General features: G+C 40.9%; 2 protein-coding genes across 4 annotated transcripts; both read right to left on the bottom strand.

Moving 5' to 3' along the window:
* Positions 1-45,013: 45,013 nt before the first annotated feature.
* On the bottom strand, positions 45,014-54,381 carry LOC117472820 (leukocyte surface antigen CD53-like). 2 transcript variants are annotated; one of them, XM_034118240.1, is made up of 8 exons: positions 54,217-54,381; positions 53,575-53,664; positions 51,693-51,881; positions 51,237-51,311; positions 50,459-50,569; positions 48,930-49,037; positions 47,111-47,194; positions 45,014-45,958 (listed from the first exon to the last, which is right to left on the bottom strand). In XM_034118240.1, the coding sequence occupies exons 2-8, from the start codon at positions 53,635-53,637 to the stop codon at positions 45,890-45,892; spliced, it is 699 nt and encodes a 232-aa protein (XP_033974131.1). In that variant the 5' UTR covers positions 53,638-53,664; positions 54,217-54,381; the 3' UTR covers positions 45,014-45,889. The 2 variants fall into 2 exon arrangements, with proteins under 2 accessions (XP_033974131.1, XP_033974132.1); XM_034118241.1 differs by lacking the exon at positions 50,459-50,569.
* Positions 54,382-55,853: 1,472 nt separating this feature from the next.
* LOC117472812 (VIP36-like protein) lies at positions 55,854-66,076 on the bottom strand. 2 transcript variants are annotated; one of them, XM_034118224.1, is made up of 8 exons: positions 65,849-66,076; positions 64,211-64,329; positions 63,245-63,362; positions 62,557-62,639; positions 61,410-61,571; positions 58,995-59,109; positions 58,789-58,908; positions 55,854-57,136 (listed from the first exon to the last, which is right to left on the bottom strand). In XM_034118224.1, exons 1-8 carry the CDS (start codon positions 66,051-66,053, stop codon positions 56,994-56,996), a joined length of 1,065 nt encoding a protein of 354 aa, XP_033974115.1. In that variant the 5' UTR covers positions 66,054-66,076; the 3' UTR covers positions 55,854-56,993. The 2 variants fall into 2 exon arrangements, with proteins under 2 accessions (XP_033974115.1, XP_033974117.1); XM_034118226.1 differs by having other exon boundaries at positions 61,410-61,568.
* Positions 66,077-72,089: the final 6,013 nt, after the last annotated feature.

Here is a 72,089-nt window from a genome sequence, read left to right as displayed (position 1 = left end):
TCCAGAGCCACTATTTCAAGCATACTACGTCATCGAGTGCCGCCGAAGTACTGTTCCAATGTCCAGCATACTTGGAATTCTACCGAGCCCGGCGTACTTCGTTCGGAGAAATTTCGAGGCTGCACATGTGTAGACTCCGCGGTCTTAAAATCCCCACAACACTTTGCGCACGCACCAATTTCCCCAAATCTGTGGCGGAAGATGTAAGGCGGGGCCTCTCATATGACGCACACCTGCACACTTGCTAGCCTGTTCCACTCTTCGTTTTCCGAATGCCAGGAAGTATTCTTGCCTCGCTTCTGAAGCAAGATGCTCGGCAGACATGTGCTACCAAGCAAGCGTACTCGCGATTGAGAAACACCCATGGTCTTTGTTTACATTAGCAAGCATCGCTAACACTCAGAGCTAAGCTGTACTGGAGAGAATGTGCAAAAATGCAGGAAATAAAAAAAGGAACTCACCTTGTGGTAAACCCTTAAGAAAAAAGCATTTGAGCTCCATACTGTTTCAGAAATAATCCTTGAAGTGGTTTGGAACATGGCGTTTAATCACGGCAGCATTTAGCTGACTATCTGCAGGCAGAGAGGAGACCTCACTGCTTGCCTTGCCGTGCTCAAAAGGGGGCGGGGCCAGCAGTATGGAGCTAATTTCCTGCCATAACTCCACAAACAAACTAAACAGGTTTTACAAATGCCTTATGATTCACTAACAAACACAATGTGGTTTGCAAATACAAAACACCATCTACAAACTAATGAATTTAGTTTTGCAAAGAAAAAACGTATCTATCAAACAAACACATAACATTTTTCTAATAAATCATGTTTCAGAGACAAATTCAGCTTAGGTTTTACAAGTACACAACTTTTTTTTACAAGTGCACAAATTTGTTTTACAACTACAACACTTTGTTTTACAACTACAAAACTTTTTTTTACAAGTACAAAACTTTTTCTTCTCACGGCGGAATATTACTGCCAAAAGTCACGTGACTGGAATATTACTGCCAAAAGTCACGTGACTGAGTCACGTGACTTTTGGCAGTAATATTCCGCCGTGGTTGTGCTCATACACACCAAGCCCCCAGGAAGTGCGCCGGACTCTGATGAAAATATTCGTGCTGGCCAAACGGCGGTACTACACTTCCTTTTGGTTGCCAGGCCCGGAAACACTTTTTCCCATTGACTTACATGGGGAAAGAGTGGTCTGTAAATCGTTGGATAATTTTTTTTAAACTAAATAAACTACCCAGTATGAACACTTGTATAGCCCTTATTAAAAACATTCGTTCCTCAAGTTGTAAAATGTGCTAATAACGTTATTCTGAGAGTTATTTCCCTCTGCATTATGAACGCGCATCTAACCCACGGGACCGCGCCGCCCGGCACGTTCATGTTACGTGTTCAGCACTACATGCGTTTATCTTTACCCATGGATGCACAATAAGAACGGACCCATATCGCCTTACTGCCAGCCCACGGAGCTGTAATAATGGATATATTGCACATGTTTGCTGTAATTCATCATTTATAACATATTATACTACATGGGCTGTATGATTAAATCTTGTACCGTAAATGTTGTATTAAATAAAGTTAATATTACCGACGTAGATTAACGTCCCTGTAGCTTCTTATTGCACTAAGAAGCTTATTGCACTGTGTGTATATATATATATATATATATATATATATACAGTGCAATAATTCTTTCATGCTAAATGAAGCTCTGTTGCTTGGATATCACTAGATCCTGTTACAGCGTAATATAAAAGTACATAACGATTGATGTGTAAATTAGCATAATTACTAGCTAACCGCTAGCTGCTAACTGCCGCCTCGTTAATATCAAATCTATCATAACAAACATTACCATGCTGTCATGAACGTGCGGTGCTGTTACGTGTACGCAAATTGACGTGCTTGATGTGAACGAGCATTTTGGGGGGCATGGTTAAAGTTGCGCATGCGCTATGAGCGCACATACGGGTACTTCTCAGGCATGCCGGGTAATCTGTGACGTTTCGCTCTCTCAAAAGTTGGGCCATTTTATCATCATGCGCGAATGAGCAACTCTCATAGGAATGAATGAGGCCCCGCCTCCCACGCTGTATCCAGTTCTTATTATACATCCATGATACACACTCACACATGCTCACTCACACATGCTCCACGGCAGCAGGGGGCACTACTGAGTCCATTGGGAAGGCGGGAGGTTGAGCAGAGCATGGAACAGCTCTTGCCAGCCTGATCATGACAGCGGTGTTTCTAGCGATCCAGCATCTGAATTTAGCGATCACAACGAAAACAGCCAAGACACATATTGAGCCCAGAAAATGAATGTTCTTAGGGCTGTAAATATAATAAGCCTTTGTCTAAAATAGACAACATTGTAACTAAGGAGATTTAAACTATACAGCGATTCTGCACTCGGTCAATCAGCTGCTCTTCATTTTCTTTCCTGCTATATTCAATGAGTGATACAAATATTTTTTACCAGACGTTCTGAATAAAACTGACACTGTTGGACTCGGTACTAGTTGACTGCTACCAGAAATAAAAGGAAGTACTTTACTGTGTACTTTGTGAGTAATCCTCTGTCAGAGTCCCCTCCAAGTACATAATGCATGTTTTTTGCTATCTTTGATGAATGATAAAAGGGTCATTCCAGAATTGGAGGACAATTTAGACACCAACATTTTTGAAAAATGAACCTTTCATTTGATTATTTTTTGTTATGTATTTAGGAAAAACAGATAATAAACCATCAAAAAAAGTGATTTGCCCAGCTAAGGCATCAAATGTATATTTTCCAATGAAGAATTAACCCTGTTACTCTAATTATAGTAACAGGGTTGCAAGTAACAGGGTTGAAAATCAATGCTAATTTTAGCTTTTACCTCAGGAATTAATGCTAGCTGCACAATGTAATGCTATTGTCAAGGAATGGACACACTTTATATTTATATTTATATATATTTAACAAAAGAAAGATACATTTGAAATTAATTTGTTTTTGTCTCATAATTTGAGTAACAGGGTTGCGTTTGTATGAGTGCCACACTCCTTCAAGAGTGACAAGATTGGAAATATATTACAAATAAAAGAGAGGACTTAGTTTTGGTCTACCCATGGTAGTAGCACATGGCTTGCTGATGTCTTTTCCAGTGTGTCATGCGACAAACAGTTTTTTCACTTCCTCTGCCAAGCTAAAAAGGTTTCGGTAACAGGGTTGCGCGCATGTTGAGGGACACACCTTCTGTGCAAAATTACTGTTATTTAAAATGTGTTTATGATTTAACAAATTGATTTTACCATTACAAGACACATATATCAATAGAATAATACCAAAAAAGTAAATAAAAACCCTATTTTAAATGTTATAGTTGACATGCAAGTTGGTCACCAAGAAGCTGGGACAAGAGAAAAGGGCAATTTTAGGGGGTGTTCGAGAGCTATTTGATATTTTAAATAATATTTTGAAACCACTTTTTCTACAACTTTATATGCATCTTGTCTCAAGACAAGTATATTTAACACAACAAGTGCATGTCTTAGCTTTTTGGGCATGGATTATTAGATTTTTCATATGGGGGACATGAAATGTCCTCCAATTCTGGAATGACCCAAAAATAAAATGTTACCATTAGTTCTTAATGAAATTGATACGGTTTGACTTTCAATTAGTAAGCCTACTACTAACAATACATTGAAGTACTTTTACTGTGTATTTTTTTGAGAAATACTCTGTCAAAGTCCCCTCCTGAGAACAAAATCAAGCCACTTCTTCTAAGTTTGATGAGGGAAAAAAATATTTTTTGGGTGATTTAATGGGTGATGTAACATTAATGACAGACATAATATGAGGTCCTTGGCACTCTAGAGGGGTCATTTTGTGATCATGGGGCATCACCCTTACAGCATCAGGACAATATCATATGGAGTCAGATACTGGAAGTGGGCTGGAGGCGTTAACTGGGACTGATGGAAGGATGAGGCTGATGAGACTGAAGAATCTGCGAGGAACGAACTAGCGGCAGAGGAATAATTATATATTAAAAGACAGCAGCATCATAAGAGGGCAACCATGTGACAGAGTGTGTTACTTTGCTGAAGGATATTTGTGACCAGCTATCCATTCCAGGCCAGACTCTAAAGACTTTCCAAGGTGTGAAAATGCTGCTGCCGGAGTACTGACTGGAAGTATTGCTGATATCATGTCTACCATCCTCTTAAAATACTCTGTCCAACAATATCAGTCTCAGGAAGAAATGTTTTTTAACGCTTATTAAAAGAAAAACATGCATTCTTGTACTCAGGAGGGGACATTGACAGAGGATTACTGGAAAAGTACACAATAAGTACTTCATAGTACTTGTGGGGGTAGTTTCAGTAGTACTGAGTCCAACAGGATCAATCTCACGAAGAACTAATGGCAACAAAAAAGAATTCCCTCATCAAACTTAGCAGAAGTGGCTTGATTTTGTTCACAGGAGGGGACTTTGACAGAGTATTTCTCAAAAAATACACAGTAAAAGTACTTCAATGTATTGTTAGTAGTAGGCTTACTAATACAAAGTCAAACCGTATCAATTTCATTAAGAACTAATGGTAACATTTTATTTTTATCATTCATCAAAGATAGCAAAAAACATGCATTATGTAGCCTACTATGGAGGGGACTCTGACAGAGGATTACTCACAAAGTACACAGTAAAGTACTTCATTTTATTTCTGGTTGCAGTCAACTAGTACCAAGTCCAACAGTGTCAGTTTTATTAAGAACTTGTGGTAAAAAATATTTGTATCACTCATTGAATATAGCAGGAATAAAAATGAAAAGCAGCTGATTGACTGAGTGCAGAATCGCTGTACTGTATACAGGGGCGGACTGGGACAACAAATCAGCCCGGGACTCTCGACCGGCCCACTTCGGTACCGCCGGCCCACCTCGGTACCGCAAGTAAGCGGCCCACCTCGGTGGTGCCGCAAGTAAATACCGCGAGGAAATTGTCGACGGGGGGGAAGGGGGGGTGAGCAGTGACTTATCCGACCGGCCCACTTCAGTACCGGCCCATCGGGATTCGTCCCGAACGTCCCCTGGCTGTATATATAGTTTAAATCTCTTTAGTTACAATGTTGTCCATTTTAGACAAAGGCTTATTATATTTACAGCCCTAATAACATTTATTTTCTGGGCTCAATATGTGTCTTGGCTGTTTTCGTTGTGATCGCTAAATTCACCTTGTTTATAATATTATCACTATAACACCTGTCATCAGGCTGGCAAGAGCTGTTCCATGCTCTGCTCAACCTCCCGTCTTCCCAATGGACTCAGTAGCGCCCCCTGCTGCCGTGTAGCATGTGTGAGTGAGCATGTGTGACTGTGTATGAGCCAGCCACGGCGGAATATTACTACCAAAAGTCTCAGTCACGTGACTTTTGGCAGTAATATTCCAGTCACGTGACTTTTGGCAGTAATATTCCGCCGTGAGAAGAAAAAGTTTTGTACTTGTAAAAAAAAGTTTTGTAGTTGTAAAACAAAGTGTTGTAGTTGTAAAACAAATTTGTGCACTTGTAAAAAAAAGTTGTGTACTTGTAAAACCTAAGCTGAATTTGTCTCTGAAACATGATTTATTAGAAAAATGTTATGTGTTTGTTTGATAGATACGTTTTTTCTTTGCAAAACTAAATTCATTAGTTTGTAGATGGTGTTTTGTATTTGCAAACCACATTGTGTTTGTTAGTGAATCATAAGGCATTTGTAAAACCTGTTTAGTTTGTTTGTGGAGTTATGGCAGGAAATTAGCTCCATACAGCAGCTACAGACACAGAATCAACACTTCTCTAACAGGGCTGAAATAGAGGGATATGAGGGATGTCTAAAATGCATGATCTGTTTGGTATTTTGAGCAAAACACGTCATAGACATGTTTTTTATATATTGTTATATATCTGAGACCCATTATATATGCCTAAAAATAGCATGATAGGAGATATTTAAGTCAATGCTTCACTTTTTTCAGTGCATGTACCAATTCAGCACGGACGACAAGGTCAGTCAAGTCGGTTTAACACAAATGATATCTGAAAACATCTTTAGGTTGTGTGCAATCACTTCTAGGGAACCTTACCTTAAATAAATTGAAAGGTTTTAGCATCCCTCCCTTCAATCTATTTAACAGTAGCAAGCCTTACTGACTCTATGATAAGATGAGAACAGTGCCATGCTGTCTGCCATAGACTTTACACAAGCTCACTTACATCGAAAGAAGATCAATTAAGGCTTCATTCATTGGCTGAAAACCTTTTATTTTATTTGTGTCAAGGTGTTAGACCACTTTCACAGGCTACTGCATACACATACCTGTCATGTTTTAAATCAGTAGTGAATCACAAGAGCCATGCCATACATTTCAGCTTTCTTACATTTTCCCCATCAGACAGGAACACTTGAAGCTACCTGGACCAGTGTTCTGATGGAAACTGAGCTACAGAAAACATGGTGTTCAAACAAAGAGCGGAGGTCTGTGAAGAGTATTTTCCTTATTAGATTAAAGGTTAGTGCTGATCTAGCATAGATGAGGTTTAACTTTATAGTATTTGTCATTTGATTTATGATGCATCTCAGGTGTTGTTAGAGAGTAGTCCAAAAGTGATGTAGTAGTGTAACTAATTACTTTCAGCAGTGAGTAATACAGTAAAGTAAGGCATTCATTTGTTTTCTAACTAACTAGTAATGTGTAATGCATAACTTTTTTTGAGTAACTACCCCACCAGTGTTTGTTGATAGGTGATGCAGGACTTGACCAGGAACCAGTGGAGGTGGAAGATTGTAGGGATGATGTGCTGCACCAAAGCAGTACCAGGGCCGGTTCAGAGCCGTTGCCCAATTGGAAACCAGTTTTTTGTGATGCCAATGCAGCGGTGTTGGCTCTTGGCCCCGGCAACTGTTTCGCATTTGGAACCAAGAATTTGTTGTGCTGGAACCGAGTGACAGATACAGAGGAGGGTTACGTGGGAGGCTGAGGCCAGATTTACTTGAGCAACAACAGATCATGGCATATACAGTGAAGAGCGCTGCTTAATTGTAGTGGCAAACTATTATCCACAGCTGTCTGCAGATCAGTGTAAAACTGGAGAAGTCTTCAATTCAACCTGGCTTCCTAAGAATAACAGCAACATGAGAACAGCTCCGACGCAGTCAACCGTTGTTGTTTTTATTTATGGTGGTGGTGACGTCATGACATGGCTCTTGGACTCTGGCCGGTGGAAAAGCAAACTGGCTTGCAGTTGGGAAACGACTAGCACCAGTACAGAACCAGCACATCTAATTTCAGTGGGAAAGGCACACACACATATGTATCAAAGTCAAAAGTCAAAGTCAACTTTATTGTCAATCTTCCAGTCACACACACACACACACACAACACACACACACACACACACACACACACAACACACACACACACACACACACACACACACACACACACACACACACACACACACACACCACACACACACACACACACACACACACAAACACACCACACACACAACACACACCACACACACACACACACACCACACACACACACCCAGGGGTGACTGATGACTCAAAAAGTGGGGAGGATGGTAAGAAAACCAACCCACACAACGTCATATTATTTTACAGTATTTTATTGGCTTGGTCTATTTACAAAGGGGCAGCGTACAATAATTTATAGCACCAGATGTTGAATGCTAATGTCCATCAGTTGTCCCTTGGTGTGTATACAATGCACATATAAATCAAAAGCAATATTCAGTTCAACAGGCGGGGGGGGTTACAGCACCCAGTACATTGTGTCCCCTGTGCTGTGCAGGCTTTGCAGCAGTACATCAGTGATGGATAGGGCTGCCAAATTTCCGCCTTTATTACCATGAATTTGATATAAAAAATACTTTATAAAACATAACGCACTTTGATGCATATTGCAGTATATGATGTTTATATAATTAATTGTTACTGTAAGTTGCTGCCTGATTTCTGTTTTTTTTTTATATATAGATTTTGTCACAAAACTCAATGTCAGTATTCACACAGGAAAAGTGATCACCACACACACCTTATTAAAATCACTAACATAATTGACTGAGCTGATTTAAAGGAGCCACACTGCTCCTATCGATTCACTCACACAGTAGCACTCCAAATACACAACAATGAAAAGGTATAGCTTGTTTAAATCATGTGATTATAAGGTTAGCAGTCAGTGGTGGAATGTAGTGTACATTTACTCAAATACTATACTTAAGTAAAATGTTTAGGTACTTGCACTTTACACAGAAAAACAGAAACTTTTTATTTAAACGTAATATTATTGCTTTCAACTAACTAACCTAACATAGTTATGTGAAATTCGTTGACCTAATATATTTAAAGTGGACCTATCATGCTATATTTGAATAATATATTGTAGGGCCATACCTATATAAGGTATATTTATACGTTTTCTTTTTCAAAATACCAAACAGATCATGCATTTTAGCCATGCCTCATTTCGCTCTATTTTGCTCTCCTCCACCCTGTCTTTGCTGGAGCTGACCACGCCCCCCTGCAAAGGAGGGGGCCGAGTTACGAGCGTCATGTTACCATGCTGTTACCATGCCACGGCAACCTCTCATTCCCCTGATAGGTGGAGAGTTGGCCATATAGGCGGAGCTCCTCCGTCCTGTCGAGCAAAGCACATGGTGTAGTCCCAAACGATAGCTGAGGATTCTGGGTAGTGTAGTGTCTTCTGCCATCCTAAACTCCGAAAAAATATTTGTTTCTCCGAATCGAAGGGGAAAAATACAAAAGCATTGTACACAATTTAAACCAATCAATGTTGTGTAATTAACAAGGATAATCTGGTGTTTTTGAGTTGATGAGTAGTGCAGATATCACTGTAAAATCAATCGACAGTAAAGAGAATACTTACTTCCGGGTGTAAAATCCTCCGTTATCCAATGGGAATGGACGCTCACATTGCCTTTAACTGCCGCCGACATGGACCGATGCGGTGCTTCCCTGAGCGTCAAATACAGCCGCCGATGGGAATACATTGCAATCAGTTGAAAGCTCTTTGCGTCCGTTTATGAAGCTGAAGGAGACTCGGCGCGTCACAACTGCACGCCATAGGACCCTGACCAAGCGTCGCTCCTGGACGTTCAGGGAGTGAGACTGTGTTGTCTCTTCATGTAATATTGCCTGCAGGTCAGCTCTAACTGTGAGTAATGTTTTCTGAAGTAGTGGGTTTTTAGGATCACGCATATGCTGTTTCTCAATAGTTTTAAGTTCTGATTTATTTTTATTTTTAATAGCTTTTCTGTGCTTAGCTGATGCATGGCTGATTATCCACCCTCTGCATGTGGCCTTAAAGGCTTCCCATACAGTTTGAATGGAAGACACAGAGTCTACATTTATTGATATATATTCTTTTATTTTAGTTTCAATAAGTGAGATGAATGTGTCATCTTTTAACAAAGAGTTGTTAAGTCTCCATTGTTTAGGTCTGTTCTCACTAGCAACTAGGAAAAAAGTGATAGACTGAGGGGCGTGGTCTGATAGGACAATACTATGTATGTCCGCATCCATTACATTTTTAATAACAGAGTGGGATAATAAGAGGTAGTCAATTCTTGAGTAGGATTTATGCTCCTTAGAATAACATTTATATTCACGAGAGAGAGGGTACAGTGTCCGCCACACATCAGCCATTGCCAGTGATTCTAACAGCTCATTGAAGGCACTTGATAGTGATCTGTCCATTGGAAGAGGATGGCCTGAGCGGTCTAGTGAAGCATCTTTTACTAGATTAAAATCTCCTCCCATCAAGATAGGGCTGTCAGTGTACTGGGCCAAAATGGTGATCAGAGGGCACATAAAGGAAGCTTGTGCAGAGTTTGGAGCATAAATATTCACTAATGTGCATTTTTCATTCAGCAATTTACCTCGCAAAACCAGATATCGACCTTCCTTATCACTAACCAAATCAGTCAGTTCAAAAGATATTTTCTTAGTTATCAGTATACTGACACCTCTCGTGCCTCTAGAGCCTGGGGAGGAGAACACTTGGCCAACCCATCTTTGCTTTAATTTGTTTGAGTCTTCTAAGTTCAAGTGGGTCTCCTGTAACATGGCTATATCACTATCAAGGCCCTTTAGATGTGACAGGATTTTGTATCTCTTGACAATGTTCTGAATTCCATTTACATTCCATGATGTTACCTTTATAGCATTAATCATATTACATTCTGTAAGAGATAAATAACACAGAGAGTGAGTCTATGAATGGAGAAAGAGGGGGGGAGACCAGTGTGTATGTGTGCCCGTTTGCACGCGTCTATGCGTGTGCGTGCGTATGTGTATTTGTACGTGTGTGCATTGTGAATATGCATTGTGAATGTGTGTGTGTGTGTGTGTGTGTGTGTGTGTGTAAACGATAAACACAACAAACATTACTACGCCAAGTGGCATAGACAATACATAAATACAATCGTGAGATAAGGTAGGCCCCATCTCCTATCCGCGATAGTAGGGTGTAGGCGCAGGTTTGCTGCATCAACCAGACGGAAAAATAAATGAAATTAACTTATATATATACAGTACCGGCATGTCCTGAGAATGAGACCGCAACATTTTTAAGTGTTATTTTGTTTTCTCTTTTCTTATTCTGACGTTAATCAGCATTAACTTAAAGAGCAACAAAAATAGTGAAAAGAAAACTATGGTTGCCTCTACATACTTGAATTAAAGAGTTTGAAATGAAGGGGAGCAAGCTGTTAGGTTGCGGAAAAAGGTAGGACCCAAATGCAGACTACAAAAACTGAAAAAAGGTCTTGAAACAAAAAGCGAGCTTTATTTAAAAGCTGGTAGACAAAACATGGCATAACTTGAAATGGTAGCACAGAAAACAACAACACAAAAACTGACCGTGAGAAACATGGAGGAAGACCGGAGAGACAAACATGAAGCGTGACGTGAAGGGAGGACAAACAAACAATGAACCGACAGGGGAACACAGGAAGAGACAAGACTAAATACAGGGAGGGATAATCAAGGAACAAGAAACAGCTGGGTAAAGGAGGGAGAAACACAAGGGCAACAGGTGAACACAATCAGACAATCAGATAGGAGGGAAAACAGACAGAAAGCAACAGGCAAGACATCGGTTGAACACTTTTCAAAATAAGACAGGAAACCAAAGACAGAAAAAGACAAGACAAAACACAACACAAACAGATCGTGACACAAGCAAGTTAGGATTTTTAAAGCGCAGTCACTTACATATTGAAAGTCATCTTTAGGAAAGAAGAGCAACCAGCTCAAAAAACATCTGGAAGTTTGACTTTCAGGCCCCTCAGTGTCGCCTACGGTGATTCATATTTGAAAGTCTCTCCATCGATAGTGATGACAAATCTTGCAGGATGAAGCAGACCGAATCGCAGACCGGTGTTCTTAACTTTCTCGATGATGTCCTTGTAGGCCGCTTGTTGTTTTTGGATCTCCATTGCCAGATCCTGTCGGACGAAGAAACGTTGACCCTCGAAGAGTAGTGCCTGCTTGTTTCTGGATGCTTGTAAGATGCTCTGTCTGTCACCCCACCGGAGCAGCCGCACGATGATGGTTCGCGGAGGCTTATCTGGGTTCGGTTTAGGTCCGAGGGCTCTGTGTGCCTGGTCGATCTCTGGGAGTGGGTCGCTCTCTTTCAAATCCAAAATACAACGTATCATTTTGTTCAAGAAGCTGACCAGGTCCCCTGCTTCAGCGCCTTCCTTCAGCCCACTGATTCTGATATTATTCCTTCTTCCTCTGCTCTCGAGGTCGATAACCCGTTCGCGTAAAAGTTTCACATCTTTGGATAATTGTTTAACTGTCGCACTGTCGGTGCTGGCTTGATCTTCTAGCGTTAGATATCCTGTTGAGTGCTGCTTTCGTGTCTTTATTCATTGTTTGTATAGTCTTTTGGAGAGTATCAATGTATTCTCAAATCCCTTTTTGATATCTTGAATCTCTGCGCACAGCTGCTGGGCCCAGCGCGGTGTTACCTCTGTGTTTTCCTCAGCTGGTTCCATTGTGCGAGCGTCCTCGTGGTGTTTATTCCTCTGTGACTTCGCTGTCTGCCTAGTTTTATGCTTTTTAGACATTTGCTTAGAACCAACTTCAAGCAGCAGAGATCAAAAAGTCAATATCAGGAAAAAACTGTTTTAGCCGATTATTTTTAGCAAATTCGGTCTGTGCGCCATGTTCACCTGTCGTGTCACGTGATTCTCACACCTGTCTCACCTGATTCTCACACCTGTCTTTGTGATGTAAGAGTTACATTTGTAAGAGTTACATTTCTCTTTAGAATTCACCAACCTCTTTAAATCGTATCTTTCATCCCGCTCCCAATGTGTTAAAATTGAGAACCATAAGTCTAGTGCGCTATGTATGTCAACTGGAGTACCGCAGGGCTCTGTATTGGGCCCAATCCTGTTTAGCATGTACATCAATGATCTGCCTTCTGTGTGTGGACAATGTGATGTATTAATGTATGCTGATGATACAGTTGTTTTTCATGGCAAAACCGCAGAAGAGGCTGCAACCAAGGTCACTGATGTCTTGGTGAATATTACATCCTGGCTTAACAACAATTGTTTGCAACCAAATATTTCCAAGACAGTGTGTATGTTCTTCTCCAAGGGCCACAGCATTGTTACAGAACAAGATGTTTTCTTCTCTGGAAGGAGACTACAGGTTGTCTCAGAGTATAAGTACTTAGGAGCAGTGGCGGCCAGTCCATAGGGGCGCTAGGGGCGCCGCCCCACCTCTTCCCATATTAAAAAATAAAAATAAAAATAAAAATAAAAAATATATTTAAAAAAAAATATATATTTTTATTTTTATTTTTAATGAACAAGGTAAATATTATATAATTGGTATCAGTAAAATGTATAATCTACAATAAAATCTCGTTTAAAATTGTGTTACGATGTCTAAAGTTACTGATAAGTCACATGTTTCCTGCCTGGCCTTGCCTGTGTACCTTCTCTCGTCTGGGGCGCTAAGAGAGGAGCCCTCAACCAGTGCAGCAGCAGCCACTAGCAGCTGACTGTTGCTATCTGTAACGTGTAAACTATGCCGCGAAAACATAATTTCAGCCAATCAGCGTCGTCAAATATGACGGTCACGGGCCGCTAATGTCAGCGCCCCGTGCAGTCTGTGAGTAGTTTGGACAGTGACTCGTATCCGGTTGACGCAGTAGTTGATGAGGATGGCTTCGTGTGCAGGTGGAGTCTCCGGACCTCGGTCCCCGCCTAATTCTGTTCAAGAGCTAATCTCCAATCCTTTCGAAAGGAGAAGTTTGGCAGATAAATTGTTGCTTAAAGACCTTGGACCGGACCAACCCGATTTGAATATATCGCAGCAATCTCGTGAAAAAGACAAAACTTATACACAAGGCTTCGCAAGTAGCTGGTACACAAAAAAGGCTTGGCTAGCTGGATGCAAACAGGTAAATGCTGTCTTTTGTTTCCCATGCTTGGATATCACTTTATATGTAGAGAGGAGGTTTCCCATGGTTGTTAGAAGTTTATTAATAAGTGGGCATTTATCACAGAAGTGATTGTTCTGTCTCCACGTTTGTTGCATTGTCTGTGATGTATTTTCCAACGGTTCCTGGCAAAGTAGTAGATGTTCAGGTTGATAAATAATATTTTCCACACTGAAGATTATGGAGGTATTGATCAGTCTTCTCATATTTTTAAGCCTCGATTTCTCCTTTCCCCCCCCTCTAACATCACCAGAAGTCATCATTTAAGGGGTCATTTCTCGAAAAAGATTTCCGGGGGGAAACCCCCCGGACCCCCCGGACAGGTCACTCCCGGTACGTCAAGAGCCCCACCAAAAAAATAGACCACCGGCCGCCACTGCTTAGGAGTACACATTGACACAAACCTCAGTTTCAAAACCCACATCAAAAAGGTCTGCAATAAAGTGTCAGATACATTACAAACTTCCTATCAACTGCAGCAGCAAAGCTATATCTTCGCTCAATGGTTCTCTCCCACATCAACTACTGTCTGATAAGCTGGTCTAATGCAAACTCTACAGCTCTAAAACCACTGGAATCATTATAAACAATCACTCAAAACACTAGACAAAAAGCCATTCCGGTATCATCATTGCCACATGGTTAAAAAGTATAATCTTTTCAGCTGGGAAAATCTCATAAGCCGCGTTCACACCAAGTACTTTCCTGTACTTAGTTCCGGCACTAAGAGCCCCGGCGCTTTTAACCCCAGGGCACTTAGTACAGATCGCGTTCACACCGGAGTACTTTTCCCTGAGGGAAGATTACGCAAATGAGCCGCTGACGTCACTTCTTCTTCTTCTGCTTTGGCTTTACTGGCAGGCCACAAACCACTTCACGGCGAGTACAGTAGGTGGCGGTATGCACCTTAAAGTTGTTTGCAATCCGCTGCAAAACAAGAGAAGAAGAAGAAGAAAAACTTCCCGCGTATACTGCGACGCCCACCCACTCGCTGTACATTAGGTGTCTGTTGTTTACCTTCCGACCTCAGACATGATGGAGATGGAGTCGACTGAAGTTGTGCTGTTTGTGCTCATGTTATACAGCTTTGTAACTGAATTAATGCAGCCTGAGCAACTTGCGTACAATAACAAAACAAGCCGAGCACGAGTGGTGGTGGAGAACGCTTTTGGCAGACTGAAGGGCAGGTGGCGGTGCTTGATGAAAAGAAACGACTGCAAGATGGACAAGATCAAAATCCAGGTGGCAGCATGTTGCATATAACATAACCTTTGTGAAAGTAATGAGTACAGGGACGAATGGACTGCCTTACCGGCGACCCAGCTTTATGAGGCATCTGAACAGCGTGTAAATTGTAAACATTTTGACAATAAAGCTGATCTTTTGTACAGTGCTTTTGTTTCTCTTTTATTTTCCAGTCAAGACAGGCAACATTACAATAGTGTACAGTGTGGCAATATAATAACAATAAACTGTGCCAGGTGTGTTGTATGCACAGTAAATAGGCTCAGCAGCAAACCCACCTTTATTATTTATCTTCCTGAGACCCACTGCATCCGTCTGCCATAAACACTATGGAAACATACATGTTAGTTTCGACCCATAGTGGACTCCATTTTGTGTTGTGTAAAATGGGGGAGGAATTAAAAGTTTTCAAATCCCCATGTCCTCCTCAGAGGACAATCATAAAAACATTTAGTTTTAGGTCAAATAATATTTAAAATGATATAAATTATCATATTTGTGTATGTGCCCCTGCCATTCCTCCACAAGGTTGCAACATTGATGATAAATAAATGACAAATAAAGCTTTGCCAATTTATAACCGATGAAACATGATGGTATCAGAATAATCACTTACATGTGATGTATAGGATGCTACGGTCACTAAAGATAAAGTGTCAGGAGAAATAAGCAAGATACTGTTTAACAGTAAATAGAAGTTCACATTTTTTATGTAAATAAAATAGAAGTTGTACATGTAAATTAACATTATCAATATAAAATAAAGTGTCAGTTGTATCAAGACTATATAATAACAGTAATAACAATAATATAAAATGAACTGGTGAGCATCTTGTCCTCCGTTTCCTGGGCCTTGGTGAACAGCACCATCTGATCCCCGTGCATCGACTCTTTCACCACGGCACGCCGGTCCTCCAACGCCTGGGCGGTGTCAAAGAAATTCGCATCCCGTGTCCGCTTTCCTAAGAGGGGAAAATAAGCAAGATACAAGATCTGTTTAGTCGCCATGTAGTTTTACAACATACTAGGAATGTTTTTTTGGTATTTTCACAAATAGAATTAAGGTTTCACAAATCTGAAACTGTGTTATAAAGAATCTTTTGACTCTCTGGGATAATCCAATCCAGATTTGATGAGTCTAGGTATAGTGGTTTTAGATCAGGACCTGGTCTAATGTGGTCTACATGTAAAAAAAGCACTGAAATCTCCCTTTTTTGTATTTTCACAAATAGAATTAAGGTTTCACAAATCTGAAACTGTGTTATAAAGAATGTTTAGCCTCTCTGGGATAATCCAGTCCAAATAAATCGGCTATGCAGCGATTTAAGAGGTTCAAACACGGAGGATTGTTCCTTTTTGAAGAGTGCTTCATGTATGCTTGAACTTTGTTTAATGTTGTTGAGGCAAGTTTTCTTACCGGAAGTCATGTGACCTCTAGCCCGGATGTTTACAATGTTTGTGAGAGAGTAAAAAGGCGCGAACGTAAATGCCGGTCTAGGCGAATACGTTTTCACGCTGTTTCATAATTGTACCAAGAAGGAAATAAACATGATTGTGAACATCAGTTCAATGCGTAACGTTCTTTCAAGACAAAGTTACAGTGTGTGTACCTTTGCGTTTGGTTGCTGGTAAGGAGGACGACCAAGCGCTGTGATCTAGAATGCAAAGCTCGCTTGTTTCCAATCCCGAGAGTTGTCCATCCTCGCCTGAAACAGACGATTAGTGCCATGAGTTAGTGAAGCAAATTACAGAAACACTGCACAGTTATTCACAAGTCAAAACGTTTTCATAGCGGCCGAGAATATCTAGCTAGCTAGATGTAGCTAGCTCGGGGCCGGTGTTAGCCTATTCAGCCTAGCATGGCTAGCTTGATCTACTGAGCAAATAAAAGTACATCTGAGACCATTATTGTGCAGATTAAATCCCCAGTGCATGTAGTTGATTTTACCATCGTCGTGGTAGTCATCGTTGGCCACTGAATCCGCCGTTTGTAGTCCTGCCTGAGTTTCTTTATTTTTAGCCGGTGGGGCTGTGCACGATTCCCAGGTCGAGTGAAAGCTACTGAACTGGCTTCAGTAGCATTCCCTGGGTCGCGTCCTCGGCGTAGATCTCCAGAAGCGCCGACACCTCCTCATCATTTCTTGATGCTTGCCATAACTGCTTTCAAAAACAAACCCAACGCTCCGTCGGTGCGTTGGGTTTTTGTAGCGAGGAAAAACAATGGCGTCTCCACACAACATTTTCACAGTTGTACGGGCGTGGTTTGCAATTCGCCCAGCCAATCAGCACTGGGGCACTTTTCACCCACAGGAAAGTACGATCTCTCAGCAGGCTCTAAAAATGGGGGTAAAAGTTCCCGAGATTAAGTACGATTTTTGGTGATTTAGGCTACTAGAAGTGCGGCTAGGGGAGACTGCACCATCCCATTTAGGAAAAGTGCATTTAGCCAGGCTGTCTTTTCATTCAACGCATCCCATCAATGGAATTCAATTTTAGGATGCCTATCACCATCTGGCAAAGGGACTATCGGTGAAAACTAGCCTTTTGGCTAATTCGAGTACATTTACATGTTTTTAATATGTTGATTAATGTACACTGTCCCTTGCTTTAAATAAATCAATTCAATACTAAATTCAAAGTAGAGTATTTCATTTTATATACGGTAATACTAAGGAGGCATAGGCCTATATGATGATATCATGTTTGACATTATTGATATTAAAAAAGTGATTTGTTTTCCATGTCATTTGTGTGTTTTTCTTATCAGAAAGTGAAGTTATTTATTTGTAAGCTCCAAATCCTGATTTTTCCCTCAATAGGCGCTTTCACACCGGAGTACTTTTCCCAGTATAGTTCCGATATAGTTCCGAAAATGTGCGTTCACACCAAAAAAATCCGGAACTAGAATAGAGAGGCAAAGTCCCTCCCCTTCCGGGGGAGCTCCATGGGACCTTATTTCGGAAAAAGTATGGAGGGAGAAAGATTAACTTTCGATCCCGTTTGAATTGTGCCACGAATTACACATATGATGTTTGTCAATTTAAAAGATAATTTTGCAAGTCAATAAAATTAAAATGTGAAAAGTGTAAATCACTACAAGTCTGGCCATGTTGAGAGCTGTACACACGGAAATGGGGAGTTAGTCGGTTCCGTAAGAGCCAGCATGCGGGACCGGCTTTACAAGGTGTCGGTGAGTAGCACGAGTGTAATGTGTAACGTTAATGACATCACTTACGCAACTCTGGGATTTGTAGTCTTTCTAGTTGCGTATTTTTCATAGTCTTATATTTCAACAGTTTTACGACAAACTGTGACTTTTTTGACATGGAAATGATTTTTTAAGATTGACAAACATCATATGTGTAATTCGTGGCACAATTCAAACGGGATCGAAAGATAATCTTTCTCTCTCCATTGACTTCAATATATAATTTTTCCGAAATAAGGTCCCATGGGGCGGAAGTAGATGGGCGGGACTTCGCCTCTCTGAGAACCTTTTCACCCCCTTTTCAGTCCCTGCTAGAGAGCAGGTACTTTCATGGGAGAAAAAGGTTCCCATTTCTGATTGGCTGGGCGGATTGCAAACCACGCCCCGTAAAACTGCCAAAAAGTTTTGTGAAGCCGCCATTTTATTTGCTCGCATTAGCATTATTAGCATTAGCCCAGCGCAGCAACGGAAAGAGACTAACTTATGGCAACACACAATAAATCTCTGGGAAATCTCATGTATATTCCTAGACTTTGTTTTGCAGCCCTGCGCCTGTTAAAATGAGTGTTCACACAGCTATACGTGAACACTTTCTAGTCAGAATAATATAAAGCTCTTCCTGTTCTTTTCATTCTGCGTTCATTGTAGGAACATTGGAACTAAATACATCTAAAATCACATAGAGGCCATAAAATAGGGTCAACAACAGGCAAAATAATCATATACATTGAATTGTGTGTGTGTAGTGCATGAATGTGCTCTGTGGCCATGAAAAACTCTTTCCCATGTGACGTGCCCTGCTGCGGCGGCGGTGGAAGGTATATAGGGCTGTAAAACACAATGCTCATGGGGGAGAGGACAGTAATGAGAGCCCCTGAATGTATGGGCTGTGTACATGGGAAATCATGATGGAATAGGATTGGGGATGCACTCCATCCTGCAGAAAAATTGGCATGTTGTCATTTAATCAATTATTTGTGTAATTCTTCAACTAAATCAACTAGTGCAACACCAACACCTTTGATTAAAATGTCCTTTTATTGCTTTATGTTAGGGTACTGACATTAGTTTCTGTTAAATTCTTTACACAAACTCATTGTAAAAACATGGCTTTTTGAAGGTTACTATTTTTACATTCGCGTCACATGTTTCCCCATACCCTTCACTTGTTCAGGAAAGTGCTTGTTTTTGCAGTGCTGCACTGTTTGACATTCGGTTCCATGCAGTAAGCATAGATAATAAATGACATACAACCACACAAGCCCCACTGCAAGTTAAATATACAGTTCCCCTCAACCTCTCCATAAAAAACATCCGGAGAGTAAAGCTGGTACACAACAAATAATACAGTTTCATTACTGCAAAATCAAGGCTTTTCACAGGGAAATGCGAATAAAAGCGAAAAAAAATTGTTTTTCTAATAACTTATGATCCAAGGTTTCATGAGGATCTTACTCTTACATTTTACTACAATAGTTTGTTAATCGGATTTAATTCAGAGAAACAAGAACACACAATCATCCTTGTTTCGTTCTACCCCGAGCCATATGGCCCTAAGGGGTTATGATGGCTCAGATGTCTGCTTAATCCCTCTGAGGGGGTTAAAACGTGTAAAGGGACTGATATTTGCCGGTCTCTGGACCAATATAGTCTCTCTTTTTGTTGTATTACTCTTGGGAATCAAATTAAATTCATATGCCAACCGTGCATGCATCCTGTTGCAGTTGGTCCTGCTAGATGTGTACTATTTTCAACTTTTACCTTTCTTATTACAAGTTGTAGCACTATGGCCATTCCAAAAATAAGCTCCAACGTTCAGCGCACTTCCTGGGACTTAAGTTGAATGTGCTTCATGGAAACATGGCTGCAGCCGATATTTCTTCCAACAACATCGATGGCTTCCGTTCGGGCAACTTTTCGATCAAGATTTCCGACATTTGCTTTCATTTCTTCGGTTATGTTGTGAAGGACAAGGATTACACCTAGAGCTTCATCATGTCTTCACCATGAGTCTGATCTTCAGAGGGTCTCTGTGCTGTGGAGGACGACCTGCCTCGTTCCTGTGCCTCAGACGCTCTGTCCCAGTGACAATTCTAAATGAAACCTCTGGAGCCAGGACGCAGAACACAAAGAGAGCTCGAACTGATGTCAGTCACTGAAGATTTTTTGGAAGTTACGGCCAGAGAATTTGCTGATACAGCTCCTGTCTGTCCAATTCTGAAGCTTCCTCATTCAATCCCAAGTATTTCTCTAGTTCTAGACAAAACTATTCTCAAAGAGAGAAAGGGGCAGCCGAGGTGCCTGAATGCTGACTACGGGAGTAGATGTTTAAACTGGGTAAAAGGCCTAGGTCAATATTTCCTGGAAAGTATTTATGATTGATTGCACTCAAAAAAACGTAAACGTTGACTTTAATTAAATGTATTATGTCAACAGATTTCACTTAACTGTGTTAGGTTAGTAGTGTTGTAGTACTCGAGACCGGTCTCGAGACCGGTCTTGGTCTCGAGACCGGTCTTGGTCTCGAGACCACTTTTTAACAGTCTTGGTCTTGTCTCGGAATCGACTACATTTGGTCTCGGTCTTGTCTCGGTCTCGGACTTATAGGTCTCGAGATTTTATGTCAAGACTGGTAGAGACCGTTCTTATTATACATCCATGGTGTGTGTGTGTGTGTGTGTGTGTGTGTGCGTGCGTGCGTGCGTGCGTGCGTGCGTGTGTGTGTGTTAAAGGGTTTTCCTTCACCCTGTCTGTGTTTGTCTACAAAGGTGGTTCCTGGTTGGTTTGTTTTTTGTTCATAGCTTAGACCTATATACAGTACCGTACAATTTATATTATGATGTTTTACATTATGTTCTTACTATGTTACTGTTTTTCTATAAAAGGATAACTTTTTGAATAAATATGATGAAGTTGAATTTATAACTTTATAACTTTCTTACGTATGTGTGTCTTTTTATGATGATGTGGATCTTTCAGATCAAATTGACTCTGGTATCTTACACATGGTATTGTAAGTGTATCATGTAGTGTTGGATTCACAGTAGTCTGGTTCCGGTCTTGATTCGATCTTGCCCTGCCTTGGTCTTGGTTTTGTCTTGGTCTTGCTACTCTCCGGTAGGGTTGGGAACCGAAACTCGGTTCCAGATGAGAACCGATAAGAAAATGCCGGGTACCGGGTACCCATACAAAATACACAATTTAGGTTCTGCTTAACGGTTCCTAAACGCGGTAGACCCTGTATTCCACTGGGTCCGTCTGCGCCCGCGGCGCCCCGGTGGAATTCAGCGGCGGACTGGCCATCTGTGTGTTCTGGAGAATCACAGAACAGCCGGTCGTCAGCGGGCCGTTGACGGCCGGCTCGGTTCGCTGACGGCCGGCACCGCCCTTCATTTTTTTAAACGGCATCATGTAAGTTGCGCTGACAGGCGACAGAGGTCCACAGTTGCCCCGCAGCGAGGCTCCGCCCGCCCTCCCGTAGACAGTTCACGAGCTCAGTCACTTCATAACACCAAAGATGGGTCGCGGTAAACGCTCTAAAGTGAGGCTCCACTACACTAAAAAAGAAAAAGACAAGGCATAGTGTAATGCCTGTTAATAGCTTGCCACAGGCATAGCTCAGTTAAAATAAAGCACAGCTATTGTGCAATACATTTGTATTGCATGTATATTTTTTATTTGTAAAAATGTCAGTTAAAGCTTAAAAGAATAAAGATATTTTTGTTATCTAAACGTTTGACCTCTTTCTTTTACAATTTTGGAATCGAAACGGGGAATCGATATTATTAATATTATTGCTTCAACTAACCTAATACAGTTATGTGAAATCTGGTGACATAATACATTTAATTAAAGTCAACATTTCAGTTTTTCAGTGTGATTGATGTATCAATATGCCTCAATAAATCTTAGTAATCCCTGACCATCCTCTCAAAACAAAGCCTGCCATTGATGAAATCCTACAACCGTGCTTAATGTCCGTATCTCCTCAGGAAACACCATTTCTAACATCATGATGAAAGATCCATGTTAATGTGCTGATGTCTTCTGATCTGCACATTAAATATACTTTTATTACCCGGCTCTTCACAATTCTGACCTTGCTCAAGTACACAATGTCCAATCCAATCTCCTTAAGCCACCCAAACATTATGAGCACCATCCCTTCCCCCCCGCCTCCTCCAACACCACCTGGTGATGGATTGGACCCCACTGACTTCCAAGACCGTTCCTCCAACACTCATAGTTTGTTACCATTTAACAGTCAGGGTGAGCGTTGTGATTGGACGGCGGGATGGTGAGATGGGGTGGGGGAAGGGAAAAGACAGCAGGGGGAGGGTGGGAGAAGAATTATGTGTTGAAGAACAACACGAGCACAAACTGATACAGGATGCTACCCGACCATGTTATCATGTTCAGTGTAGTCAGTCACTGTCAATGCACCAATCAAATCCACCGCTAATTCTCTCTCTCTTACCCATTAGTTCTTACTCTCACTCGCCCTTTCTTTTATCTCTCTCATGCACACGTTTCATGCCTTTCTTCCTTCATTTGTGCTGTTTCTGATTTGATTTAATGTTTACAGTACCACATCTTGTTAATGTACATTTTTACATGGCTTGGTTGAATACTCAATTCTGATTGGTCAATTTGGAAATGTCAGTGGTTGTTAATACTTGCTAACACATTACGAAGGAAAACATGACCTAAGAAGGATCAAGGGACTATGTGCAGTCATATCAATCCGCAGAAAGAAGTCCGGATGATTTAACGTCAGCTGTGGACACACGTTCAAACTCAGCTTTGTTTACAAGAAACTCAAATAGACACATTTACACAGCTCTTAGCTTGTATTTGATGATTTCTGTAACTTTGCATAGTGGGCAAATTGAACATAGGGATGAAACTTAATCTTACATCAAATTTCAGGAATCTTTCGGGATGGATTTGCATTGTTTTTGATGTGCAATAAAGCTTTTATTGTTTCTCTCCTGGTGTCGTTGATGACTATAAACGTTGGAACGCTTTCAACTAAAAAGTGTGAAGTGAATTAGTACTGATTGTTTCTGTGAATCATCAGATAATTATTTAGTTGGAGACCTACTGTACCAAAGTGCTTATCTAGCATTGCTTGGCTATTAGTCTCTATTTTATGTAATCTGTCATGATTAAGCTATCTGAAAGAAATGTGTTTGCCCTTCATTGATGTAAAGGAGAAAGTCTATGATACTAGGCCTTCCAGTAATGGGGTTGGATTTAGTGCTGAAATTGATGGTGTATCCTTGAGCTGGCCATTAAAATGTACTACATTTCTCAGAATGACTTTAAACAACCTCCAAAGAACTGGAGGACATTTTTCACTTCAGTGTTTATTTGCGTCCAAAGCTTGATTAATACTGGACAGTCCTTTCAAAATGTCCTCACACAGAAATAACAACACAAGTCAGTTATCGCTGACATCCGAACAATACCAGGCCTGTTGTTTTTTATCTAAGAACTTTTCTTTGACCTTGATGTAATACCCTTCCTGTAAGACCCATGTAATGCTTTGGAATTTGCGGAATATAAAGAACCTCTCAGAAGGTTCTTTATATTCCGCAAATTCCAAAGCATTACGCCGAAAAAGAGCTGCCAAACCTTTTGTGAATTGTACAGTTTTCCTTGAACTAATTTGTATCTATTACTATTGATATCTAGGTCGTCTTCGATACCGAGCTCCGGTGCTGATAAGGCTACCTTTAGGACTAAACCCCCCAGAATCTACAAGCAAGATCACCGTAATCTGCTTAGGGGGGCACTTACAGCATGGCCTCTAACACCAGCCGTCGTATTACTTATTTCAGGCACTAAAGCAAAACAGAGTGTGTAGTGTAGTAGGTGTTGGTGGGCTGGTAGAACCCCAGAGCAGTATCTAAACCCTGTGTCGTTGGGAGACTCCCTGGTAATTAGGGCAGCTTCAGGACCCAAAATCCCTAACCCCCACTTTTGATCCCCAGTTATACCAATTAAAACAATGCAAATGTAATATCAAACATAGCCAGAGTCAAACATTAATATCACAGCAGTGACATTACCACATCAGCAGAGCATATGTCATATTTCAGCATCAATCAAAACCACATCAACCAGTAACCAATATGAAACTATAGTTTAACCTTAGCAGGGTTTCTATTCCCCTTAAACAATTTCAAATCCAAATGATCAACTAATGTCAGCCTTTTCCAAGGAAGGGTATTCTTACCTCACTCTAAGACCGAGCAGATACCTTCAGAGACCACCAGAGAGACCAGGAATTGGGTCGAAATGTACAAAGTTCAAACCGGTTTTATTAAGTTTTTAACAAAAATAGAGGATTTACAACAATCCAAAAAATAACAAAAGAATGATACAAAAGGTTTACAAAGACACAAGGTCAAAGTACAAAAGCAACAGGTTCACAAGTGAATCCCCTAGAGCGGTCTAATGGCGCATTTCCACTGCAGGGCCTCGCACGGCTTAGTACTGTATAGTTAGCAGGGTTGCCAACTCTCACGCATCTGGCGTGTGACACACGCTTTCACTCTCAATCTCACGCTCTCACGCTGCCCAAACTATTCTCACGCCAAAAACCAGATGAACCGGCGATCGTTTTTGGCTGGTTATTTACAATCTTCAGTTGACAGCATTATTTGTAATACTTCCATTTACTGACGATGGGGGCGCTGCATAACTACGTAGCCTCGATTAAAGCAAACAGAAGAAGACGACATATATCAACAAACCACCGCAGCCCGGACTTGTATCGGAGCAGCGGAGGAGTGATGAGGTATCTTGAGATCTGAGTCCAGTGGGCTGCTTGTGTTTCTGTTCATCAGGACATCATATGACCAGCAGATCCTGTGTGAACGCTCTACGTTAGTCAGTGGACGTCCGACAACATGCACACTAACTTATATTGCAGCTATTGGCTATACTTTGGTTTAAATTGCGTGAATAAACTAGCTAGTTAATTTCATTCATCCAATGTCAGAAGGATTACCTTTTAACAAACGTTGTAATGCTTTTCTTTCATTTAAATTTGAGTAAAACTTTGAAGATATAACATTGTATTGTTTTCTTTTTACACTGACTCAGATATAATGAAAAGACTACGTCAGTCGAAGCTCAGCTTTGGTAAGGAAGAGACAGGACAGGCAGAGAGAAAGAGAGAAAGTGATGGAAGTCAGGGAGGAACTGCAGGTACAGTCACACAAAATAATGTAGGCTTAATAACCCCATCTATCTATCTATCTATCTATCTATCTATCTATCTATCTATCTATCTATCTATCTATCCATCTATCCATCTATCTATCTATAACTTAGTCTTCATTTACAATAGACAATATGCATCATTTTTAAAACAACTTACATCTATTGCAGTTATGATGTCATAATAACATACAATTGTATAAAACACAATTTGCTTACATCTTTGTTCTCTTTTGAGAATCAAACAAAACAGATTTAAAAAAAAAAAATGCAAACAAACAAGTGAAATGAACTAAATTGCTGAATTGCTTTTAATTCACTGGCAGGAGCGACAAGTGAGGAGGAGCAAAAAGTGAACAACGAGGGAGAGATTGAACAAAGAGAAAGATTAGAAGACAGAGAGACTAAAGAAGATGGAAGAGAGGAGGCAGGTTATGGAAAGGAGAGAGACATGGAAAATGAATGTTGACAATGTGTTGTGATCATTTTACTGTAGCCTCTTCTGCATGTCCAGATCATTCATAGTAACAATTAACTGATTCAAAATAATTGATGCTGCAGCCCACTGACATGGTTTGAAATCGATATATTATCCAATTTGTGACCCCCCACAGGACTTAAAAAGCACCTATAACTAGATCATGAAAATCCCGGAAATCTTGGGGGAGTATACCCCCGAACCCCCCTAGCATGTTTGGACCTCGGTATTTAGGAAATCCTGGATACGGCCCTGGTTCTACTAGGCCAAAATAGAGTCAAAGAGTATATCAGAGTGAGAGTGTGTTAATTAATATATTTGGCAGTTTGGAGTAAGTCTGTAGAGTTGTTTGTGTGTGTGTATTTCATGTATAGGCCTCTCACGATAATTAATTTTGTTGGATACATTTTCCCGGAAATTATTGTGATAAACGATAATATTGTCGGCACCGTTGTATGACCATTTTAGACCACTGACATAATGATAATATATAATAATAATTCAAGTACATCCTTTCAAACTGCTAGTCACATCCTCATGTAAATGGGAATGTATCAAGTTCATTTTTATTTACAGGCACACAATAAAACAGTGGAAACAAGCATGTTATTCTGGCCCCTGGGCACGTAGCAATGATGTACACATCGCCAGATAGTTAAACCTTTTATTGTTGATAATCTTGTGAAACTGAAGGTAAAAAGCACAAAGCATTGCAATCAATACAATGACATGTTACAAAATATAAACATAAATGAAATCTATAAACATAGATGAATCATGAGGAGGTACAATAACATGTGGCACTCTAGCTGTCGGTTAAAAAAACATGGCCGCTGACCTTTCAACTCAGTCATGTGACTATGTAATGTGACCTCTACAGCCAAAAATAGCATGAATATGCTGCAATCAAGCCAATTGCCTCTAGGAGGTGCTATAACAGCAAAACCGAAACTTACATGTAACGTGACACATGTGTTTGACTTTCATTAGTGAATGAAACTGTGTGCCCTTTATAGTCTGTGTCCAATATTGTGTATTTGTATATATTGTATATATATCCTATATATATGCTAAGGTCCCGCTACTGACACGATAGCAGTCATTTAGTGCGCATATGTGTAATTAAACCCATGATATCAAAATCTCACTCCAGCCAGGTACCCAAAGTTGGCAACCCTGTAGTTAGGCCTTGGTAGGCCAGGCTCACTTTATGCTACGTTTCCATTACAGTTTAGTAGCTGGGGCAGTAACTATAGTAACGCAGTGCAGGCGGAGCCGTGACGTCATCTTCAATGCGAACCACAAAAACAACATCAGCCGTTAGCTGTTAGCACTGAGAGCTCACAGCTCCTCATATCTGTTCGGAAACTAGACAAAAGTTAAACAAGTACAAACCACAGACTGTCTGTGTCATGGTGAATACAGTCGCTGGTTTATTTATGTCTGTATAGGCCGTTGTGAGTGTGGACGGTCGGAGCATATACAACGTTAGCTTAGCCGATCTCCATTCAGAAAACACGCATTTTAAAAGGTTTTCGCCTGCCGTCTGTCTGCAGACTTGTCAAAGCATTAATTCATGGTTTTTACTAACCGGTATCAGTATGTTGTTACTTCGGCATCATTTTGAAACGTGTATTACAATTAAATCACGGTAAAATATGTTCATTTTGTTGTAGTTGTAGCCCCCTTGCCAGCGATTCTTTCACAGTTTAGCATATTCAGCCCGGTTGTTGGCCCGGAAAGAACCGCAATTTTGGAGGGCCAAAAAACGGGCCGGGTTTGGCACGGCACGCTTAAACCGTGCTACGCGCTGCAGTGGAAATGCGCCATAAAAGAGCCCAGGCCCAGGGCCCAAGACCCAAAATCAAGCCTCAAAAAAGTCCCCCCAAGCTCTAGCCCTCTCGTTTCTCTTCACACATCATCTTTTATATTCCTGCTCTGAAAAAACTGAAACAGGATTTTAATTTAATGGGAATGCTGACACAGCATTCCCACTATCTGTTATGCTACGCACAAAATTCTTTATTATTCCGCCGGGTTATTTTGCGCTGCTTCTTCTCCCACATTGAACATCGCAGAAACTCCGTTCAAACATCAAAACGTTCAGCTCGGTCGGGAATCAATGGCTATTACTTTTATCATTCAAAACTTTCATAATTCCAGAGATACATCCCATAATACATCCCATTTTTAACATGGAAGTCAATGGAGAACTCTTCAGACTTCAACAATCTTCATGCAACTTCAACTGCTAACTGCTCCTTCTTCAACTGCTAACTGCTCCTTCATACTTTCACTCAGAAACCTCATTCCAACTTTAAAATGTCACACATCTTTCTGACATTATTCGTGTAACACAACTTTTAAATCTGATTCTTACTTTTACAGATATTAAACATTGTTCAGACCTTGGTAAAGAGGCCTTCTTCAGATTTTAGAGTGCGTGATGTCACAGCTAGAGTGGAGGACAGATTTAATTTTGCCTTCATATTTTCTTTTCAACCTGCCATAATTCCCAAACCCTACAGAATCCTGAGAAATAATTGTTCATGACAAACGTAGGAAAACATCTCGTAGCTTGAAAGATAAAAAATAATTAAACAAATGCCTCTTGAGGGCATGAAGTGACAAAAACGTTCAACATGTCTCCATTAAAACCCATTGTAAATTCAGCCTCACCTTTCCCCACCACAGCAGCCGCACACCTTTAGTTAATCTGCCAAAAAGGCCACATTATTAACCCGAAAGTACACAAAAAGTACACTTCAGATGCTCAAGTTCCTTGACATGCTTCACGCTTTGAAATTTCACCGATATCTGTTACGGTTCTTCAACAAAACCAGGTTTATCTCTCATTCAGAACAATGAAAATGCTTTCCTCTCACTAATCACCATGGAAACCTTTGATCTCTGGACACGTCGTTAGCTCAAATATAAACACCTGTGTCATGGAACACGATGATGTCATAACTCCAATTGACATAATTAGAGCAGCAGACTAATGACGTGGTCACTGGAGTTTAACAGACTGTCTCAGCCTATTCTTTTCTGTCTGATGGAGACTTCATACTGACTTCAACATGTTCCACATATTTTAGACATTATTGGTGACGTATGCTTTTAGTTCTAAAGTTTTCAGTTCAAATATTCTGCTGCTTTTTCATGCATTTAGACTTTTATTTTCTTGTTCTTATTTCACATTCAAGTCCCCTCTATTCATGAACCCTTTAAAGTACTCAGCCACACCACTTATATACCACGTGCGACTGTTGCTATGTCAGTTAATCTTTCAAAAACAAGGTTGCTTGTTTGATTCAAGCTCTTGTAGTCAATATGTCAAGGTATTTATCCCTAACCAGCTAACTAATGACACACACTCAGAGGATCTTTATAAACGTTTTAAGTATTGCACTTTTAAACATGACTCTTATAAATCACTTTTAAAACCAGCGATGCCCTACAGTGTCAGCTTTTCTAAAATAGAAACTTCAATGTTAACATCTTTCTAAATTATTCTACATTTCAATGACCTACAAATAATCCTAATAATAATCCCATTTTCAATCTTCCAACTGTTCATATTTTTTGGTCAATTAAAGGTGGGGTAGGTAATTTTGGAGAAACCAGCTCGAGTGCGCTAGAATTTGAAAATACACAGCCGGAAAAAATCTGCCACTTCCTTACAGAGCCCCTCCTCCAACACACACAAACGCGCACATGACCAATGAGGGCACGAGATAAGTTTGTGCACGAGATGGAAGGCTGACAGGCAGGTAGGCCATCCAGTTATTTTAGCCGGGCCGGCTAAAATGATTGGTCGTACTTTTTACAGTATTTTCTTATGGATTTTTTGTCAAAGCACTTAAGATATTCATTGCTATCGGGATGTTAAGAGCATTCCATGGAATATAACAAAAAGTGTATCTCCAGCCGGTTTCTCAAACTTACCCTGTTAAACCCCACGGACCCGCCGAAGGGTCCGAAAATGCTACATCTGCTAGCACCAGTGTGATCTCTGAAGTATCATTTATGAAACTATTAATGTTCCACACCCAGCTGACGGGAAGAAACTCAGCTAACTGACTATACGAAAAAAAAAAAATTATAATAATAATAATTCCCATAAGAAGCCTTTCAATGAGCCCTTAGCAAATACGGACTAATGCTATTTCTGCTCATAACTCACAAAAATTATCATTTATAATTCATACTTTCTGCACAAACAACACATCATCTGAAAGCTGAGATTCCACAGATTCCATGGGTATACACCCCATCACTGCAGGCAATAATTCACTGAGCTAGCAGCCAGAACATGGCAAATAAACAACATCAGTTTTCAAATCCATGACAATAAAGGTTACATTTTACAATTATTTTTTTTTTTTTTTTTGATGGAATGAATAACTATAGTGATGATTCAATGTTATAAAATGATTTTTACAGTCTGGTACCTGAAAACGGTCAAATGGCACTGATGGAACCAGATGTGCCCAAATGTGCCCAAAGCTTAGTCCGCCTGGACTTTTTTACCCTAAATATCTCTAAAAAGGTCAATTTTAACTTGTTTTGCCTCAATCTTGATACAGGGTACTTATTATATGTTATACTTTGGATTCCTAAAGCTTTTAGGCTACTAACCCATCATTCAAGGGTGGTTTTCACTATAAGTAATGGGTTTTTTTTAGGCGGAGGTAAGAATTTACACTTTTTTACTATGTTCCATCTGAATTCACTCTGACACAGAAAGATCTATTTTGATTCTGACACTTCTACATCCATCTCACAGATGTAACCTGGCTTTGAGAAAAAAGATTATTAATTTAACCCTTTTAGAAGTGAAGTTATAGTCATTTGTTCTGGGCATGTCATTTTCGAGCCTGAAACCTGAAAAACAGGCTTGGGGTCTAACAGGTGTTCTACAAATTTGAGCCTTTGCCACATTTATTTGATCACCATGGAAACCTTTGATCTCTGGTCACGTCGTTAGCTCAAATATAAACACCTGTGTCATGGAACACGATGATGTCATAACTCCAACTGACATGCTCAGAGCAGCAGACTTCAGATAATGGTTAATGGTCCTGCCCTCAACAGCTCTACGTCAATTATGGGGTGTCATCATATGCCGTTTCCATGGAAACGCATCCCTCGCCATAAAACACGATGTCGCTGTAACTCCAATGGACACGGTCCGATCGTCCCCCAAACTTTGCTTGTATATCACCGGTCCATGCCTCAACAGCTTTACGCCAAATCTGAGATCTCACCATAGGCTGTTGCCATGGAAACACATCCCTCGCCATAAAACACGATGTCGCTGTAGCTCCAATGGACACGGTCTGGTCGTCCCACAATCTTCACCTGTATATCACCTCTCCATGCTTCAACAGCTCTACGTCAAATCTGACATCTCACCATATGCCGTTTCCATGGGAACGCATCCCTCGCCATAAAAGACAATGTCGCTATAACTCCTATGACAATGTTCAAATAGTGTGCTAACAGTCCAGCCGTGAAGACATCTACGGGACAGTTTCAATCTAAATTCTTCACTTTCTTCTTACACATTACATTTCAGCATAGCAGTTTAGCGTCAGCTTTTCAGCATAAAGCATTCCCACTAGCAATTTCTTCAGGAATTGCATTCTCTAGTTAAATATATTATGTCAACAGATTTCACAACTGTATTTGGTTAATTGAAAGCAATAATATTAAGTATAAATACAAATATTAGGTTCAACATAATAGTTTTAGTTAATAACAGCTTTCAACTAACTTAAAGGTAGGGTAGGTAAGTTTGAGAAACCGGCTCGAGATCGCTTGAATTTGAAAATACACAACCGGAGAAAATCTGCCACTTCCTTATAGAGCCCCTCCTCCAACACACACGAACGCGCACATGACCAATGAGGGCACGATATAAGTTTGTGCACAGATGGAAGGCTGACAGGCAGGTAGGCCATCCAGTTATTTTAGCCGGGCTGGCTAAAATGATTGGTCGTGCTTTTTACAGTATTACGGCTTCCACAGATGAAATTGCTATCGGGATGTTAAGAGCATTCCATGGAATATAACAAAAAGTGTATCTCGAGCCGGTTTCTCAAACTTACCTACCCTACCTTTAATACAGTTATGTGAAATCTGTTGACATAATATATTGAATTAAAGTCAACGTTTCAGGTTTGTTTAGTGTAGGAAAGTTTCTCAAAGGCACATGAAGCCAAAATGGCTCACACATGTACAAAAATACCCACATACTGTATATGTAAGCAATAGCTCACGACAGGCCGTGGTATATGGCCATTATATCACAGTTAAGGGGCGTGGTATCACGGCCTGAAGTGAGCTATTGCTTTTATAAAACGGTTACCAAGTGTGGCAATATGAAAGAAAAATACACACTCCAATTTAAATAGTTTTTATTATTAAATAATGATGTTCAAAATAAAATAGTCCCTCCGTTGCCTTCTGCACAAAACATAGTGCGAGGTGGTTGCTATGCAACAACACTAACAGCTAGCGAACATATTAGACAGACAGCGTTGATCGATTATTTTAAAAACTGTCCAGCATCAGTAGAATCAACACATTCTCACTCCCAACTCGGCCTATGTTGACGTTATGTCAGGGTCCCTGTCGTCACTTTCCAACGCAAGGGGGGGCCCTTTAGCATCGAGTTTCAACTATCAGGGAGTCCCATTGACTTGCATAGAGCTCCCTGAACGTTGGTAATAGACGAGTTGGGATCGCGGCGAAATGCTCTCCGCAGATCCATTCTCACAGCGTTTATCAACCTTTTTCTAACTCAATATCAAGCCACACTTATTGTGTTTACTTCTTTATTTTAATTGAATAATGTCGGACTTTTGTTGCCGTCAGTTAGGGGGAGAGTAGGGGCTCAGAAACTGAAATCTGTATTGTTTCATCGTTTTTTTCCTTCTAATTTTGTATTCTTTTCTAAACCACACACTGTTATTTACTCAACAATAAGACACAATTATCCTTGTGTTTATTTATTTGTTTGATTGTATAATGTCGGACTTGGGGTCCGTCAGGACCGAGGGTCGGAGCAGCTCATAGTAGTTGCTTTAGAGAATTTTACACCCGGAAGTAAGTATTCTCTCCGCTTTGCTTGACAAACCCCGTGATTAGTCCTCAAGCTCTGTGATTGGATGTTTGAGTGGCAGTGCGCCGAGGGTTACGCCGAGCGCCCAACAGCACTTTGAAATGGGATGAAACGGGGGGTTACGTATTGTAACCCTAGTTATATAAGCACAGGCGGAGCCCTCTACTGGACTCTATGGGTACTACCTTATCCCGCGTGCATTCTCCCACTGAGACTTCTATAGACGTAGCCGGCCCAGGGCGGGCCTACCTGAATGCATGCGCATCACACCGTATAAAAGGAGGCCTCGCCTCCTGACTATCATCCTATACCTCTCTTCAGCGAGCGGAATAGAACAGACAGTGCCCTGAGTAGAGGGCTCCGCCTGTGCTTATATAACTAGGGTTACAATACGTAACCCCCCGTTATATCTCTCACAGGCTCCGCCCTCTACTGGACTCTATGGGTACAGTGGGTGGAGCCCTGATGTATACGCGCACTGTCGTCCAACACCATTCCACCCTACTGCCCCTGACCGGCTTTTCTGGTCAGCAGCTGCTGCCCCACACTCTCCCTTAACCCGGTTGTGACCGAGGAGAAATCTGGGCGAAGGCGCATCACGTCCGGGGAGGGGGTCAGATGCCAACTGACCCACAACCCCCCCCCCCCCCCCCCCTACAAATCCTGTGTTGCCCCAGCAAGCACAGACGAGGAGAAAGAGTCAGACATGTCCAAGAGATAAAACCTTATAAAGGGGCCTGGCGTCGACCAAGACGCCGCTGTGCATAAATCCTCCACACTGTTGAATAAGGCTGTTGACACAGCTACAGCCCGTGTGGAGTGCGCACGAATCCCCGTGGGGCAGGCTCTCCCTGCCTGTCCGTAGTCATGTGCAATGCACTCGCAGAGCCAGCCTGCCAGGCGTTTCTTGGACAGAGCTTTCCCGATCACCCCGCCCCCGAAGCACACGAACAGCTGTTCGGTGCGTCTAAGGGCAGCTGTGCGCTCCACATAACATGCTAGCGCACGCACCGGGCAGAGGAGGTGCAGTTTAGCCTCCCTGGCCCCCCAGAGACTAAAACCCCCTAACTGAATAGCCCTCGACCTGAACGCACTCCTTAGGTCTTTAGGCACAAAGGAGGGGTTCGGTCTAAGTGTTGCGCCGCTCCGTCCACCCCGAACTAGTAAACAACTCGGGTGCACCGACAGAGCAGTTAACTCGGACACTCTTTTGGCTGACGTTAAGGCAAGAAGCAAAGCTGTTTTCCACGACAATGCTTTCAGAGGGGAGAGCTCCAGAGGCTCAATGGTCCCGAGGCCAGAGCCTCGAGCACTAGGGGCAGGTCCCACTGCGGGGTGGAGACGTGCACTACAGGGCGCAGTCTCCTAACCCCCTGTAAAAACTGCGACATCAGTGGTTGATTAAAGGCTGACCTGCCACCAAAATCCCTCATGACAGGACGAGATGGCTGCTGCATACATTTTCACTGTGGAATGCGCCAGCCCTCTGTCCACCAGTAAGTGTAAGAAGGACAAAATAGAGCCCAACTCACAAGATAGGGGCTCTATTCCCCGCTCCTCACACCAATGCTGGAATCTCAGCCACTTCGGCCTGTAACAGGCTGTGGTAGATTCTGCTCTAGCTGCCTGGATAGACTGAATAACGCTGTCAGACAATCCACCCTGTCTCAGCCTGTCCCTCTCAGGAACCAAGCCTGAAGAGGACGGCCCAGAGTGGGTAACGCCCCGATTGCACCTGCCCCTTGAGACATCGCCCCCCAGAACTGGGGGATCGCCCAGGGCTGGCCCACCTTCATCTGTGTCATTTCTGAGTACCACGGAGCCCCGACGCGATTCGGTGCTACCAAAATGACTGCCAGACGTTCTCGCCTCACTCTCCCCAGGAGAGGGAGAATGAGACGCAGCGGTGGAAAGGCGTATAGCAGCTTCCTTGGCCATGGCTCGTGTGCAAACGCGTCCACCCCCAAGGGCGGGTCGTCGCTCAGGGCCATGGAGAACCACAGGGCACAGTGGCTGTTGCGCCGGATGGCGAACAGGTCCACTTCTGCTCTCCCGAACTGGGCCCAGACCTGCTTCACCACCCCCGGGTGAAGCACTCGCCTGGCAGGGGGCCGCCCCTCGACCTGAGGTCGGCCCCTCTGTTCTCCAGTCCCGGGACATGGAGGGCTCTCAGAGATAACACCACCTCTGAGGCCCATAACCACAGCTCCTCCGCTGTGGTCAACAAGGAGGCGGAGCGGACTCCGCCCTGCCTGTTGATATAAGCCACTGTGGTGCTGTTGTCGCTCCTGACCATTACATGTCTCCCCTGAATTAGGGGCATGAAATGCCGGAGGACTAACACTATTGCCCGTAGCTCTAGGAGGTTGCTGTGTCGAAACTCTGTCAGAGCCCAGCGCCCACCTATAGCCCTCTTCAGGCAGGTCCCTCCCCATCCTGTTCCGGACGCGTCCGTGAACACTGTGATATAGGAGGAGACCCCCTCCGGAGGTGGTCCGGAGACCCCCAAAACCGGAGGTTGCCCCCACTCTCGGTCCTTTTTAGATAGGGCAGTGAGTCCTAGCCACACGTGACGAGACGCCACTGTGGCTAGGGAAATCACCCGCCCTGCTGCGGCGGCCACGCCACAAATCAGATTATTCATCTGACCCACAGCGCGGTCCGAATAACCGCTCTCGTCCTGAGGCGAGAGGGCGGGGGCGTCTGCCTGAGGGGTGATCAGGGAGACGCCCAATACGCCAAGATTATTGGCCGCAGCCGCCATCTGCGTACCGAGCTTGAACATCTTATCCAGATATTCCAAGGTATCTCGGTCCCGGGGCAGCGGGGGCAGAGGACGTATGCCCTCCGCCCAACCAGCCGCCCGCGGAAGCAGATGGGCCGCCAGGCTCACATCGAGGGGGGGCACACCTGGACATGTCGTGTCCAAGCGATCCACCACCTTAATGATATCCGCCATGGCGGCTACCGGGGCCTTCGTTTTTAATGGCTGCTGCCATGTCGCCTTCACACACCGCCATACCTCTGGCAGCTGGGGTGAAACGAAGGTCGGCTGCGCCGGATGCACCGGGCCATAAACCCCCGATCTCAGGCGGTTTACAGGCCTCGGTGGCAGCGGTGAGGGGAGCGGTAAGCCTACACGCTCCACCGCCAGAGTCATCACCGCCGGGAAATCCCTCCGCGCAGACCTGAGAACTGGACCTCCGGTCAGCGAGGCGTCCTCCTCGTCCTCCATCGGAACCGAGCCCGCCTGGTCCCATGGAAGAGAGGACCGGAACGACGTCCCCTCGCTCCCCGAAGTATTCAAACTGTGAAGTTGATTCACCTGAACAAAATACACCGATTTAATGAAAGTCAGTGGCAAAAAGTATTTTTTGGCTCGATGACATCTGGGACTGACAAAGAAGTTGTGGTGCCACCGTTTGGCCAAGTAAAACGTTGCTCACCGTCTGTCGCATTCGTTGGGTTTTGGTGTAGACATGTTTTTTAATGCAGGCAGATATATTTATGGCCAGCCTGTGAGTCAGTTAAATACAAAGAACCAAAGAGGGTTTGGCAGAATAAATGGATTCTTGCATTCTTTTATTTTCTGGTAATGTTCATTTGCTGTTTTCCTTGGCCAAGCATTTTAATTAAAGCCATCAGATTGTAAGACATCAGATCCAGTTCTCATGTGTCTTCATTATTTCCAGTCAATTGCACCGAATTTCCTCCACATTAAGACAGTAATGTTATAACAAGCGCTTGACTCAATCAAATTGAATCCAATCTGAATTGAACAACAGCATTCATCTCTTACTTTGAATACGTATTGCTTAATCAGTCATATTGAAAGTTGGTGGAGGTGACGGTGATCCTTCACGTGTTTGTGTTGCTGTTTTTAGATCTCTGACGAGAGGGTGACGCACATCAACAGCACCCCCCCGACCTCCTCTACTCACCAGTGATCTAAAATAGACTGCTGCTTAAAACTCTGTGTTTTAGTTCAGATACATCATGTCTACATGTGTCTAAAAACATTCATAAATACAAACTCAGTAGTGTATGTTCTCACCAACATGCATTTCAATTGGATTGAGGGACAAACAAATACACACTCTTTTATTGTCGGAAATTCATTTTTGGCTTCTTCAAGTACAGCAAAGGCACAAAATGCAGATCCAGCTGAAGCTAAGGAACATTTGTCTTAATTATCCAGTAAAATGAAAGTTCACATCGAATTGGAATGTAAGAGAAACAAAAAAAAAGTTCTGTATGAAAATGTAATGCCTCCTGACATAATGGTTTAATAAAAACATGAGCCAAGGAAGGCCGAGGAAAGCCCAACATAAAATAATAATAAATAAAAAGAACAAGTGAAGCAAATTGAACATATTGGCAATATGACCTAATTTTACAAAGGGTTTCTTCTATGCATTGATAAACCACTTATGAGCATAAGTGCCATTTCCTTATGTAAATAGAAATAACCATCAACTCTTTTAGTTTCATCATCATCATCATCCTCCTCATCCTCCTCCTCCTCCTCCTCCTCCTCCTCCTCCTCATCCTCATCATCATCGTCATTATCATCATCATCATCATCATCATCATCATCATCATCATACCTGTCAAAGTACATGTGAGTTCCCCTGGGAACGCACTCAGCCAAGCAAACAACGCGTTTGCTCCTATTCCAAGTCCTGTGTCTCTGCCAATGACGTTTTTCTTTCCCTTATAGACATCAAAGTCTAACACAATGCTTTGGAGTAGCAAGAACAACATTTTTAATACAGTTGAATTTGGCTTGCCGGGAACAAACTGACGGACAGGTTAAGGCAGCCTTGTGGCACCTTCTTCAGATTTTGAGTGAACGTCTGAAAAGCCCAGGATGTCCTCTGTGAAGTACAAGTGGATGCAATGCTGTGGCATGTATAAGCTCAAAGTAATGGACCCAATGTACACCACAAAGGATACTTTTATGGACTTTTACGAACAGACTCCTCTTGTTAAACCAGCAGTTGTAATCATCTTACAGGCCTACTTTCATCAGATACAGACGTTCTATTTAATATAACAATTTTCTTCTCTTTGTTATTTGTACATGATAATATGAACTTCTGCAAATAGGTCCAACCTAAAAAAAATCCAAATGTAGATAGGTACCTTTGTATGATGTATGTTTATATGTGAGAATAAGTATTTGTTTTATTTAGACCCATACACACCCACACACCAACACACACAAACACAAACACAAACACAAACACAAACACACACACACACACACACACACACACACACACACACACACACACACACACACACACACACACACACACACACTAACCCACACACACTAACCCACACACCCGCACGCACGCACGCACGCACGCACGCACACACATACACTCACACACACACACACACACACACACACACACACACACACACACACACACACACACACACACACACACCACACACACACACACACCACTCTCACAAAAACACACACACACTGTAATTGCTCCCCAACACCGCCACATATTTCCAGGTCATGTTTTTTAAATAAAAAATGCACCCTGTCTTAAAGTATATAAATATTTAAGATACATCTGGTAGTAAAGAATGTAAGATAAAATTCATCAAAACCCCTGACAGGAATTATCCAAAATTCATCTTTGATTGCCATTGGGATTATTTATGTAAAAATAACTTGTATTTCTAACCTCATTAAATATAGGTAGCCTATAGATATAACATTTCAGCCCTGTTCTGAATATGTTCAGATTTCATATACAGATACATCTTTAATGTGATTCAGCGGGGGCAGATTCAAGTAAAAAAACTCCTCAACTGCTGACTGTCATATATATCCACCTGTCAATCAAGAGATAATTTGGCCAAAGTGCCAGTGGGGATAGAGTGAGTTGGCTTATTACTATGTAAATCCTCCCTAATTACCATGCATTTCGACCAGGGCTGTCCACCTGGAGGCTGCATCAACAACAGACTATAACAGCCTGTCCTCCTACAAAAAAACGACCATATAGGCCGATTGTTCAAGCCCTTATTACGACCCAGAGACACGTTTTAAAGTGTATGTTGTTTCTTACACGACCACTAGAGGTGCTCTAGTTGTCGTGTAAGAAACAACATGCTTGATTGCAAACGCTCCGGAGGGACGTTTATTCACAAATAACCCTCTCTGGAAAATCCTAAATAGTGGAATAGTTTGGCCATTAAAATGCTTTTTGATTCGATTTCTAGCGAGAAGTGTATATTGTTAGAATCCACGTCCAGTCGATGTGTAGGATGATCTATAGTTTGATAGATATTACGAAGATGATTTGAGGTCTCGCCAGGATAACGTGTATATGAGGCAGCTTCCATGTAAAGTTAGCGTGGGTGAAAACAGTTTTTCCGGTCTCGAAGTTTTCATAATAAAAGCGGATGTATTCCCCTCACTGTCAAATGATTACACAGTGATATCTGCATTACTCATCCACTAAAAAACATCAATTTGTCCTTGTTAATTACACAATATTGATTGGTTTAAATTGTGTGCAATGCTTTTGTGTTTTTAACCTTCGATTCGGAGAAACAAATAGTTTTTTCTGAGTTTAGACCAATAGTATGAAGCTGCAGCGTCGGAGGCTGCACTCTCAGGATCGCACTCACAGGACCCTAGTTGTTTTGCAACATCGCCACCTAGCGGATTGGATGACCGCAAAAGTACAACCAGCGAGTATTGAGTCTCATACACAGCGAGTCTCTTTAGACATTGTAATGCTTGTTATTAACCATCTAAAAATGCATGAAAATATGTTTTTCTTACTGAAATTAAATTATTATTATTAACAACAAGTTGTCAGCATTGATTGGCAGTAGAAGCAGTGGAAATGAAATCCTGGTCTGCAATTTAATGCACATCTGTGAATGGTATACCCTTAAACATAAGAACATAGAATTGTAGTATTATTATTTTGTGATCATATTATTTTAAAGTGTAAATTATGAATACCAAACATCTGAATCAAGTAACTGGTCACCACAAACAAATCATAGAAGGACTTGTTTTGATTTATTGCTCAAATGGAACTGATCATAACATTCAGGCTGCTTTTAATGCAGACACATTGCAACTTCATTTGCATTTCACAAGAGAATGTTTGCAAACGTTACCTTCATGGAGAACTGCACGGTTGAAGTGGCTCTCTAAATGGGTTTGGACCTTGCTCAGTTTGGCTGGGTGGAACACATTTGAGGCACAGAACGGGCAGTGAAAGACTTCGCAACATGTAGTGCATCGTTGTAAGTCGGGCAAGGATCTCCCCTCTTGGATTGAAATATGCATCTTGAAAAAGAGAGAGCCTAATTGGTCAAACTGAACATTTTGAAATACTTTCACAGACAGACATAAATTAGGCCTAATTGTTAGATTCTGACACGACAGATTCTAACCTACAGAATAGGCCGACATAATAACTGACTAAAACACCTCATGCATATTACAAAACATGTCAAAATGATGAGACTGTCTGATAAACAGTAAACAGGCAGTCAGCACAGTTACAATTATTTACAATGAATTCAAATAGTAATACAATGACTATTAAAGAAGCATTTACACTGAAGATAGAACTTAGGCTACTGCTGATTTAATGTAGCGGACAGACAGATCATATTGACATGCTTTTGTCATCCTTTGAAGTTTAATTAATTAGCTGACTATAATTAATGATCAGGGTTGGGAAGTTTACTTTTTTTAAATGTAGTAGGTTACAGATGACTAATTACCCTGTTAAAAATGTAATACGTAATGTAACTGACTATGTAACTATTTGTATTGATAATCTAATGTTAATTATGGTTCTTTTATGTTTTTTGTGAGTCACTTTGGATAAAAGCCTCTGCTAAATAACATAACCATAACATACGGTTTCATTGACATTTAGCACGTGTTGCTTGTATTGCTGTCCAATTGAATACACCAGAATAGTTGTTAACTTTAAACAAACAACATGATTCACATTACTCACACTCTTACTGTAATTAGTGATTAAATCAACAATTAATGTAGGACACCTAGTTGGGCTTGCCAAAATCACGCTACAGTTTCATTAAACAAATAATCAAATATGCTAACGAAGCTAATGCTTTTGCTAACAATGCTTTTGCCGAAAGCTATAGCTAACAAATAATTGTTTTTAGTGCCTTTAATACTGTTAGAAGCTATCATAAGCTAACAGATGTTTGTTTGTATTGCCTTAAGACTAGTGATGGGAATTATGGCTCTTTGAAGGGAGCCGGATCTTATGGCTCCGTTCCTTTCAAAGAGCCGTTCAAAAGAGCCGTTCAAAAGAGCCGTTTTTTTAAGGTTACTAGGTTTATCTGCAAAATAATCACCAGGATAATGATTGACTGTATTGCCAGACCTAATGTCAATAATCGGCATTGTAAACATGACACAAGGTGGCGCCATATCCATGTCATCATGTCAGTGAATGTACTTTGAATTTACCCTCTGTATGTGTTAAGTAAATAAAGTTGCCTTGCCTTGAATGAAATTCATGCAACTCTTAATATTAGATACTGTGTTTTTAAGTGGCGATGGAGATTATTTGTTGATCCTGCTTTAAAGGATATTTTGCCTTTACAAATGGTGCGCTTTATCACTGACTGGGTTTTGGTTGAAGTGAATCCAAATGCTGCTGCGTTTTCGCGTTTGGCTCATTTTCCATCCGAAAAACACGTTGTCTACCTGTCCTGTACCACTTGGTATGACTTCTCTCTCGCGTATTCCGTTAAGACCCACCCCATCTCACTCCTCGTGCTGAAACCTACCAAACAGAGTAGGGGCGGGTCTTCACAGAATACGTTTGGGGAACAAAATCAAGCTTTTTAAAAGGAGAGTGGATTTTGGCAGGCAGTGAGTGCGGACCAACGATTGAACGATAACAAGAACGGCTCTCACCAAGTACGACTCGGTTCCCCTCGTTCGTACCAAAGAGCCGTTCAAAAGAATCGGCTCGTTCGCGACCGACACATCACTACTTAAGACTATCATAGTTAATGTTAGCTAATCATACTTCATTTCAAGACACCGGAATTGTTATTAATGTTAAACAAATAAAACTTTAAAAGCACTTCACACTACTCACACTCTCTGCGTTTGCAAAACAACTAGGGTCCTGATAGTGCGGTCCCGGGAGTGTGGTCCTGAGACTGCAGCCTCCGACGCTGCAGCTTCATACTACTCGAAGACACTAGTTTCCGAAGACACTACACTACCCAGAATCCCCAGCTATCGTTTGGGAGTACAACATCCGCCTTGCTTTACAAACCCCGTGATTAGTCATCAAGCCCTGTGATTGGATGTTGGAGTGGCAGTGCGACAAGGTTACGCTGAGCGTCAAACAGCTCTTTGAAATGGAATGGAACCACGACAGACTATCCAAAACTGAAATTGGACGGGTTGTTTTTAAATGTTTTCCGATTTCATATCGCATAAACACCATATCCCAACGTGCATTGCGGCGTGATTTTAGCCTATCCAAACCTCTGAAAAAAGAAATGTGTCTCTCAGAATCGAAAGAGAAAACCTATGGGAAAAACACAAAAGCATTGTACACTTTTTAAACCAATTAATGTCGTATAATTAACAAGGATAAACTGATGTTTTTTAGTGGATGAGTACTGCAGATATCACTGTGTAATCATTTGATCATTGGTTTTATTATCAAAACGTCGAGACCGGAAATACTGTTTTCAACCCGTAACTTTACATGGAAGCTACCGCATATACACGTTCTCCTGTCGAAACCTCAAATCATCTTCGTAATATCTATCAAACTATAGATCCTACATATCGACTGGACGTAGATTCTAAAAGTACAATATACACTTCTCGCTAGAAATCTAATCAAAAAGCGTTTTAATGGCCAAACTATCCTACAATTTAGGATTTTACAGAGAGGGTTATTTGTGAATAAACGATCATCTGTAACGTTTGCATTCAACGGGAGCACTAGAGGGCGAAAACTTTAAAACGTAATTATAGGACATATTAAGCACTTGAACAAACGACACATTTGGTCGTAATAAGGGCTTGAACAATCGGCCCATTTGGTCGTATGAGTTGGAGGACTTGTTGGACTATAATATTCCTCGCTGCCAGCAGTGTTTATTTTTTAGCTGAATGCTCCCATTGAGTTCACATAGAGTTCCATTGACAATGTGGCTTCTCCTTAAAATCAGGTGATTTTTAACATTTTAAAAGAGGGACTTTGGTTTCAAACTTAAAGTATTTTGTAATTATTTGAACTTGTGATTTTAAACTCTTGAGTTCGAAAAACAAAGTTGCGCATGTTGGTTTGCTGTAGGCTACACATGCCGAATTTGAGGGGCGCTCATTTCTTGAAAAGCTAAGAAGTTCAACTCTTGGAAATATTTACCCATGTCACGTGACACTTGTCACAGACGCAGATATCTATACTTCTGTAAATATCACTGATGTATAAAGAGAAGTGGATACAGCGTTGGAGGCGGGGCCTGCTCATTCATTTGAAAGTTGCTCACTGGCGCATGAAGCTAAAGGTGGAGCGCCTGCAGATTAAAGAGTAGGCCTACTGCATGTGGGCTTTCTTTCCCGGCTCAGTCAAATGAATGGAGAGGGAAAATAACTCTTGATTTGTCTTTTAGCACATTTAACAACTTTAAGAGTAAGACCCTAATTGTTTAACTAAGGGCTATAAAAGCATTCGTACTGCGTAGTTAATTTGGCTAAAGAGCGCTAACATAGAGCGTCTCTTTCCGAATGTAAGGGGCCAAATGACGTCACGGACAAGAACGGGAGTTGTAGTACCACGATTTGGCCACTACGAACATCAACAGCCTGCGCACTTCCATGGGGGCTTGGTAAATATCAGTCTTCAGTAGATATGTAAGAAAAATGTATAATTTAAGTTGTTTATATTCATAAAGCTGATGCTAAAATGTCACAGCATGCAGGAAATGGGCAGGAATAAGGCCAAGAAATACAAGATACCACAAAATAAATGTAATGACAAAAGTGACTTATATTGAAATAGTCTGTCAATAAGGAAGGTATAAGAAGAATGCAAGATCATTGTTTTCTAGGGGCGATTCAACAAAGGCATACGCGATGGTCTTTGAGAATGAGCAGGTCACCTGCACATTGATCCAATTTCCTGTTGAGATTCGTCCCATGTTTGCACATGTCTGATATCTTAGGGGAACAATTGGCCATGTGGCAGCATGCACAGTGCACAGCTATGTTCTGAAGGCAGCTGTGCCATGACCCGCTTTGTTTCACCTGAAAATGGAGGACATATAGGCCCTGAGAAACGTAAGGGCAAAGATGGAGAAAAATAGGCAGAGACATATTAAGATCTAAGTATCTGGCTTGAAGTAACTCTGTGGCTAAATGGGGGATATGCTTGCACTGAACGATTTTCCCCGCATACAATGCAGAAAGCTGTAAGCGAAAACTTTTAGATGTAATATTATTTTTTATTTTAAACAAGCTACATGGGGCCCCGGTCTGGGTAAAAAAACATGTTTATGATACTAGTTAGAAAACCTTGTTACAGATATTTGTGTTAATTGCTAAAAGATGTCCTATATTTTAATCTACATCCTATTGCTCAGCCGAATTAATGACAGATGCATCATGTGTATTCCTTAAAGTGGACCTATCATGCTATATTTGAATAATATAGTGTAGGACCATACCTATATAAGGCATATTTATACTTTTTTTTTTTCAAAATACCAAACAGATCATGCATTTTAGCCATGCCTCATTTCGCTCAATTTGACATTTTTTAGATCTGTTTTAGCAAGGGCAGATTCAGTGAGAACAGCACCACCTACAGGCCTGGCATATGTACTACAGCGTCTCCAGCGCTTTCGAACGGCAATGGCCGTGGCTGTCTCCTCCTGATTGGTGGAGTTGGCCCAATAGCCGTAGCGCCACTGTCCTGACGTCAGTAAAGTGTTCAAATCTGGACAAGTTTTTATCAGATCCGTTGCAGCCCCTTTGTTAGAGATTTGGGTATGGAGGAAAAGAGAGAGGGTTGTGTTTTCTGACACTTGGTGAGTTCCCTGGAACACCGGGGACACATACAGTATTCATGTATAAAAGACGTACAAAAGTGCATTTTGCATGATAGGTCCCCTTTAAGCAACTACATAACAGACAGGATCAATAATAATCAAAGAGTGTAACTGACCGAAACAATTATAATAAAAGAAGGAAAGCAATTCAAACATTTGAAAAACAATTAAATTGAGTTACAAGCACATATTTTAGTTTGTTGTACAGAATTGTATACAGTATATCGATCATTCTATATATCTATCCATCTATCTAGCTAAGTAAGAAACATTTAAAATAATTTCTCTGCAACTACAAATTCTCCTGTGCCTAACAGTTAACCCTAATAATAACACTTTCTTACATTGAGAGGATGTTTTCAAAATGTCCAAGACATGTCTTAGCTTAAGTCCATAGTTTAAAATGCTCTACAAATGGCATGTGTCCAAAGTGGTGAATATAATTGAGTCTAGCATAAATTGGGGATTAACCAACTGAATTGTTGCCTTTAATTAAATGTATGATGTCAACAGATTTCACATAACTTTATTAGGTTAGTTGAAAGCAATAATATGACGTTTTACTAAAGAATATTAGGTTCAACTTAATATTATTGCTTTCAACTATCCTAATACAGTTATGTGAAATTTGTTGACATAATACATTTAAATAAAGTCAACGTTTCAGTGTGGGTGAGAAGAAGTCAAACAAATTCATGGCATTACATTAATACATTTGTTGATATTGCTATTTTGTTTTATATCACACTCAATGCTCTGTCACCTCATAGGACATTGTCAATACGTTTGATAAGCTTCCTCAGCCTATCTCTGGGACTGGGGCTTTTTCTTCTGTGGGTCACAAATTGTGAAAATGTTGAGAGGAAAAACAACGGGTAAGCCTCTGTAAATTGGAGATGTGTTTACTGGCTCTTTTCACTTGTATCCCAATCCACTTCGACTGATGTGGCAAAAGAGAGGTACGGTGATGGACAGGCAAATAAACTGTAAACAAGGAAGAAAAAGAAACAATTGTTTAACTACAATGCGAAAAACATGAAAAAGCTAAAAAGAAAACTAGGAAAGATTATACTGTACATTGTTCTGCGATTTACAGAACATAAGGCACTGTGCAAATGTGACACCTTAAAGCGCCTCTCTTCAACATTTTAATGTATTTTCACAATAGATGACATTATTATGTGTATGATAAGGTGTGTTTAAGTGACAAACACACAGATAATTATAAAGCGCCAGCTCCCCTCAGCTGTAGAGAGCATTTTAGTGTCTTTCAGCAAACTGTTTTGGTTCACTCCTACTGTTCTCAGTGTGAATGTAAACCTCTTGCCTAGCAAAAACTGTTAGACACTAGCTTTTGAACATAGCTGAGCATTAAGCAACCATAGAGACATGAGTCTAACGCAGCGTCCACACGGCGGCGTGCGTTGAAGCTTGCCGGTGGGCGTGTCTGAAACTCGACCAACAACCAATCACATGAATCTCCCGCCCCGGACACACAAGCACGCGGTTTGATTGGCTCGAGCTTGTACTGGCATATGATTTGATTGGCTGACGCTTCCGTCGAAGCTGCAAAAGTTGAACATTGCTCAACCTTTGAAGCGAGCAACACGAGCAAAGCGAAGCGACGGAACCACAATGCAGTTCGGCAAAGTGTGACGTCACCCCATTCAAAGTGAATGGGCAGACGCGTTGAAGCTTCAACGCACGCCGCCGTGTGGACGGGCCGTAAATGAATGCTAACTGTTTGCTAGCATGTCCGCCAAAGCAACAGTGATGGATGGCTGAGGGGATATCAGTCATTAACCACAAACAAGAAAACTGAAACATACAAATTAAATGTAAATGTCAACACATTTCACATAACTGTATTAGGTTAGTTGAAAGCAATAATATAACGTTGAACCTCATATTTTTATTTAAATAATAATTCATATTATTGCTTTCAAGTAATAAAGTCATGTGAAATCTGTTGACATAATTAAAGTCAATGTTTCAGTTTTTTCAGTGTAGCTTGCTTAAAATGAATATCTCTCATACACACAGAGTATTAAGCAGCTTCTAGTCAATAATGCACACAGTTTACTGTTTCTCATAGGCAGTCATTGTTCTTACTGAGGAAGACTGAGTGTACTGTACCTGTATGATAAACAGGGTGACAACACCTGCGCCCGTGCTGACATAGTTACTGGCAAACCAGTCCCTCAGTTTCACAAGACAACCCTGAAAGACAAAAGAGTCAAAACAAAGTCAATTGGCGTAGTGTTTACAGCAAAATACTGCCTGCAGTTACACCAAGAAAAGAAGTACAGTAACAGCAACAGATGCTCTCCATTAATCAACTTTAGGCCCCGGCTCCACGAGGACTAATACGGCAAAACGCATCGGAGTAACGCAAATGCAACCGCAAAAAACCTTCCGTCCCCACGCAATATACACCGGATTGTGTCAAGCTCCACGAGACGGCTCCGTTTACATCCAAACGCTGGAAAAGCTGCAGTACATATGCCGAACCTGTACGTGGCGCTGTAACTTCCTCCACAAAAGCAGCAACTTCCTCCACAAAATCAGCGAAGAAGAATGGTTGTCATGGCTGCACTTCTGTGTATTCTCCGCGGTGGGGGCCGACAGAACCGGGCAGAGTTTTTCGCCGGTCAGCGTGTGTTAAAGTTTAAATCTTCCGGACAAAATTATAAAAGTGCCGGTCAAAGGTCTTCATTGTTATTTATTGAGCTTTAAAACAAATTAATAACGACGATATAATGATATATAATCATCAAATACATCTCTTTTTCCTCTCTTCTGACAGCGTCAGTGTCTGTCTCATGCAGCAGCTGATCCTGTAATGAGTGACCCGACAGTAAAAATGAACATATTTATAACTAGTTTAGGTAGTTTGAGAGGTAATTAAAATAGCTAAGGGTGATGATCTGACTTGAAGTGTGTGTTTTGCTCCCGCTGCATCACAGCGGCAGGAGCTGCGTGTCTCCGTCCTGTCAGATTAGACTTCACTCGCGTTTATGTCCATATCGAGATAAAGATAAATAATCTGAATTCAAGGAGGAGCTCCTGTAGATGTTGCACAAAGAACTGTAGCATGGTCAGTAGCGACTGGAGCACGATAGCAACCCTGCGGGGGAGAGGCAGGGCTATGAAAACGAATGACCGTATAGGCGACTCCACGGCCCCGTTGGACCCCCCAGAGCGCTCCGTTCCCAGATCTATCCACCTTTGGACCCGTTGTCGTTTGCGGGGTCTGTTTCTACGTTTCCCTTACGGCGTCGTCGAGTTTAGAGGGCTATACGCATGAGAAATATGCAGATTCAACCCGTTTTCGTCCCCGTGGAGCCGGGGCCTCAGAGTAGGTGCAAGCATTTTGGAAAAACAAACCAAGAGGCCTATAGAGTGGTGAAGGAATAAGTCCTAAAGCTCAGAAATTAGTTATCAAATGACCCCATCCGGTGCACCTGTCTCAAAGTAAATGTTTTTTTGAACATGTTTTTAGTTAGATTCCTGCAATAAGATCTGTGGTTGAAGAAATTCTCATGTTTGTTTTAACTCAAAACGTCAGTAAATACCTTACTCATGAATGCCTGAAGCTTCTATGTTTTATACAAAACAAAACAAGTGACTAAAAGAATACTAAACGTTAGCGGCTTTTAGCTTAACCGTGCACAGTCATGCGACCGTGATGTAGTTGTAGCCTAACATTGGCTTTTTACTTCTGTCAATTGCTTTACTGCTTTAAAAATCATAAAAAGTGTTAATATGTGGAGCAGAACAAAAAGCGTGATCTCATTTTCTGCAATAATCCAAAATCCCATTGCTTTTTGTAAAGGGACTTCTTACAATGCTTATTCCTAATAAAAAGATGTCATCACTGCAACATCGTATTGTGTTTCTATCTTGAGCTGTGATACAGAGATAATACAGTTCATGTGATGTACAGCGACAGTACCTCTGGCCAGTTGGCAGGGTTGAGGGTGTTACAGGGGTCCTCGGTACAACAAGATATTGGAATGTCGCCCTTCCAGTCTGCTTCACCATGAACTCCACAGCACCTAAACTGTACAAAAAACCTCACTTCAATAGAATGAACTTTTATTTCAGTTGAGCAGTGGCGAAAGGATAGCTAATACTCAAATCAACACAAAGACATTTAAAATATCATAAGGTGTAGCAGTCCCTTACTTGTTATATTTTCCCTTTTTCCATTCATTTTAGCTGAATGTCACAATTCATATTTTCACGGTAGCTTATTTAAGGTAATCCAGATCACATGTTGTGCATGTGCAGGCAGTATGGAGTAGATACTAAATTCAGAGAAGCTTGTTGCATTTCCTTTTGGGCCCATCAGAGTGTGACGATCCCCTTTTATTAGAGTTGGATCAAAGTAGATCCTGATCCTTTTCCACCTAATGCAGATTCAGCCAGGAGCTCTGGTCTTTAGACCCCTTTGAGACTTATTTGCTGTCTTTGCTCCTCTGAATGAGGGGTTACTTTGAGCATACTGAACCTATTTGGAATCAATATGAAAGAGCACCTCTCAGAATCAGAAATCCTTTATTAGTCCCACAGCGGGGAAATGTACATTGCACTACTCTAGGTGAGCTGCAGATCTTATTCCTGCACTTAGGCTTCAACATGTTCTTTTTATTTTGTATTCAATTAAACGCTCTTTATCGTTTGTCTTTCATCAGAGCATTTCATCAATGTGAAGTCATATGTGAGAATTGCTTATCCAACTAAATATTGATGAACGTGGTTGGGAACTGATTTCCTGGTCCTGATTTTTTTAACCGAATAAATGAGTTATTAGGGGTTATCAGCCTCATAGATGCATGTCAGAAGGGGCCTACTGCACATACTAGAAGGTTTTATCAACTTTATACACAATTGAGCACCAGAAGAAGTAATAGAGGAAGATGACACTGACCTCTAGTGATTGGAAATATTATGACAGGCGTGAAGGAGGAAGTCACCTGATACAAAATACTCCATAGAAGATTACGTTTAGCGGCAAATAAACTATTTTTTGTATAATAATTTTATATTTACTGAGTGAGTGGGGGTTTAAATAACCTACATTTGGTATTTCAACATGTTACAAAGTCAAATTTCTTTCAAAAAATGTTATTGTTATAGTTGATTAAATGTTAATAACTTGTAGTTGTATTGGCTAAACCTAGAAAAGTTGTAATTGTGTTGCCTAAATCCAAAGTTGCTGTTTTGTTTTCAAAACCTTTCTGAATCAGATGTTGTTTGTGTTCAGAACGTTGCGTTTCATTCACTTTTTAGGAGTGAATGGATAATAAAATAGGATAGATAGCAGGCCCATCTGGTCCAGGCCCATTTAATCAGCTGATACCATCAGAACTGGCTGCTGAAGGCTAGGCTAACAGCACTGCCAACAAGAGACCACAGGATGGTTACAAAGACAAACAGCAATGGACTTCATTTGATAAAAGAGACTAGCGTATAATTTACCAAGAAATGGACGGTATCAAAGTCCTTTTTGATGTCCGTGTTGTTTTCTGAGCTGGACAGTCTGTAAATGTCCAAGCTCCGCATCAGGTCTTCTTCAAAGTATGCGTCAATCTGCACAACAGACAGGCAGGTTAAATGATCTGCAATGTACTGCTGCCTACTGGACCATAAAGCCAATGGCATCTAGTTTCATTAAAGGGCCCCCTCTCATTATCAGGTTATCAGTATGTAGTGTCTCTACTGGGACATGTCTCCATGCCTCCTCATACTGCCTGTGCTGCAGCACCTCTTTTCACCCTCTGTCTGAAACCAGAGCCCTGTCTGCTCTGATTGGTTAGCTGGTCGGCTCTGTTGTGATTGGTCAACCACTTAGATATGCTTCGCCCATGTTGGAGCGCTAGCTAATAGATGCATGAGTGTTACATAGTGATGTCACTATGTTACAAAAGCAAACAAACGACAGGTGGATGGGGGGAGTGGGAGACAAACTCCCTCTGGAGGGAACACAGGGATTTTAACCATATACATGCAGAAAAGCTATATAACACACGACTAGAGGAAAGGGGAAGGATAGGGCCTCTTTAAAGTAAGTGGGAGACCAGCAGTGGTCCTTGCAAGATGGAAAACAGCTTTTTGGAAAAGTACAGTTTTAAAAAATCAGACATCAAACTGTATGAAGTAAAAATGTTCCAAATGACTCGAGGCGTCAATCAGATCAAACCATTTTTTTCATTATGTTGGATATAAACACTGTATGCTGTTGTATGACGGTTCCTACCTTGCGGCTGTACACCAGGAACACACAGGCCATGGCCAGCTCCACCAGCATCAGGACGAACAGCAGGACGAAAAACTGGAGTAGTGTAAATCACATTTAACATGGTTTATAGGATTTAGTTTGCAATGTGCATATAAAAGCAAATGTGTATAGAATGAAACCGTCAATACGATAAAGTCTCAAAATAAAAATGTTTTACTATAAATTGTTATGCTAAAATGTGCGTGATAGATGAACTCAGAAGATTTCTAACAAACATCAAGTATGATTATTGTGAAATGGCAAGAGGGCTGGGAAAAGGACTATCATTTTTCGTTTTTGTCTCTTTCTTTTTGTATTATCTTTCGCACAATTTGTATCTGTATATATATTTCCCTGTGAGGGCGACTAGAAAACAATAAAAAGATTGTCACAAAAAAGTGAAGAGCTGTGATTGTGTAAATCAGGCCTGCTCACACTGATGAGCATGCAGCGGTTCTCTTTCATGCCTCCTAACATTCCCAGGTAACACACACAGGTCACGATGGTGCCGGTGACCACCAGTGTGTTGGCGGGGTAGATGGGCCAGAAGGAGGTGATGAGGGAGGCGAACTTGGAGTGAATCATCTGGAACTCCCCGAACGCCACCACAAACGCACCGCACAGCTGCAACACACAGACACAACACACCTTATTGTTATGGTATGATTGTACATTGTGAATTAAATTACACTCAGTGTAATAACAGAACTTCCATATCTTAATTCATGGTATTTAAAACGTAAAGTGTTAGCCAACAGAACAGTACAGCTTAAAAAGATGAAACTAAAATCTGATCCTTTAAAACAAACACTATAACATGCTCTTTTTAGTTTACTAACATTACTACAACTTTTGAATATATAAATGTTAAGGAATAGAGTGACCATATTTTGTATCCTAATTACAGAATCTTGTTAGATGGAATTTGTTACTCCCAAAGCTGGGTGTGAACTGCCAACCGACTGCTAGCTCATTTTCTTTTTTTTGGATTTGTCCGTTTTTGGGGCGTGTTGCAATGAGGTAGTCTGTGAGAAACCTAACGTGATTCATTCTGTTTTTATCAGGTACATTATTCTGATATGCAGTGGTGGAAGAATTACTCAGATGTGTTACCAAAGTAAAAGTAGCAATAATTCACAAGTTTGTTACAAGTAAAAGTCCTGCATTCAAAATCTTACTTAAAGGTGGGGTAGGTAATTTTGGAGAAACCGGCTCGAGATCGCTAGAATTTGAAAATACACAACCGGAACAAATCTGCCACTTCCTTACAGAGCCCCTCCTCCAACACACACGAACGCGCACATGACCAATGAGGGCACGAGATAAGTTTGTGCACAGATGGAAGGCTGACAGGCAGGTAGGCCATCCAGTTATTTTAGCCGGGCCGGCTCAAATGATTGGTCGTGCTTTTTACAGTACTATGGCTTCCACAGATGACATTTTTTTATGTATTTATTGTCAAAGCATTTCATATATTCATTGCTATCAGGATGTTAAGAGCATTCCATGGAATATAACAAAAAGTGTTTCTGAAATAAATTGCATACCCCACCAGTAAAAGTACAAAATTATCGGCACATTTGTACTTTTACTTTTACTCAAGTACTCCTTATGAGTAATGGCCTATTTCAGAATCGTATATATGCCGTACTGGTTTAGTATTATGTTTATTCATGTGTTTTTATCCCAACTGGTAAACGAAGAGCTAATTTGAATAACTTGATATACTGCTGTTAAGTGTTAACCTATAAATATACAGTATGTGAAAGTTTACTTAATCATTGATTTAGATTTTGAATGTATAAGTAAAAGCTGTCAAATAAATGTGGTGGAGTAAAAAGTACATTATTGGTTTATAAAATTAGAAGTATAAAGTAGCCTAAACTGGTAAAGTACAAGTACCTCAAAATTGGACTTAAGTACAGTACTTGAGTAAATGTACTTTGTTACTATCCACCACTGCTGATGTGTTGTTTCATGCACTGTATGTGTGAGCATCTGTAACATTGTTCAGCCCTCTATCGACCTGCTGTAGGACTTTTGATACGGAGGTCGGCGGTAGTTGGCAGTACACCGTCACTCAGTGTTGAAGTCACCCTTAGTTGGCCAGCTCATGTTTTATATTCGTTCTCATACAACCTGAGGAGCCAGGTGTCAGCAAGACATCCTAAAGTGTCCTAAAGGTCTTCAGCATCATCACATGTTCTACCACAAAAAAATAAAAAGGCCCACACCAAAAATGTGGGCCTGGGCTGAGCTTCAGTCCTGGTCCAACCCTGGTTATAGCTGCAGTGTGGATGGGACGTTAAGCACCTACCCAGCACAGGAAGTTGAGACTTAACACCAAAGACTTCAAGCAGTTTACACACGAGCGATTCATCCTTCCTGATAATCCTCTCTGTAAGACCTGCAAAAGTAAAAAAGAAATACAAGTTAGACAGATTTTGGATCAGTCGGTCAGATATCCTGCAAACCCCGAGCAGGAGTACAAGTGAGGCAGCGGCATGATGGCCGGGTGTTTACAGGACACCTCTGTTTGATATGGCAACACTGAGCCATGAGGCACAATGGCCCATGTGACCTATTCGAGCTCCAGTTAATCATTATTATCTGCTCTTATCTCCTATTTGTTGCAAGTTTGCCCCTGAATGTGTGAGAATGTGGTCAGTACTTGATACTGATACTACTCTGCCCTAAACTCTTCTATACAACTCCCACACTGACATGTTGTTCAGAAAAAGGTTGTTCTTTTAAATATGTCTTCTTTTTGTCACAGTAGTTTTTATATGAAAGCTGAGCTACCAGTATAGCGTAAATACCTTCACTACTGAATATCATTTACATCAATTGTATGTTCTTTGCTTCAAATAAAGGTGTTTTCGTACAAACACATATTACTTAAAACAGTTACATAGTGTTATACCTGATATTACAAGTGATTAAATATCCGAGGGCTTACCTTAACTACACTGTGTCCAGCAGTGTTCCAGTGACAGATGCAGGGAGCAGTATTTTGGTGTTGTTCCTAACATTCCCAGCGTTAACTGACGACAGACAGGTATGAAGAGGAAGAGGGAAAAGAAGGAGGAGGAAAGACAACTGAGGCTTCTGTCTACCAACTGGCAGTAAGAAATATCTTCATCATCAACAGTGAAGAGGAGGGGCGTCCACACAACCATAACAGTGAAGAGCAGCCGCGGAGAGAGAAGTCAGGTTTTCATTAGTGTGGCTTTATAAGCACATTGAGTAAGACTTCTTACACAACTATGTAGACTTATACACAAATATTATCTTAATCTAAAGAGAACCTGCTGCCCTCTGTCTGTTTTTTTTATTGAATATAAGAGCCATACAAGATTATGCTTTTTGTGGTTTTCCCTCTCCTGTAGTGTGTTATATGGGTTTTAGTGCATGTAAATGGTCTGCAAAAAAAGACTAATGTCACAGCAGGATTTGGAAAAACTTGCTTTTATCTTCAGTAGACTGGACTACTGTAATGGTGTCTTCACAGGTCTCACTAAAAAATATATTAGAAAGCTGCAGCTGATTCAGAACGCCGCTGCTCGAGTCCTCACTAACTAAGAAAGTGGATCACATCACTCCTGTTCTGAAGTCCTTACACTGGCTTCCTGTGTGTCAAAGAATTGATTTCAAAATACTGCTGCTGGTTTATAAAGCTTTGAATGGTTTAGGCCCAAAATACATGTCTGACCTACTGCTAAATTATGAACCATCCAGATCTCTCAGGTCTTCAGGGACTGGTCAGCTTTCTGTCCCCAGAGTCAGAACTAAACATGGTAAAGCAGCGTTCAGTTATTATGCTCCAAATATCTGGAACAAACTCCCAGAAACCTGCAGGTCCGTTGCAACTCTTACTACTTTTAAATCCAGGCTGAAGACTTTTCTTTTTGCTGCTGCTTTTAATTGAACTATTCACATCTTAAACTGCACTGTAACTTTTATTCATGTATTGTATACCTGTGTTATTCATGTTTTATGTTTATTTTATTATCTTTGCTTTTTAATTACGTTTCTTAAATGTCATTTTATAACGTGTTTCCGCTGAACAATTATTTATTTTTGTAAACCACTTTGAAATGCCTTGTGGTGCTATATAAATAAAATTGCCTTGCCTTGCAAATCCTAAAATCCCTGTGTTTCATCATTCTATCCCACACACACACACTTGTGAATTTACTCCAGGTGGAACTAAAGTCTGATTTAAGAGTTGATTAGATTTCACATCATTCATCCACATCTGCAAAGTAACTAAAGGTAGTAATTACATTTAGTGGAGAAGAAGTACAAAGTAAGTTTAGTACAAGTCCCTCAAAATGTTACCTAAGTACAGCACTTGAGTTGATCTACATAGTTACTTTACGCCACTGCCGGCCAGCTAACCAATCAGAGCAGACTGGGCTCTGGTTTCAGACAGAGGGTGAAAAGAGGTGCTGCAGCATTAAAGCACGGAGACATGTCCCAGTAGAGACACTACATAAAAATATGAAACTGAAAATTATCATAGGTCCTATTTAAAAAACATGAATAAAGTATTGATTGAAACAGTTGGAGAGAGAGAAAGATAAACAAAACGAGTCTCAATAAAAACCTTTACTGAAAAATGAAGAGCTCTTGAATCACAGTTTCTTCTGACATGGGTTTGTATATATAGCATCGGAAGCAGAATTGTATTGAGATTATTTATCAAATGATCAATTTCAAGGTTGTTTGACACAATTTAGAGGTGAATGGGATCAGTTAGACAAACTGAAGAACAAAAAGCGCCTAGTTAGACATAAGAGGAACAAATAGGTAAACCATTAAACCTTTGAGTGTGACGACATTATTAAAACCTGTCTGCAGGTTTGTTGGTGCAGTTCTAACCAAGCCTGACAATAAAAATGTATCTGCAAGAATATATAAGATTGAAGAGTTAAATACAAATATCCTGCCAAAATGTGAATGTTGAGAGTTGAACGCTTTTTGGTGCAATGGCCAAACAATAAAAGCTGATTGCATTTGAATAAATTGAGTGCTGGTGCTCTGTTTTGAGCTACTTGTTCTTCTACACGGATTAACACACAGATCATATTCGACAGTAGTTAGACATTAAATGGGCGTTGTGCAGTTTTCAGTGCAGTAGTCAATGAAGCCAAAGAACTCAACAGGATGTAAGACTGGAACAGAGTGAGAGCTAGGCACTTCCTGTTTCAATAGCAGTCCTTTACAAACAGCTAACAAAATATTTTATCTTAAACACACGGGAGCTTTGAGTCCAGCTAGAGGAAGTGCTGAATGATCCACAGGGTTGTTGGTCTGTAGTCAGATTAAAGCTGCGTGATGGCAGCCCCGAGTGGCAGTGAGAGGTCACTACGCGACTGCAGAAACTCCTGGCAGATGATGTGAACTACACACAGCGTCTGGGATTTTGAGGTTCACGTTTGTCTCTTCCTGTAGGCAACATCAGAAACTCATACAATTATTTTAAATCTACAGCATCTCGGTCAGTGCTTGAGATGAGCATATTTCAACACAAAGCAGCTTTGTCTCATCAATCTTCCATAACACACACACAAACATTTCACAGCTGGCTCGCGTGTTCACGGCTCTTTATGTTCTCGTGGCTCTTGGCCTCAGACCCAACAGTTCATCAGATTGTATGGTTCAGTAAAGCTATGGCAGTCTGGGCATTGTTTTTAGTGGATGTTGATTAAGAAACAGACGCTTGCTCTCGGATCAATAGAAGCGCTTGCGTCGGTTTTCCTTCCAGCGGCCGTAAACAACGAGCCCTACGACTGCCAGCACCCCCAGGCCCAGGATGGAGAAGAGGACGGTGAAGAAGAACTGGACTCCGCTCATGCTTTCCTCCTGGATCTCCACTGTAGAGAAACAGCACAAAAAAAAGCCGTTAGAAATGACACCGGTGTTCAATTTACCTTTGTAGTTCTCCTCCATTAAAGGGGGTAACTATAGAACACCTGGTCCTTCTCCCTTAATGGTGGGTTTAAGGTCCGGACAATGACATTTAGTTATCCTACTGCACTGAAAAAACTGAAACGTTGAATTTAATTAAATGTATTATGTCAACAAATTTCACATAACTATCAGGTAAGATGAAAGCAATAATATTAAGTTAAAATAAAAAATATTAGTATTTTCAGTGTGTTGGCATCATGCTGAGAAAGAAACTGAATACCTAAAGTTTAGCAGATTCTGAACAGCAAGTCTTCTAGAAACACTGTTACCAAATAGTGGTGCAGGAATGGCATGTACAGCATGTTTTGTGTTTTGCTGTTATGCCACATTTATTGTTGACATGTATGTTTAGTGTTTCTTTTCTTTTTGTTCTGTTATAACGCCTTGTGCGGAATGCTTTGGCAATGCTATGTGTAATATGTGGTCATGCCAATAAAGCCCCTTTGTATTGTATTGTATTGAAAGAGTCCTAAGACTGAGAAAAGAGTTAGCACTCTACTGTGTTTGGTTTCATTACATTACATTACATTACATGACATGTCACTTAGACGCTTTTATCCAAAGCTCCATACTCAATACTGTGGACAATCCCCACAGGACCCATTTGGGGTGAAGTGTCTCAGGGACACAACGACATGCTGACTGCAGTGGGGTTTGAACCTGTGACCCCCTGATTCAGTTCAGTGCACTAAGTTCAGCGCACTATACCACTGAGCCACAGCCTCCCTTTCAGTAGTCTAATGTTCACGTTTTGTTCGATGCAGAAGAATGTGTCAGTAAATTCCTCACTAGTGAATGTCAGAAGCTTTTATGCGTCATATGCGACGTGAAGTCATGCGATAGGGATGAAGTTCCTTTAGAGATTCGATTTGAACTTCTTGCAATTGTAATTACGCTTCGATAATCATAGTATCACTATCTTCAAAGTATCATACATTTGTAAGATGTTATTTTCTCTAGTTATGCAAAATCGAATGGAAAGATCCCCTTGCTTTTTGTCGAGGGAGCCACTGTGATGCCAACTTACAGGTCGGCCTACAAAAATACACTGAACCACTGAACCACTCCATTACAGGGATTTCATGGGTTTTTACATCCAAAGGAAGGTCCACTGATTTTACAACTGAATTTCAGTGTAGTCGCGAAGGGAGATCAGTTTTATAATGTCTTTGCTGGTTCCAGAAGAATCTTTCTGAAGTCTAAGAACATCCTGAACTTGATTTTTTTGCCAATCTAACATTTTAGTGGATTATAATTTAGTAAATGATGCTTTCATACAACTAATCCCTGTTTGTACTTTGTAACTTAGCTATGATAATATAATTCTATAATAAGTCTAAAGGTTTCTCTGAAACATATTATCATTTCCGAAGAAGGGGAAGCCTAATGAAAAATGCTACCAAATTGCAATATGGGTTTAAAGGCCATTTTAGCCTCTGCTGCTTTAATATTGATTATCACACCAAAAAAAAGGAAGTAGCGAGAGACCACAAATGAAAGTCATCAGCTATATGATGGAATAAGTTGCTACAGTATGGAATCTAGGTGCACCAACCTGTGAACTGGTCCATGTCGTCCACTCTGGGGACAGTGACGTCCTCTTCTTCCTGCTCCTCTTCAAGACTCCTCTCTATGGTCAGCTGGTACAACTTCATGGAGATGATGTCATGGTTATCTAGAGCAACACGCACAACATTAACCAGTAAATAAACAGGTTCGCAGTGTGAGAGCATCCTTCAGATGATTCCTGAGAGTTCTTACCGGACAGGTCTCCGGTGGCAGAAGAGGCTCCGAAGAAGTATCCGGGAGGAAGTCTGAGTCCTGTGACGTCCGCACAGTCTTTCCATTCCTGCTTACCATCTACGTCCACCATGAGCTGGAGGGGGAGAAGGCTCATAATGAGTATGCTAGCAGTTATCTTTATATACACTTTGTGCACTGAAAAAACTCAAACTAAAACTTTAATTAAATGTGAACAGATTACACATAACTGTTTTAGGTTAGTTGAAATCAATAATATTAAGCTGAACCAAATATTGTTTATTTAAACTTAATATTATGGCTTTCAACTAACCACATTTTTTATTAAAGACAATGTTTCAGTTTTCTCAGTGTGACAAATGTAGAAAAAACCCATCTGTTTACAGTATGCAGTGTGTCCCTCTCTGCCCTGCTTTGAGCCGTCATCTCTCTATAGGCACTAATCAGGTGTGAATCCAGGTGTTCCCTTGGGAACAAAGGGAGAGGGAATTGTTTGTTTGTTAGCTTTTGTTTGCTAGGAGCCAGAGGGAGAAATAGCCTAGCAGCATATTTTTCCTCTTTTTGCAAGGTTTTGTTTTATTTGGATTATATTTTTTGCTTTTTTTTGTGGAGTGAAATTGGAATAATGTTTTGCTTTCAATTGGATTATTCAGCTGTTTTAAGAAGTCTGCATTTTGAGTTGGACATGAACCTTAAAAAGAACATTTCTCTTACACTCTTGTTTTGTATTTGTGCTTTTTGCAAGTTTTTTGTTAAATAAACTGTTTTTGAGATGCCTGTCCAAGTCTGTCTAGGCCTTTAGTTTGGGTGGGAAGTTTATTATTTAGAGCAGGGGTTCCCAACCTTTATTGTGCAAAGGACAGGCAGATACCTAAAACATTTTAAAAAAATCGCGGACCGGTTGTCAATTTGAACCGATTTTAATATTTACTCACCACCAGCAGGTAGCAACAGAGGCTAATTGTATGTAACAGCCTGAACAAATACTAGAACAATATGCATCCAAAACATATTAACAACGTTTAAAAAAGAACCGGTGTCGTTTTTCGGAAAAACAGAAAACCGACGTTATTCAGTTTTTAAACCAAAACGGGAAAACAGGTAATCAACATTTCGGTTTTGTTTGTATGATTTACGGATAATCCAGTGAATGCTGGGAAAACGAGGAGAAGGCGCATTATGTGTGTGTGTGTGTCTGTGTGTGTGTGTGTGTGTGTGTGTGTGTGTGTGTGTGTGTGTGTGTGTGTGTGTGTGTGACACTGGCATTTGTTTTCAGAAGATATTATGATAGTGTCGTTCGTTCCGGTGCACTCCGACAGCATTTAGCACTACATCGAGATTAAGATTAAACTAATTTATTTTGGGAACACCCGCATATACCTATGGAGTTAGCCATATATGTGTGTAAATTACTGTTCATGGTGATTTGAAAACAAATGCCGGTGTCGGACAGACACAAACACACAGAGCTGAGCTGAGCAGAGCACATACACACACACATCATGCGCCTTGGTGACTGACTGGACATCTCCTTCATAAAACGAATAAAAGGGGGAGTAATCGGGCAGTTCGATGTGTGTAGAGGTGTGTGTGGTTAACACGTAGCAGCCTGCAGTCACTCTTAAGCTGTTCTGATGAAGGTAAACACAGTGAAGGAGGTGCGTAAAAAGGCACAGCTCTTTACGCGCTGGTGCTGCATTTCTCAGAGGCGGAGTATACGTCCCGCTGCCTCCTGATGCTGCAGCCATTTCATGAAGTGAAGGAGGGTTTCCTTCTATAAAACAGCTGCGGGCAGCAGATACCGTGAGAGTCCCGGACATTAATTCATAGATCAAGGCAGACTGGTTTACTCTCCTGTTTTGCCAATCCGGTGCTTAAACAAATAGCTCTACACCCCTGGCCGACATGTCCTTAAAATGAAGTCCGAGTTTAGAAAACCCCAGTAGCTCCTGAAACCTTTTAGTGGTACTAGGTTTAAAACATAAGCCGATTGTTACAACTTCACATTTTCAATATATATGTCTTAACCTCTAGAGATTCAACTTTTAACATGATAATTTAACATCACAATCCAGACACAATGCCTATCATTAAATAAACAGCAGTGAAACCATGACCTTTCTAAGATTTATAATGGATGGGCAGATTTAGATTTGTGAACCTGTGTGAACATCCTAACTGGTTTACATGAAAACCATGACGCTTTTGTACACAGCAACATAGAAGACACATTTGTCAGGAAAACACAAATGTAATAATGGATTCACTTAAAAGACCATCCTTGGGATAGAAAACCTATCCACAATATCAGTGGTGTGTTTTTATTTCTACACGACTATGTATGTATGTATGAATACAAATGTCTACAAATTCAACACGTGAAGATAATCCCACCTTACTTTGTGGCTTTCATACCTTGAGTCGGTTTTTTGAGTATCTGACGAGGAGAAACGTGTCGTAGATTGCATTGCGCACCATAGCCGTGCATCCTCCCAGCTCAGTGTGCCGTCCGTCAGAATCGTGGTCATATGACAGAGTCCCGTTCCCCAGCATCAATGACACGTAGGGGAAAGACTTCTGAGAGGGAGACAAGGGTTTAGACTCCACACAGACACCTGCATCTGCTGCACAGCACACTGTTATTTCTGCTGCAGCAGACACCAGCTGGCCCTGATGAATCAAAACTAGGTACGTTTCTTAGCCATTACCGGTGTTTAAAACAACAATTTAGCCGATGCCACTTCCCATAGGCCATCCCCATTTACACTGGGGACATGTCCCCTCCACTTTTGGAAATGGACAATTTTGTCCCTTCCACTTTGCATTAGGATCATTTGTTAAAAATGTTCAAAAAAAGGATGTGCACAAAGAATTGTACACTTTGAGAATCTGAAAAAAGTGTCCCCACCCCATTCTTACAAAGTTATGCTCAATGCAGCTACCAGTGTTTTTTTGTTGGTCATTATTAGTCTTTTGTGCAAGGGAAACGGATAAATCTTAATAATACAAAATGATGAACTGCCTTTCAACTCCAGAACCTCGCACTAACTTAAAATGAGCACAAATTCCTGAATAATAACTTCTACAAAAGCCTCTTTATAGAAATATACAAAAGAAGCTTTGAGTTTATGCATGTATAAGGACATGGAGAAAAATGTATGAAAAGAGATTGCACGCTAAAAATTTTTTACAGCAACACATGCAAGTCAGATACAATTATTTTCTTCTCCCTGGAGCAACAGTGAGGCCACTTAAAACACTGCGGCATTGTTTAAAAAAATCTCTCAGCGGTGCATTTGATTTACCAATCCTGACAAAAACACAGAGAGGAAGTGTGACGATGAGGGAAAAAAGGGCTGTAGTTTGAACATATGTACGTGACAAAACAACATAGGATGGTGAACTGGTGAAGATTTAGGAATAAACAGATGGCTGAAATTAGTTCAACGCCGTGTCCTCAGCACATTGGAGAGGGTTGCAGAAAGAGATGCTTTCACTCAACACAAAATACCAACAGGACAATAACTCAGGCATTTTACAAAAGCTTCCAACTGTCACTCACATCATGGGTCTTGTCAGCATTGGGGTAAGTGTCCAAAAGTATTCCAAGTCCAACAAACTGATCCATGTTGCCAAACACAGGACCTGCAAAGTGACGGTGAGGTCATCAAAAAGCACAGATTCTTTGAGTTGTTTGTTAGAGGCCTATGAAGAAGGCTTATGCACTCATACAGACAGGATTGATATTATCTGGGAACTTGACACGCTATCTTTTGGCTTTGCGCCAGGAAAATACCTTATTCTTCTTTTAGAACCACCTCAGCAACTTAGGCGATAGTTACATTTGGAGTTAAAACATTGCAGACCTCTGATTGGTCAGAGAGAACTGTCAGAGGGTCACTAGATACTACACAAGCCGTGCATTTTTGAAAAGCAAACTACTACCTCACATATGCTTGACCTAATACCTTTTTAAATGGCAGTTGCCAAATCTACGTCATCCTGTCACGGCTTAAAATAATCAAGGGAATGTTTTAGATTTAATAAAAGCAACAAGCTTAATAAAAAAATGTAGGAAAGTTTGAAATCTCATCAGGAAAGAGTGCACCTATGAGTGGGGAAACTCATTTCAAAACACGAGATGTTAAAGAATATCGTCCTAGAAAAACGGGGGTCCATCCTGTATGTTTTCACATTACATGAAATCATTTCCAGCATGTTCACGTCTAGCCTTGATCCAGTCCACCTACCGTTCTGCATGCGATCTTTGGTTAACCAGATAGCCATGCCATCCCCATTCAAATTCTTCTTTCCAACGCCGTGGATTTTGAATTGCACCTTAAGCTCCCAGTCCCGCTCGAAAAACGGCTGGAAAGAGACAGAAATGAAGACAAGCAGGTTATTCTTGCATATGTGGAGTAGGGCTGCACGATATTGGAAAAAACTGACATTGCGATTTTTTTTCCACCTGCGATATATATTGCGATATGAAAACATACAGGAATTGAAGAAAAGATCGTTTTTTTTTCCCGCAAACCATCCTTTCTTGAACTTTAATGTTATTCAATTGGTATTTTTTTAACTATATTTAACCGGATGAAGAATTTTAGTCACGGACATCTGGATCTTAAGTTATCAGAGCAACAAGCTGAGCTAGCTCGGTTAGCAGCGCCGAACTGCCCTGGAGAAACACATGAAACTACTTTATTCAGTGTTTTTACCTTTAATCACCAGGTCCGTTTGCTTTGGAGATTTGATTGTGATCGGTGGTTTGCTGTGCATGCAGAGCCTGCTTGTCACTCAATCAAGTACCCCTGACATGAGAGCCGCGCAAGTTTTCCTTTTGTAGCAAGCAGCAAAATAATTGTAACATGACGTGTTTAAGTTAATTTGCCTACTTAATATCGCAAGCAAAAAAAAATCGCACGTCCACGCGATGTGAATATCGCGCATGCGCATATTGCGATTATCGTCACGACACGATATATCGTGCAGCCCTAATGTGGAGACAGAATTTGTCAACGGAATTGAGAAACAAGCTTAACTCTTATGATTTTGAACATTTTTTATCTTACTATCATACCAAGGTGATGGTGAGTGGTTATGTTAACAAGACAATTTCAGAGTTACTGTGTTAAAGTGAGGCAGATGGTGAGAGGTTAGGGTGTGGGATGTCTGTTAATTATGTGTTTGGACGTTTATTGCAGTAGACTTACAATTCGACTCCACACTGCTCCCTGTCTGCTCTGCAGGTCCGGGGTCAGCCTCACATGATCAGGTGTAACCATAGCAGTGCCCATGAGATCCCACTGGGACGAACTAGAGAGACCCAAGCCTGCAAAACAGTAACATTGATATCCCCTGTGAGCTCCATCTGTCCCTTTCAAGCTAAAGTCAATGAACAACGCAGCAGAACAGGCAGTTATTGGTCAAAATCCCTTTAAATTCTGTGTATTCTATTCAATTGTACTTAAAAAATACACATCAGCTAAACACTAACTGTAGATCTCTAAACATCATGTTATCATAGTCAATTCGGAATATATGACACATATCTCAATATTAGTGCTAAGCTGGGTTAAGTGTAAGCTCGATTTTATACATGCTATTTGAAACTGCCATTGTTTTTGGTTAATGGCAGCGGTGTAAAGTAACTAAGTACATTTACTCAAGTACTGTACTTATGTACAATTGAGGGACTTGTACTTTACTTGACTATTTCAATTGTTTGCTACTTTGTACTTTTACTCCACTACAATTCAGAGATAAATCATGTACTTTTACTCCACTACATGTATTGAATACCTTTAGTTACTTTACAGATCTGGATGAATGGTGTGAAATATAATCAAGTGTTAAATCAGACTTTAGTTCCACCTGGAGTAAATTCACAAGCTACCCTGCAGTATACAAAGTCATTCAAACTAGCTGCACCTTTTTTTTTATTATGGTCCTTGGTCTTGGAATGACCTTCAATCAAGCCTAAAACTGATGGCACTTGTCTCTATAGCATGTTTTAAATTTAAGTTGTCTGAAGTCCTCACCACCAGCTGCTCTTGCAGTAACAAGTAGTGTACTTTTCTTACTGTCCTAATGTGCACAATGCAGTGACTGCTTTTTCGTCTTTTGTTTTCTTAGTTATGTTCTCTGTATTTTATATGTTTGTGTTATGTGTTATGTATAACGTTGCTGCCTTCTTGGCCAGGTCAGCATTGAAAATGAGATTTTATCTCAATGTTTTTTATCTGGTTAAATAAATAAAAAATTACCAGCTTTGAGAACACTTTAATGATCAATCATTATAAAACATATCATATATATTATTCTGAAATGGCCAATCTGCATAATCACTACTTTTCCTTTTGGTAAGTATATTTTGATGCTAATACTTTTGTACCTTTACTTGAGTAATAATTGATTGCAGGACTCTAACTTGTAACAGAGTATTCCTACACTGTAGTTTAACATTCACTCAAGTAAAATATCTGAGTAGTTCACCCACACATCTGATGTTTTGTATGGTACATTTGGCATATATGACACAAAGGAAATATCTCATGCTTCGCTGGGTTAGGTGTGAGCTCTATACATGCTAACTGAAACAGCTATTGTTTCGGGTTAATAGTCACGTTAGTTAGCTCTAATGGTCCTTATTGAGCCTCTAGCTAAGATTAATAATAACCAGCGGCTTAACGGCAGCGTTCTTCTGAGTTAATGATTACACTCAGCAGCTCATACAGCCATGTGGCTAGGTTGAGATACATGCTATTTCACGCTACTAACATTAGCTCAGTTTAGCTTAGTATCACTTGTTAGCTAATTATCCTGGCTTAATTGAGTCACTGTAAACTTACCACGGTACGGTTTTGCAAGAGAGTATTCCCGCTTCAAAAAGTCATCTATAAATTCCTGGTCTTCAGCCAACGACGGGCTCATTAATAGACAGACGGTAAGAAACAGACATGTTGTTTTACGGATGTTTTTTAAATGAAACATTGGACATAAAAAAAAGAAACTCCTCAATAGACCCAGATTTGACTCGGTGACAGTGGCGACCATCTTTACACTCCCACCAACTACTCTCAGTCACGTGACTTTCCTAACATCCTACTTCCGGTTTTTACTTTCCAAAATAAAAGGTCGTTGACCAACTTGATTAAATGAATAGAGTGGCGAAGTCACGCCCACTTACTTCCGGGTAATGGGACCTTATTTCGGAAAAATTATGCATTGAAGTCAATGGGGAGAGAAAACTTATCTTTCGATCCCGTTTGAATTGTGCCATGAATTACACATATGATGTTTGTCAATCTTAAAAAATCATTTCCATGTCAGAAAAGTCACAGTTTGTCGTAAAACTGTTGAAATATAAGACTATGAAAAATACGTAACTAGAAAGACTACAAATCCCAGAGTCGCGTAAGTGATGTCACAATTGTTTTCCTCCACTAAGATCTAAGATCAGCGCCATATAGATATAATCTATCTATATGGCGCTGGCTAAGATAAGATAACTTTAACAAGATGCCTGTGTGCTTAGTACCAGGTTGTTATTATACCAGCAATGGGTCTTGCTCGTTCTTTCGCTTCCCGTCTGATGAAAGGACCAGGAGTACTCTGGATCAAGCTAGCTAGTAGCTAGCACGTTAGTTAGCATTACAGCCTTGTCATTTTTATTAGCCTTAACATGAAGTAACATTAAGTAACCCACAATGTTAAACAGTAAGAGTAGTAGTCATATTTTGTGAACCCTTTGAAGAGTACTGTCACCGGTGTGATCATTCTATAATACACAATTGAAGCCCGGGGGAGAAATGCTAACGCTAACGCTAGCGATCTTCTCTACTTCATGCTATCTGCACAAATGGTTGACATTAAACATTAAAACGACCAGGCAGTTCAGAGAGAATCAAAGGAAGGCAGGCAGGCAGCTTTGCATGACATTCTTCAGGACGTGTTTCATTGTGGTGATAGTGAGGGTAGTCAATCGTTGTGTTGACAAGACAGTAGTGACGGCCATCTTGGTGACGTGTGTTGTTGACCAGAGATGTAGTTCATTGAGCGTTTCACACAAACAAATGTGTTACTTCACAGTTTTACGACACATTTTTTTTTTTTTGACTTGCAAAATTATCTTTTAAATTGACAAACAACATATGTGTAATTCGTGGCACAATTCAAACGGGATCGAAAGATAATCTTTCTCTCTCCATTGACTTCAATACATAATTTTTCCGAAATAAGGTCCCATGGAGGTCCACCGGAAGGGGAGGGACTTCGCCACTCTATAGAGAGGCGAAGTCCCTCCCCTTCCGGTGGGACTCATGGGACCTTGGTTGCGTTCGAATACTCCAAAAAAACAGCTCCTAAGTTCTAACCCTATCGTCTATCCCTTGACCTCTGAGTGAAATGTCACGGGGTTAAGGGATAGTGGATAGGAGAATTCAAAAGGATTTAGGCGAAGAGACTGCGGCACTTTAGAGAATCCGACTGCACTTTCACTATCCGACGTGTTTATGATGCGCCAGCGGAGGTCATTAATATGCGCCTGCTGCTGTGGGTAAACTATGGAAACTACAGTTTTCTATACAGCGGACTACAACATGGATGTTTAATAAGAACGAGGGACTACTGTAAACTCATCTAGAGACTCTGCACCGTGCTCTGATGCTGTTGTTTTATGCTTTATGAACGGGGACAACAGAGAAACATATTCTTCATGACCAAAGTTGGAATTGAAATAAAAAAGGAAAGTGAAACTTATGCTCGTCACCCTCTCCCTCCGGTCCACATTAATACAAATGATCCCAATAGCCTACGTATGATTGTATGAAAAGATCTTAAAATCAATACAAATGTATTTATTATAAACGTTAGTCCTTAACATCTATCACTGTGTATATCACCATTCAAACATCTTTTAAAAGTTGAACAAACCCCACACAGCTCAGTAAAGACTGTGAAATGTTGACTTTATTTGATCATTTCAGTAAAAACTAACGTTCATATTTCTCTTTTTGATTATAATACTGATGAACGTTCAAAACAAAGCACTTTGGCAACTTACCACATACGTTTTAAAATGCTTAATAAGCACCGTAACTTTCATGATATCATTTCTCGTTCATAATCGGTTGTTTCCGTGAACAGCCGACTGTTGTGTGACGGCAAATGCCGCGGCTGCAAGGCATTGTGGGGCAGCATTTTCTCCTCTCCTTTCGGTTAGGGAGGTCCAGTGGTTCCTAAGCTAAAGGAGGTTATAAAGGAAGTTTGAAACCTCCTTTCCTTTTAATTTAGAGAATTCGAACGGCACTTATCATGGCTGCCACTGAGGGACTTCCGGGTCATTTCACTCCGTTAGGAAGGTTCCTAAGCTAAATGGACTATTCGACCGCAACCCTTATTTCGGAAAAAGTTTGAGTTTGTTCATTGAGCGCTTTCACACAAAAAAAGTGTTACTTCACAGTTTTACGAAATCTTTTTTTTTTTTACTTGTAAAATTATCTTTAAAATTGACAAACATCATATGTGTAATTCGTGGCACAAGTCAAAAAAATTAAAATGTGTCGTAAAACTGTGAAGTAACACTTTTTTGTGTGTGAAACGCTCAATGAACTACATCTCCCGTCTCGCACCACACACCAAGACGGCCGTCACCTTGGCACATTTCACTTCTGTCTTTCAGAATGAGGCGGAAAGTATTAAAAGAGATGAAAATCACTACAAGTCTGGGCATGTTGAGAGCTGTACATACACACAAGGGGAGTTAGTCGGTTCCGTAAGAGCCAGCATGCAGGACCGGGATTCTGGGATTTGTAGTCTTTCTAGTTGCGTATTTTTCATAGTCTTATATTTCACAGTTTGTCGTAAAACTGTTGAAATATAAGACTATGAAAAATACGCAACTGTAAGTGATGTCATTAACGTTACACATTACAATCGTGTTACTCACCGAAACCTTGTAAAGCCGGTCCCGCATGCTGGCTCTTACGGCACCGACTAACTCCCCTTGTGTGTATGTACAGCTCTCAACATGCCCAGACTTGTAGTGATTTTCATCTCTTTTAATACTTTTCGCCTCATTCTGAAAGAAAGAGGTGAAATGTGCCAACGTGACGGCCATCTTGGTGTTGGTGACGTGTGCGAGACCAGAGATGTAGTTCATTGAGCGGTTCACACAAAAAAATGTGGTGTAGTTGTGTAGTTTTACGACACATTTACATTTTTTTTACTTGCAAAATTATCTTTTAAATTGACAAACATCATATGTGTAATTCGTGGCACAATTCAAACGGGATCGAAAGATAATCTTTCTCTCTCCATTGACTTCAATGCATAATTTTTCCGAAATAAGGTCCCATGGAGGTCCACCGGAAGGGGAGGGACTTCGCCTCTCTATATAGTCATTACAGTCTATGGTTTAATCAGTGTATTCAGAATAACAACTTACAATTAAGACCAGTGTTAATAATAATAATTAATAATAATAAAGCTTTATTTGTAGAGCAGCTTCAAGAAGAATTCCACAGGCCAGATGTTAAAACCTTTTAGCACAAATGCAGAATAGAAACATGATATAACAGTTTAACAATTCAAGGGACACAGGAGGTAAAAGGTATAATACAAAATAAAACACAATTTAAAAAAAGATCCCTCATATAACATATAAAAACCTATACAATAAATAAAGCAATAAAATAAAAACCCATGACGCTAATAACGTTTCAGGATAAATAATACAAGTAAAAACCTATACAATTAAATAAGAATAGATGGTGACAAAAACTATTTATGTATTTGTAATTAAAGCAAGTGTTAGATTTGAGTTTGCTTGGATTTAGAGCTGGGTTTCAGAGAGCACCTGGCTGTTTTAAAGGAGAGGTGTCATGGCCATTTCCACTGATCATAATTCCATTGTTGAGGTATACTAAAATAGATTTATACTGTGCATTGTTCCAAACTCACATTGGTTTCACATACAGCATATCTGTAAACTACTTGTATTCACTGAATTTCACTCTCTGCCTTTAACGGCTCGTTGTAGCTCCAAAAGCTCCAGCCCCCACCCTCCCTGTGAGCACAGTGTGCTCTGATTGGCCGGGACGTTGTGAATCGCGCTTAGCTCCGTGGAGGTGTTGTTTCCTTGTTTAGGATACATAGCGAAACACAGCCAAACTCATCCTGAGCACACACAAACTCACAGCCGGATTAAAAACAATAAGTGTGGCTTGATATTGAATAAGAAAAAGGTTGATAAACGCTGTGAGAATGGGTCTGCAGAGAGAATTTCGCCGCGATCCCACAGCTGTGTGTGTGAGGAAGTCCGTGGATTAGTCAATTTGGACCAATCAGCGGGGGCTTAACGTAACGGCTCCGCGGACGTAACGTAACGGCTCCACGGATTGGTCCATTTCGTTCCGGGTACGGCTTGACATCATGCCGTCCCGGAAGAATCAAATGGACAATGACGTATCTCCAACGAGGCGTTTTGGGGAGGTATTTTCTAGAGATGGCAAATCCGGATCCTTTTACGGACTCAGGGTCTTCTGAGTCAGTCATTGAAGAGATCCGGATCATACGAGTCATTTGAGTCATATGAGTCAGCATCACCAAGACCGTAGAAATCCTATCGGTGAAACCGAAAACGTGTTGCATTTCACGAGCATATTAAACTGATGTTATATTAACCTCCGCTACACAGTGTATTTTGCTTTAATACAAAATGTTGATCACAAAAAAAAGGGTTATTTTGCGATTTGGCAAATCTGAGTCTGCTGTTGACTCGTGCATGAGGACGAGTCTGCTGGATCTCTGGATCTGCTGCTATATGGCTACGGCTCTGAGTCCGCACGAGTCTGCTCTGCTGTGTTTTGCACAGTGAGTCAGGATTTGCGAATCTGAGTCTGTGAAGTTCCGCTGACTCGTAGGCTACTGGTCTCTCTCGATCATTGACCTGGATTCACGGATCCCGCGATTTTGATTAAGTCCATTATGTTTCCGGCTCTAAATGAAGTTTCAGTGTAGACTTCTAACAAAATTGTCATGTTGTGCAACAGTCTCCTGCGTGTAATAGCTGCATTTCCAATAAGGATCTTACTTGGCAAAACGTTTATTTTGAACATAGCACACAAAAAGAAACAAACAATGACAAATGATTGCAAAACAGTTAGAATATATAAAATGTCTTAATTTACAATTATTATTATTATTAAACATATAATTATATCTAATCATATGCCCCCCATATTTTCTCATGGACTGCGTAATCATTGCAATACTGGTGTTTGTATGTGTTAAATGTGTGTAAAGTGGTGTCTTTTGCTTTAATAAAACATATCATTCATTCACAACAGTCATTTTGCAATTTAGCGAATCTGAGTCTGCTGTTGAATCGCGCGTGATGACGAGTCTGCTGGATCTCTGGATCTGCTGCTTTACGGCCCCTACACACGGCGGCGTGCATTGACGCTTCAACGCTTCTGCCCATTCACTTTGAATGGGGTGACGTCACGATTCGCCGAACTGCATTCTGGGAGCAAAGCGTAGCTTTTCTCGCGGTGCTCGCTGCAAAAGTAGAGCAATGTTCTACTTTTGAAGCAGAGGCGGAGGCGTCAGCCAATCAAATCCCGCGTATGCAAATCTGCCAGTACAAGCGCTAGCCAATCAAACCGCGTGTATGTTGGGAGAGCCAGACCGCAGTTCATTTCCTCATATGCCAAAAAATTGAGGAGAAAATAATCGTAGCGGTAGGGAATCACCTACCGGGATACAAACCGGAGGAGCCAGGAGGGAGGTGGCAGAGACAGTGGGTGAAACTGGTAGGTTTTCGCCTGTTTGGGGAGTTCATATCCAGTGTACTTCGTTTGAATGGACAGCAGGCATAGACAGTATATTTAGCCACCATGCAATGTTGCATAAAATAGCACCATAGACATTAATTAAAAATCGCTTTTTAGACATTAATGTCTATGGTGAGATTCATACACGGGAGCCTTTTTAAAGCCTTTTTACCCCGCTGCAAACAGAACCCCATAGACTGTATATATAAATGGACGTAGGGTCCGTGACGTCACCCATAGGATTCTGCAGAGTTGC

The sequence above is a fragment of the Trematomus bernacchii genome, unplaced genomic scaffold (assembly GCF_902827165.1).
Source record: "Trematomus bernacchii unplaced genomic scaffold, fTreBer1.1, whole genome shotgun sequence".
In the NCBI taxonomy this organism is placed as follows: domain Eukaryota; kingdom Metazoa; phylum Chordata; class Actinopteri; order Perciformes; family Nototheniidae; genus Trematomus; species Trematomus bernacchii.
This window is presented reverse-complemented; position numbering and strand designations above follow the sequence as displayed.

What these genes read in the sequence shown, in the direction of transcription:
- LOC117472820 (XM_034118240.1), bottom strand. Translation starts at nt 53,637, where the DNA reads ATGAATCGCTCGTGTGTAAACTGCTTGAAGTCTTTGGTGTTAAGTCTC. An exon ending in TCCTGGTGTACAGCCGCAAG is followed by an intron (nt 50,570 to 51,236) that starts GTAGGAACCGTC and finishes TCTGTTGTGCAG; the next exon opens with ATTGACGCATACTTTGAAGA. An exon ending in ACCCTGCCAACTGGCCAGAG is followed by an intron (nt 47,195 to 48,929) that starts GTACTGTCGCTG and finishes TTTGTCTTTCAG; the next exon opens with GGTTGTCTTGTGAAACTGAG.
- LOC117472812 (XM_034118224.1), bottom strand. Translation starts at nt 66,053, where the DNA reads ATGGTCGCCACTGTCACCGAGTCAAATCTGGGTCTATTGAGGAGTTTC. An exon ending in TCTTGCAAAACCGTACCGTG is followed by an intron (nt 64,330 to 65,848) that starts GTAAGTTTACAG and finishes ACTGTTTTGCAG; the next exon opens with GCTTGGGTCTCTCTAGTTCG. An exon ending in CGACATGGACCAGTTCACAG is followed by an intron (nt 57,137 to 58,788) that starts GTTGGTGCACCT and finishes GTTTCTCTACAG; the next exon opens with TGGAGATCCAGGAGGAAAGC.